This window comes from Lolium perenne, chromosome 7 (genome assembly GCF_019359855.2).
Source record: "Lolium perenne isolate Kyuss_39 chromosome 7, Kyuss_2.0, whole genome shotgun sequence".
NCBI classification, from domain to species: Eukaryota; Viridiplantae; Streptophyta; class Magnoliopsida; order Poales; family Poaceae; genus Lolium; species Lolium perenne.
In genome coordinates, this window is record NC_067250.2 from 141,305,315 (window position 1) to 141,377,403 (window position 72,089).

At 43.8% G+C, this 72,089-nt stretch overlaps 2 long non-coding RNA genes across 2 annotated transcripts in view; both read right to left on the bottom strand.

Moving 5' to 3' along the window:
- Positions 1-47,874: 47,874 nt before the first annotated feature.
- Positions 47,875-48,438, bottom strand: LOC139833172 (uncharacterized). The gene is made up of 3 exons (XR_011748398.1): positions 48,329-48,438; positions 48,123-48,212; positions 47,875-47,982 (listed from the first exon to the last, which is right to left on the bottom strand). It is a non-coding gene; the product is annotated as an uncharacterized lncRNA (long non-coding RNA).
- Positions 48,439-67,407: 18,969 nt separating this feature from the next.
- LOC127318626 (uncharacterized) overlaps positions 67,408-72,089 on the bottom strand; it is a 5,248-nt gene continuing 566 nt past the window's right edge. Inside the window, exons 1-3 of the long non-coding RNA XR_007862029.2 lie at positions 72,002-72,089; positions 71,617-71,889; positions 67,408-71,225 (exon numbers count right to left, since the gene is read on the bottom strand). The exon at positions 72,002-72,089 is cut by the window's right edge and continues 566 nt beyond it. This is a non-coding gene — a long non-coding RNA (uncharacterized lncRNA). The remainder of the gene's footprint in view (positions 71,226-71,616; positions 71,890-72,001) is intronic.

A 72,089-nucleotide genomic window follows, 5' to 3' on the forward strand; every position in this document is an offset into this window, starting at 1 on the left:
AACTTTATCTTGAATTAGGACATGATGTGTTTGAAGAGAAAATTAAAAAACCCATGGAACTTATGCATGCTAATGGGAATGTTATTAGTATGAATGCTTTGAACACCATTGTTGCTAATGCTATGGAAGAATTTAAGCTTGGGGAGGTCGGTTTTGATGAAAATGATCTCTTTAGCCCTCCGGGTATTGAGGAGAAAGTTTATGTTGATTATGATATGCCTCCCATATATGATGATTATAATGATAGTGGTCTTCTGGTGCCGCCTACTATGGAGAGTAAATTTGATTATGATTATACTATGCCTCCTACACTTGATGATAATAATAATGATAGCTACTTTGTTAAATTTGCTCCCACTACAACTAATAAAATTGATTATGCTTATGTGGAGAGTAATGATACTTTTATGCATGTGAATAAGAATTCTTTATGTGATACTTATATTGTTGAGTTTGTTCATGATGCCTCTGAAAGTTATTATGAGAGAGGAAAATATGGTTGTAGAAATTTTCATGTTACTAAAACACCTCTCTATATGCTGAAATTTTTGAAGTTACACTGGTTTTATCTTCGTATGCTTGTTACTTTGCTCTTCATGAACTTGTTTATTTACAAGATTCCTATGCATAGGAAGCATGTTAGACTTAAATGTGTTTTGAATTTGCTTCTTGATGCTCTCTTTTGCTTCAACTCTTATTTCTTGTGCGAGCATCATTAAAATTGCTGAGCCCATCTTAATGGCTATAAAGAAAGAACTTCTTGGGAGATAACCCATGTGTTTTTTTACTACAGTACTTTGTTTTATATTTGAGTCTTGGAAGTTGTTACTACTGTAGCAACCTCTCCTTATCTTTATTTTATTGCATTGTTGTGCCAAGTAAAGTCTTTGATAGTAAAGTCAATACTAGATTTGGATTACTGCGCAGAAACAGATTTCTTGCTGTCACGAATTTGGGTATGGTTCTCTGTAGGTAACTCAGAAAAATCTGCCTATTTTTTGTGTGATCCTCAGATATGTACGCAACTTTCATTCAATTTGAGCATTTTCATCTGAGCAAGTTAAGTGCCCCTGTAAAATTCGTCTTTACGGACTGTTCTGTTTTGACAGATTCTGCCTTTTATTTCGCATTGCCTCTTTTGCTGTGTTGGATGGATTTCTTTGTTCCATTGACTTCCAGTAGCTTTGGGCAATGTCCAGAAGTGTTAAGAATGATTGTGTCACCTCTGAACATGTGAATTTTTGATTATGCACTAACCCTCTAATGAGTTTGTTTTAAGTTTGGTGTGGAGGAAGTTTTCAAGGGTCAAGAGAGGAGGATGATATATGATCAAGAAGAGTGAAAATTCTAAGCTTGGGGATGCCCCCGTGGTTCATCCCTGCATATTTTAAGAAGACTCAAGCATCTAAGCTTGGGGATGCCCAAGGCATCCCCTTCTTCATCAACAATTTATCAGGTTTCTTCTCTTGAAACTATATTTTTATTCGGTCACATCATATGTTCTTTACTCGGAGCGTCTGTTTGTTTTTGTTTTTTTGAATAAATTCATGCTTGTGTGGGAGAGAGACACGCTCCGCTTTTTCATATGAACACTGGTGTTCTTAGTTCTATCTTTAATGTTCATGGCGGAGTTGAAAACCGCTTCGTTAATTGCTATTTGGTTGGAAACAGAAAATGCTTCATGTGGTAATTGGTATAATGTCTTGAATAATTTGATACTTGGCAATTGTTGTGCTCATATGGATCATGTTTAAGCTCTTGCATCATGTACTTTGTACCCATTAATGAAGAAATACATAGCGCTTGTTAAAATTTGGTTTGCATGAGTGGTCTCTCTAGAGTCTAGATATTTTCTGGTAAAGGTGTTTGAACAACAAGGAAGACAATGTATAGTCTTATAATGCTTGCAATATGTTCTTATGTGAGTTTTGCTGTACCAGTTCATGCTTGTGTTTGTTTCAAATAACCTTGATAGCCTAGCCTTGTATTGAGAGGAATTCTTCTCGTGCATCCAAATCCTTGAGCCAAAAACTATGCCATTTGTGTCCACCATACCTACCTACCACATGGTATTTCTCCGCCATTCCAAAGTAAATTGCTTGAGTGCTATCTTTAAATTTCTATTCTTTATCTTTGCAATATATAGCTCATGGGACAAATAGCCTAAAAACTATTGTGGTATTGAATATGTACTTATGCACTTTATCTCTTATTAAGTTGCTTGTTGTGCGATAACCATGTTTCTGGGGACGCCATCAACACTTTGTTGAATATCATGTGAGTTGCTATGCATGTCCGTCTTGTCTGAAGTAAGGGGGATTTACCACTAGTTGAATGGTTAGAGCATGCATACTGTTAGAGAAGAACATTGGGCCGCTAACTAAAGCCATGAATCATGGTGGAAGTTTCAGTTTTGGACAAATATCCTCAATCTCATATGAGAACATTAATTGTTGCTAATTGCTTATGCATTAAAGAGGAGTCCATTATCTGTTGTCTATGTTGTCCCGGTATGGATGTCTAAGTTGAGAATAATCAAAAGCGAGAAATCCAATGCGAGCTTTCTCCTTAGACCTTTGTACAGGCGGTATAGAGGTACCCCTTTGTGACACTTGGTTAAAACATATGTATTGCAATGATAATCCAGGTAATCCGAGCTAATTAGGACAAGGTGCGGGCACTATTAGTATACTATGCATGAGGCTTGCAACTTGTAGGATATAATTTACATAATGCATATGCTTTATTACTACCGTTGACAAAATTGTTTCTTGTTTTCAAAACCAAAGCTCTAGCACAAATATAGCAATCAATGCTTCCCTCTGCGAAGGGCCATTCTTCTACTTTATTGTTGAGTCAGTTTACCCACTTCTTTCTAGCTTAGAAGCAAACACTAGTGTCAACTGTGCATTGATTCTTACATGTTTACTTATTGCACTTGTTATATTGCTTTATGTTGACAACTATCCATGAGATATACATGTTACAAGTTGAAAGCAATTGCTGAAACTTAATCATCCTTTGTGTTGCTTCAATGCTTTCTACCAAGAATTTATTGCCTTATGAGTTAACTGTTACGCAAGTCTTATTGATGCTTGTCTTGAAAGTACTATTCATGAAAAGTCTTTGCTATATGATTCAGTTGTTTACTCATTGTCTTCATCATTGCTTTGAATCGCTGCATTCATCTCATATGCTTTACAATAATGTTGATCAAGATTATGTTGGTAGCACATCACTTAAGAAATTATCATTGTTATCGTTTACCTACTCGAGGGCGAGTAGGAACTAAGCTTGGGGATGCTTGATACGTCTCAAACGTATCTATAATTTCTTATGTTCCATGCTTGTTTTATGACAATACCTACATGTTTTGTTCACACTTTATATCGTTTTGATGCGTTTTTCGGAACTAACCTATTAACGAGATGCCGAAGTGCCAGTTCCTGTTTCCTGCTGTTTTTGGTTTCAGAAATCCTAGTAAGGAAATATTCTCGGAATCGGACAAAATCAATGCCCAGCATCCTATTTTTCCACGAAGCTTCCAGAACACCCGAGAGCCGCCAGAGGGGAGCCCTGGGGGGGCCACACGCCAGGCCGGCGCGGCCCAGGCCCTGGCCGCGCCGCCCTATTGTGTGGTGGCCCCGTCAGCCTTCCGACTCCGCCTCTTCGCCTATTTAAGCCTCCTCGACCTAAAACCTCGATACGAAAAAGCCACGGTACGAGAAACCTTCCAGAGCCGCCGCCATCGCGAAGCCAAGATCTGGGGGACAGGAGTCTCTGTTCCGGCACACCGCCGGGACGGGGAAGTGCCCCCGGAAGGCTCCTCCATCGACACCACCGCCATCTTCATCAACGCTGCTGTCTCCCATGAGGAGGGAGTAGTTCTCCATCGAGGCTAAGGGCTGTACCGGTAGCTATGTGGTTAATCTCTCTCTCTCTGTGTACCCCAATACAATGATCTCATGAATTGCTTTGCATGATTGAGATCCATATGATGAGCTTTGTAATCTAGATGTCATTATGCTAGTCAAGTGGATTTTACTTATGTGATCTCCGGAGACTCCTTGTCCCACGTGTGTAAAGGTGACAGTGTGTGCACCGTGTGGGTCTCTTAGGCTATATTTCACAGAATACTTATTCACTGTTATGAATAGCATAGTGAAGTGCTTATTTATATCCCTTTATGATTGCAATGTTTTTTGTATCACTATTCATCTATGTGCTACTCTAGTGATGTTATTAAAGTAGTCTATTCCTCCTGCACGGTGTAATGGTGACAGTGTGTGCATCGTGTAGTACTTGGCGTAGGTTATGATTGTGATCTCTTGTAGATTATGAAGTTAACTATTGCTATGATAGTATTGATGTGATCTATGCCTCCTTCATAGTGTGATGGTGACAGTGTGCATGCTATGTTAGTACTTGGTTTAGTTGTGTTGATCTATCATGCACTGTAAGGTTATTTAAACATGAATATCGAATATTGTGGAGCTTGTTAACTCCGGCATTGAGGGTTCGTGTAATCCTACACAATTAGTGGTGTTCATCATCCAACAAGAGAGTGTAGAGTATATCATTTATATATTTATTCTGTTATGTGATCAATGTTGAGAGTGTCCACTAGTGAAAGTATAATCCCTAGGCCTTGTTTCCAAATACTGCAATCATCGCTTGTTTACTGTTCTGCTGCATGTTTACCATCAACTGCACGCCAGCAAGCACTTTTCTGGCGCCGTTACTACTGCTCATATTCATTCACACTACTTGTATTTCACTATCTCTTCGCCGAACTAGTGCACCTATACATCTGACAAGTGTATTTGGTGTGTTGGGGACACAAGAGACTTCTTGCTTTGTGATTGCAGGGTCGCTTGAGAGGGATACCTTTGACCTCTTCCTCCCTGAGTTCGATAAACCTTTGGTGATCCACTTAAGGGAAACTTGCTGCTGTTCTACAAACCTCTGCTCTTGGAGGCCCAACACTGTCTACAAGAATAGAATCACCCGTAGACATCACCTATCATGATCAAGATCGTCTATTTGTAATGCTACATGTTGTGTTTGTTGGGATCCGATGAATATTGAATACTATGTCAAGTTGATTATCAATCTATCATATATGTGTTGTTTATGTTCTTGCATGCTCTCCGTTGCTAGTAGAGGCTCTGGCCAAGTTGATACTTGTGACTCCAAGAGGGAGTATTTATGCTCGATAGTGGGTTCATGCCTCCATTGAATCTGGGACAGTGACAGAAAGTTCTAAGGTTGTGGATGTGCTTTTGCCACTAGGGATAAAACATCGATGCTTTGTCTAAGGATATTTGTGTTGATTACATTACGCGCAATACTTAATGCAATTGTCTGTTGTTTGCAACTTAATACTGGAAGGGGTGCGGATGCTAACCCGAAGGTGGACTTTTTAGGCATAGATGCATGCTGGATAGCGGTCTATGTTCTTTGTCGTAATGCCCTAATTAAATCTCATAGTAGTCATCATGATATATGTATGTGCATCTCTATTTGTCAATTGCCCAACTGTAATTTGTTCACCCAACATGCTATTTATCTTATTGGAGAGACACCACTAGTGAACTGTGGACCCCGGTCCATTCTTTTACATCTGAAATACAATCTACTGCAATCTCTATTCTCTGTTGTTCTTTGCAAACAAACATCATTCTCCACACCATACGTTTAATCCTTTGTTTACAGCAAGCCGGTGAGATTGACAACCTCACTGTTAAGTTGGGGCAAAGTATTGTGATTGTGTTGTGCAGGTTCCACGTTGGTGCCGGAATCCCTGGTGTTGCGCCGCACTACACTCCTTCACCAACAACCTTCACGTGGCCTTCATCTCCTACTGGTTCGATAACCTTGGTTTCTTACTGAGGGAAACTTGCTGTTGTACGCATCACACCTTCCTCTTGGGGTTCCCAACGGACGTGTGCTTCACGCGCCATCAAGCATTTTTCTGGCGCCGTTGCAGGGGAGATCAAGACACGCTGCAAGGGGAGTCTCTCACATCCAATCTCTTTACTTTGTTTATTGTCTTGCTTTACTTTATTTTATTTTCTATCTTGTTTGCTTTCTTTATATCAAAAACACAAAAAAATTAGGTACTTGTTTTACTTTACTTAATTTAGTTTGCTTTACTTATTTTTATTACTGTTAAAATGAATAATCCTGAAAACACTAAGTTGTGTGATTTCATTAGCACCAATAATAATGATTTTATATGCACTCCTATTTCTCCACCTGCTACTACAGCAGAATTTTATGAAATGAAACCTGCTTTACTAAATCTTGTTATGAGAGAGCAATTTTCTGGTGTTAGTACTGATGATGCTGCTGCCCATCTTAATAATTTTGTTGAACTTTGTGAAATGCAAAAGTATAAGGATGTAGATGGGGATATTATAAAACTGAAATTGTTTCCTTTCTCCTTAAGAGGAAGAGCTAAAGATTGGTTGCTATCTTTGCCTAAGAATAGTATTGATTCATGGACTAAATGTAAAGATGCTTTCATTGGTAGATATTATCCTCCTGCTAAAATTATATCTTTGAGAAGTAGCATTATGAATTTTAAGCAATTGGATATGAACATGTTGCCCAAGCATGGGAAAGAATGAAATCTTTGGCGAAGAATTGCCCTACCCATGGACTAACTACTTGGATGATCATCCAAACCTTCTATGCAGGATTAAATTTTTCTTCAAGGAACCTATTGGGTTCAGCTGCTGGATGTACTTTATGTCCATCACTTTGGGTGCTGCAACAAAGCTTCTTGATGATATGATGATCAACTACTCTGAATGGCACACCGAAAGGACTCCTCAAGGTAAGAAGGTAAATTCCGTTGAAGAAACCTCTTCTTTGAGTGATAAGATTGATGTGATTATGTCTATGCTTGTTAATGGTAGATCTAATATTGATCCTAATAATGTTCCTTTAGCTTCATTGGTTGCTCAAGAAGAGCATGTTGATGTGAACTTCATTAAAAATAGTAATTTCAACAACAATGCTTATAGGAATAATTTTGGTAACAACTATAGGCCATATCCTTCTAATAATGGCAATGGTTATGGTAATTCTTATGGTAATTCTTACAACAATAGTAGGAGTGCACCCTCTGGTCTTGAAGTCATGCTTAAAGAATTTATTAGTACACAAATTGCTTTTAACAAATCTGTTGAAGAAAAGCTTGGTAAAATTGATATTCTTGCTTCTAAGGTTGATAGTCTTGCTGCTGATGTTGATCTTTTAAAATTCAAAATTATGCCTAATGAAGATAAAGATATTAATTCATTTGCTACAACAAACGCTATACAAGTTCGAATTAATGACAATATTAGATTGATGGCTGAATTGCATGCTAGGTGGGAAAGAGAAGAAAAAGAAGAAAAACTTGCTAAAGAGAATAATGTAGCTAAAGTTTGGACTATTACGACCACTAGTAATGTTAATGCTTCACATGTTGCTAAACCTCCTACTATCAATGGTAAAATAATTGGTGTTGGCAATGTTTCTACTCCTAGTACAAAGCGTGCAAAATTGCTCAAATCATTAGAAACTGTTTGTGATAAAAGTGCTGAAATTTTTCAGAATGTTGTAGATCATAATGGTTTAGATTTTGATAGTTGTCATATTTCTGAAGTTATTAAGTTCCTACAAAAACTTGCTAGAAGTCCTAATGCTAGTGCTATAAATTTGGCCTTTACAAAACATATTACGAATGCTCTCATTAAAGCTAGAGAAGAGAAATTAAAACTTGAAGCTTCTATTCCTAGGAAGTTGGAAGATGGTTGGGAGCCCATCATTAAGATGAAAGTCAATGATTTTGATTGTAATGCTTTATGTGATCTTGGTGCAAGTATTTCTGTTATGCCTAAGAAACTCTATGATATGCTTGACTTGCCACCATTGAAATATTGTTATTTGGATGTTAATCTTGCTGATAGTTCTATAAAGAAACCTTAGGGGAGGATTGATAATGTTCACATTACGGTTAACAATAACCTTATCCCCGTTGATTTTGTTGTCTTGGATATTGAATGCAATGCATCTTGTCCTATTATTTTGGGAAGACCCTTTCTTCGAACTGTTGGTGCCATTATTGATATGAAGGAAGGAAATATTAAGTATCAATTCCCTCTCAAGAAAGGTATGGAACACTTCCCTAGAAAGAGAATGAAGTTGCCTTTTGATTCTATTATTATAACAAATTATGATGTTGATGCTTCTTCTCTTGATAATACTTGATTTGCACTTTCTGCGCCTAGCTGAAAGGCGTTAAAAAAAGCACTTCTTGGGAGATAACCCATGTATGTTTTTATTACTGTTTTGTTGTGTCTTGGAAGTTGCTACTACTGTAGCAACCTCTCCTTATCATATTGTTGTGCCAAGTAAAGTCTCTGATAGTAAAGTTGATACTAGATTTGGATTTCTGCGCAGAAACAGATTTTTACCTGTCACGAATTTGAGTAGATCTCTCTGTAGGAAACTCGTAAAATGCTGCAAAAATTCATGCGTGATCCTCAGATATGTACGCAACTTTCATTAGTTTTGAGCTTTTTCATCTGAGCCTGTTAAGTGCCTCTAAAAAATTCGTCTTTACGGACTGTTCTGTTTTGACAAATTCTGCCTTTTTTTCGCATTGCCTCTTTTACTGTGTTGAGTGGATTTCTTTGTTCCATTAACTTTCAGTAGCTTTGGGTAATGTCCATAAGTGTTAAGAATGATTGTGTCCCCTCTGAACATGTGAATTTTTGATTATGCACTGACCCTCTAATGAGTTTGTTTTGAGTTTGGTGTGGAGGAAGTTTTCAAGGGTCAAGAGAGGAGGATCATATACTATGATCAAGAAGAGTTAAAAGTCTAAGCTTGGGGTTGCCCCCGTGGTTCATCCCTGCATATTTCAAGAAGACTCAAGCATCTAAGCTTGGGGATGCCCAAGGCATCCCCTTCTTCATCGACAACTTATCAGGTCACTTCTAGTGAAACTATATTTTTATTCCGTCACATCTTATGTGCTTTACTTGGAGCGTCTGTTTGTTTTTGTTTTTGTTTATGTTTGAATAAAATCGGATCCTAGCATTCCTTGTATTGGAGAAAGACACGCTCCGATTTTTCATATGAACACTGGTGTTCTTAGCTTTACTTTTAATGTTCATGGCGGAGTTGAAAACCGCTTCGTTGATTGCTATTTGGTTGGAAACAGAAAAAGCTTCATGTGGTAAATGGTATATGGTCTTGAATAATTTGATACTTGGCAATTGTTTTGAGCTCTCATAGATCATGTTTAAGCTCTTGCATCATGTAGTTTAAACCTATTAGTGGAGAACTACTGTAGAGCTTGTTGAAATTTGGATTGCATGATGGATCTTTCTATGGTCTAGATATTTTCTGGTAAAAGCGTTTGAGCAACAAGGAGACAGTGTAGAGTCTTATAATGCTTGCAATATGTTCTTATGTAAGTTTTGTTGTACCGGTTCATACTTGTGTTTGCTTCAAACTACCTTGCTAGCCAAAGCCTTGTACTGAGAGGGAATACTTCTCGTGCATCCAAAACCTTGAGCCAAAACTCATGCCATTTGTGTCCACCATAACTACCTACTATGTGGTATTTCTCTGCCATTCCAAAGTAAATTGCTTGCGTGCTACCTTTAAAATTTCATTCCTTGTCTTTGCAATACATAGCTCATGGGAAAATAGCTTAAAAACTATTGTCGTATTGAATATGTCGCTTATGTATCTTATTTCGTATAAGTTGCTTGTTGAGCGGTAACCATGTTTCTGGGGACGCCATCAACTGTTAAACCTTTGTTGAATATCATGTGAGTTGCTATGCATGTTCGTCTTGTCTGAAGTAAGGGTGATTTATCATGATTAAATGGTTTGAGTATTGATACGTCTCAAACGTATCTATAATTTCTTATGTTCCATGCTACTTTTTGTACAATACTCACATGTTTTATACACACTTTACATCATTTATATGCATATTCCGGCACTAACCTATTAACGAGATCCCGAAGTGCCAGTTGCTGTTTTCTGCTATTTTTGGTTTCAGAAATCCTACAAAGGAAATATTCTCGGAATTGAACGAAATCAACGCCCAGGGTCTTATTTTTCCACGGAGCTTCTAGAAGACCGAAGAGCATACGAAGTGGGGCCACGAGGTGGCCAGACCATAGGGCGGCGCGGCCAGGGAGGGGCCCGCGCCGGCCTATGGTGTGGGCCCCTCGTCAGCCCTCCGACTCTGCCCTTCTGCCTACTTAAACTCTCCGTCGCGAAAACCCTATTACCGAGAGCCACGATACGGAAATACTTCCAGAGACACCGCCGCCGCCAATCCCATCTCGGGGGATTCAGGAGATCGCCTCCGGCACCCTGCCAGAGAGGGGAATCATCACCGGAGGGCTCTACATCACCATGCCCGCCTCTGGATTGATGTGTGAGTAGTTCATCCTTGGACTATGGGTCCATATCAGTAGCTAGATGGTTGTCTTCTCCTCATTGTGCTATCATGTTAGATCTTGTGAGCTGCCTATCATGATCAAGATCATCTATTTGTAATGCTACATGTTGTGTTTGTTGGGATCCGATGAATATTGAATACTATGTCAAGTTGATTATCAATCTATCATATATATGTTGTTTATGTTCTTGCATGCTCTCCGTTGCTAGTAGAGGCTCTGGCCAAGTTGATACTTGTGACTCCAAGAGGGGGTATTTATGCTCGATAGTGGGTTCATGCCTCCATTGAATCTGGGACGATGTGAAAGTTCTAAGGTTGTGGATGTGCTGTTGCCACTAGGGATAAAACATCAATGCTTTGTCTAAGGATATTTGTGTTGATTACTTTACGCACCATACTTAATGCAATTGTCTGTTGTTTGCAGCTTAATACTGGAAGGGGTGCGGATGCTAACCCGAAGGTGGACTTTTTAGGCATAGATGCATGCTGGATAGCGGTCTATGTACTTTGTCGTAATGCCCTGATTAAATCTCATAGTAATCATCATGATATGTATGCATCTTTATTTGTCAATTGCCCAACTGTAATTTGTAAACCCAACATGCTATTTATCTTATGGGAGAGACACCACTAGTGAACTGTGGACCCCGGTCCATTCTTTTACATCTGAATACAATCTACTGCAATCATTGTTCTCTACTATTCTTCGCAAACAACCATTATCTTCCACACTATACATTTAATCCTTTGTTTACAGCAAGCTGGTGAGATTGACAACCTCACTGTTACCTTGGGGCAAAGTATTTTCATTGTGTTGTGCAGGTTCCACGTTGGCGCCAGAATCTCTGGTGTTGCGCTGCACTACACTCCGTCACCAACGACCTTCACGTGGCCCTTGACTCCTACTGGTTCGATAAACCTTGGTTTCTTACTGAGGGAAAACTTGCTGCTGTACGCATCACACCTTCCTCTTGGGGTTCCCAACGGACGTGTGCTTCATGCGTTATCAAGCTCTTTTTCTGGCGCCGTTGCCGGGGAGATCAAGACACGCTGCAAGGGGAGTCTCTCACATCCAATCTCTTTACTTTGTTATTGTCTTGCTTTACTTTATTTACTGCTTTGTTTGTTTTCTTTATATCAAAAACACAAAAAAATAGTTGCTTTACTTTATTTCATTTGTCTTGTGACGTGGGCATTACCCTTCGGCTAACCAATGTTGCCCTATCCTATATTTCCTAATTGGAGGCCCATGAAGCACTCAATGGCGAGGTGGGCCGCTAGGACGGTGCAGCGGAAGATTCCTTGAAGTACAAGATACGGAAGGAGCCGAACAAGGAAAGTCGGGAGATAGATCTACTGTAAACCTAGTCGTACTCGATTAGACCTCTTGAGACCTGGCCTCCTATATAAAGGCTAGGAGAGGGGCTGTCGAGGGACACAATCAATCTTAGCAACCTTAGCCAACAGAAACTTAAAGCTAGGTTACCCTAGTACTTAGCCATCTCGACGAGATCTCAGCCGAACTATTCGGCACCCCATTGTAACCCATTATCATCATAATCAAGAACAGACAGGCAGGACGTAAGGGTTTTACCTCATCGAGGGCCCCGAACCTGGGTAAATCGCTCTCCCCGCTTGTCTGTGAACCGATGTCTCGTGTCAGCTTGCAGGATTCCATCAACCCTAAGCCCCTATCAGAGGGCATTGCCGAGGAGCACCCTCGACAATTGGCGCCGTCTGTGGGAACCCTGTCGGCACAAGGCAGGTCATCGGCAGATCTAATCATGGCACCGGCGACTTCTCCGGCAACTTCATCAACAACTTCATCGACACCGTCATCGCCAAATCTGGGAAACCCGATTCGGTTCGGCTCCTATGAGTTCACCCCTCACAGCGATTCCTCCCGCTCAAACTTTTCAGATCTACAAGGAAACACGGAGATGACCTTCGGGAGCGTCCACTACAACATCAACGCAGAAGGAATCCTTCGACTGCTGGAATCGCCCACTTCCAGATCGACAAGTCCAAGCGCGACATCATCACTCGACCTTTCGGCTGGACTGACAGGCTCGACGAGTTCGCCCGCGCCTTCGAATCCCCGTTCCGCGTCGTCCATATCGGTAGGATCCGACGATCCCACATCTTCGGAGTTAACTTCGTACTACTGCTTGAACTGCGACACCAGGCACGGGCTGGGATCGAGTGACACGCCGTTCATCTGCAATACCCAGTATTCATCGGGAGAGGACAGTATTGACAGCATCGTCCAAGGAACCACCCGAAGAACGGCACACCATCAAATTTATGTCGCCAACAACACGGGAAACACAAGGCACATAGGAGACGGAGACCATACTCCTCATTCCAGTAGGCGGGGGAGTTTCGAAAACAGCGCCAGCAACCACGACAGCGACTACACGATCGCGAACGAGGAGTGGGCAGCTGCCAGGGCAGCAGTACTCAACAACACACCGCTCCCCGCAGGAACCTCGGTTGGAACACTCAATGTGTATCGCTCTATACTAGAGAAAAACCGGGAGCACCTGTCGAAAGAGCAAGCCACCGTCTATCTGCGGCAGACCAATCCAGCGAACGACGAAGGGGCTCGCAAGGGAGCGCCTCTCGAAACACTCTGGGGGCAGGCAAACACCGGTCGAGGCTATCCAGGCTTTCGGAAGATGACGCTAGAGAAATCACGTCAAACCTAACCAAATCCTTCATAACCACGGACACTGCAGGCATGCCAGGGCCGAAAACCATTGCAGGAACAACAACCAACCTCGCTGCATACCTCATCAACCAGCGCCCTGAAGGATCCATGGCTCAAGCTCATCGAGGCGCTCTGGAAAGTCTCGCGATATTAGGAAATAATGTAGTTCCGCAAAAGGGAAAAACCACGGTACAGGCCAGTGGTTCAAAACATCATGCGAGAGATGCTCGGGATGAAATCACTCAGAGCAGGATCGACAAAGCAAGGCGACGACACGCCGCTAGGAAGGACAACGATAGTGATTCTTCGGATGAGGATCAGGAGTACGACGGCGAACTCAGGGGAGCCGAGTGTTTAAGCTACAAAATCCGCGAGACGATGCCGCCCAAAAAGTTCAAGCCCACTCCTACCGACGCTGCCAAATATGATGGGCAGCAGGAACCAAGATCTTGGATAGACGACTACCTGCAGACCGTGATTCTGCATAAAGGCAACCAGATAGCAGCAATGCAGTGTTTGCAGCTTTACCTGAAGGATTCAGCGCGAGCCTGGCTACGGGTGCTGCCGAAGGGATCCATCAAATCATGCGACGATTTAGTAGACGCCTTCGTTGCCAATTTCCAAGCAACATACAAGAGACCCGTCGGAATTGAAGAGTTACGAAACTGCCAGCAAAAGCAGAAAGAGTCGATGCGCTCATACATCGGGAGATTCACCAAACTTCTAAACGCTGCCGAAGATGTATCTATCGATAGAGCAATCGATGCTTTCAGCGATGGCGTCCGACGTGAAAGTTACATAGAAGAACTCGGACGGAAAAAGCCAAAAACCATAACCAAGTTAATGGAAATCGCCAACAGCTGGGCTGATGGTGAGGACAACGTGTGAAGGCCACGACAGCGCAGTGACGACGAAGATGATGACCAGCCGAAGCAGGACACGGGCGGTCGAAGGGATCGTCACAAGAGAAGGAAGAATCGCAACTATGATGACAACAACCTGGTAGCCGCAGGGTACTCTGATCGGCAGGATGATCGATATGACGATAGAAGAGACGATCGGCAGGAGGCTAATCGGAACAACTCGGGGAACCGCGGCAATTATAAACCACGACAGCAGAGGACTCCCGAACTGCCCTACGCTGAGCAGATCAACGCCCCCTATTACCTGCACTCGTATGTCGATTCTAAGGATGGCAAAACGAAGTCGAGTCACCTGCTCAGGGACTGTCGGTAGTTCCTTGACATGCACAAACTCATCCAGCAGTCAGGCCAGCAGCAGCTACCACCACCACCCCCACCTCCACCACAACATCAAGTTCAGCAGGCTCAACCTCACCAACCCAACGAGGCGTTTCCACCTCTATGGGGGCAGATGAGCATGATCCATAGGACAGGCGTCTCGCGAAGAGAGATGAAGAAGCTCACCAGAGAGATCAACCTGGCAGAAAGCATCATGGCAAACATCCCCGAGTATGTCGAGTGGTCCTCTCAGAACATTACGTTCAGTCGAGCAAATCACCCGATGACCATACCAAAACCAGGACACGCTGCCTTGGTAGTCGAGGCACAAATCGGGGGATTCAAGATGAGCAAAGTCTTCATGGATGGTGGAAGCGGGTTAAATCTGATATTCGTCGACACAATCAAAAGTATGGGGATAACCATGAGGATGCTAGAAGAAACAGACACTTGCTTCCATGGGATCCTTCCAACTGCACCGGGCTACTCTCTTGGCAAAGTTTACCTGAACGTCGTCTTTGGCAAAACCGACAATTTCAGAAAGGAGAAGATCGAGTTTGAAGTAGTGAACTGGGAGTCACAGTATCACGCCATACTCGGGAGACCAGCTTATGCCAAGTTCATGGCTGTGCCGCACTATGCATATCTCAAGCTGAAAATGCCTGGGAACAACGGAACAAACATCACAGTCTATGGAAGTTTCTCACGCTCGGACAATTGTGATCGTGACTTTCAGAGGATTGCTGCGAAGTTTGGGTCACAGCAAGAAATCGTCGACCCCCTGCCCAAGTTGACGTTACAAGAAATCAAGGAAGAAAAAGATGTCAGGGAAACGAAGAAGACGCCAGCCGACCTTGCCCTTAAAGCTTCGATAGCAGAAGCTTCGGCAGAAAAAGCTTCGGCAGCACAAGGTCCGGCAGTTGATGGCACAGAAGGCATAGGAGACAGCAAGGCGCTGGCAACAATTGCCCAGACCCCTGGCGAAATCAACAACGCTGCAGCAACCACTAACGTGGTGAAAAAGCCAGAAGATGAGAAGAACCCCTTCCTTGCTTAAGCAATTTACCAGCATTTCATTGTTTTCCTTTCATTTTAAACAGGGCCTTCCTTTTTACGCCCTCTAGTCTCGTGCTTACGTTATTAATGAGAACTTAAAGCTTCGATCCTTTGTTCAGCATTGCAGTAATCCAAAACGTCTAAAGCCGCATCACTATGCAACATAGTACGTGGTAGAGGATCGTGTTCCAAAGAGAAAAGCCTCTACGAGTGCTAAAAGATACAAAGCAAACAATGATGTTAATCCTTCCCTCTGCTATAGATGCCTCTACGAGTGCCGAAAATAGCAAGAGTTCTGGAAATACACACAACCCACGTTCGATATTTTACTTATGGAGGTATCAAAGAACAACGGGCTCATCGATAGAATCATTGCACCCGAAAAATTCGGGAATGACTGTCGAAACATACATCGGTTGAAAGCAAAGTTGCACATACAACGGGTTTTAGCAAGACCTGCAACACGAGCTGATCACTCAAACGTTTGCTGACCAACGAATACGAAAAAACACTTAAACGAACAATTAAGACTTGTTCCTTCAAAAACTGCCAACGGCAACAACACGGTAAAAGTACATACACATGTATCTACCGAACAAAAAGTTTCGGCTTAACAGTTGGATCAAGTAGCCAAAATAACCTATTTACAAAATGATCCTAATCCTTGAAGTTACCCTTGCGGAGTTTCTCTTTCTTCAGGAACCTTCGAATACTCCTCGAGCTTGTCGACAATTATATTGGCAGGCAGCAACACCTTCGGATACAGAGTATCAAAGTCTCCAACTGCGTTGGCAATGGCCAGCAGATTTGCCGAGGGATAACGTGCAAGCACAAGGGCAAGTGCAAACCTGGCCCCTGCGAAAACTTGCGCCCGCACCAAGTCTCGAATCTTCTTGGCATTTCCGAACTCAGACATCAAAGTCAGCAGCGTAGGGGGAATTGCGTTTAAAGGGAACATCGTCTTCCAAACCACCCTCATAGCTTTGTAGCATTTGTCGAAGAAATGGTGGACTTGCTGAACACGATCCTGAAATAGCGCGACAGCCGAAGCCTTCGAGTGTTCCCGCCAGAAAATCTCTTCGGCTGAGGACAGCTGGGTCAAAGCGTGCACACGCTCGTGAATCCGCTTGTTCTCTTCCGCACGGTTCAGAGCTATGACTGACAAAGGAATAAATAGAGGATCAGACAAGGAGTTGTTGACAAAAGGGCACAGGGATCAGCAAACTTACAGTTCAAACTCTCGGTAGCTTTATGCAGCTCAGTAGGAGCATACCGCTCCACTTCGGCTGCAATCTCGCTCTTCTTATTGACAATAGCAGCTAAGGCATAAGTACTGCGCAGGTCCTTTTCCATCTGAGTGATCCGATCCTTCATACGCTGGATCCGATCACCTTCAGGAAGAGTACCCGAAGAGTCGTCGACAAATCAGGGCACTGGGAAAACCTGCAGGAAATAGCGTTAAAAGGAATGACGGATATGGTGAAGATGAGCACCCGAAGAAACTCCCATCGGGAGAAGTGCAAGTAAAAATATCATAATGAAGGTGTGCTAGCAACATTGCTAGCACGGAGTTTATTACAAGCATAAGTTCTGCAGTAGAACAATGTTTCACATCAGCTTGAAGATAAATTTGTTACAAAAATCAAGGGGCCTGGGTCTGAGTCGATAAACTAGGACCAGCCGATGACTTCCTTGACGAAACCAGCTCAAGGAGCTAGCGAGCGCAAGTAAGGGCAGACGATTTAAAGGCGCTTAAGTCAACAAATTGCCCGTCTTGCTCTTTTGGCAGTTCCTTAGTCATTTCTTCGATGTCACCCTTAAAGCCGTAACCCATCATAAGCTGGAAGGCAAGGAGGGCACCATAGGTGCGCGAAGTACGCTTGAATACCTCGATAACCTCCTTGGTGTCAACCGCGAAGGCATCGATCAGCTGCCCCAGGGTTTTGTCCTGCTTGATCTTGGGGAAAATCATCAAGTGCATCCGCGCCAGGGCACCTTTTCCCTTCTCAAGAAGCTCCCGCGTAAGCTGGTGGGAGGCGAGAGCCATCGACACACCATTTGCCGGAGATTTTTTTGGAACTTTGTCCAAGACAGCAACAGGAATGTTGGCGGCTTCTGCAAGAAAATGAATTGGAAAAGATCATTGTTAAAGAAATGAATTCATAAGAATAATAATCGACAAAGGTATATGAAAGAGCTTACCAAGTAAAGCCAAAGAAGATTGACGCAGGAGCTCATCCTTTTCAGCTGCCCGAGCTTCCTCCTCTTTTAGCCTTTCCTTCAGTTTGCCCAGCTCCTCTTTCAGGGAGTCGACCTCCTGGCGAGCCGTGGCAGCCTTTTTGATGGCGCCGTCCAACTTCGAAGAGGAAGATTTAACTTCCTCCTGCAGTCGAACATTGTCCGCTTCCAGAGAGGTAAATTGAGAGGCAAAGACCTCCAACGAAGATATGACACCTGGCAGGTCCTTAGAGAAGAAAGATGTGTAAACAAAGAATCATTAAGCAAAGAATGCACCAGGAAAATTTAAGTCAAAAAGGGACTTACAGATGGAGGAGTCACGGCGGTGGCAGCTGAAGGAACATTTTTCCCCTTAGAAAGGGAGGAAGCTGTTGATGCCTGGGCAGTGGGAGCTGACTTAGGGGCCGAAGCCTCGGAAGCAGCAACGTCCGGCGGAGCAGCACCAGACTTGGCCTTTTTAGATGGAGGCTCAATGATACCTTCGTCACTGAAAAAAGAAATGATCGACAGAAGTTATAAGGAGAATGCAAGAAGTAAGAGGACAAACTGTGGTACCATGGAAGATGGTGCTTACATGTCGAAGAGATCATCTTCGTCGGCAAAACTGCCGGCCGATCTCTTCGCAGGCGAAGCCTTGGTCGCCTCCACAACTGCATTAACAAAGGCATCATGATCAGCGTTATCATCACGCACTGATCCCTCTGTGTCGCAAGCGTCATCGGCTGAAGGAGGAAGTTCGGTGTGAACAGTTTCGGAATCTATTGGATCATCGTGATCGCTCTCTGGACCTGTATGCCCGACAGTGTGAAGGTCAACGGGTACTGAAGAACCTCTCCCCTCAGAAGTATCATTTGGCGAATCGTGCAAATCTCCAGGGACTATGGGGATCTATCGAAAAGAAAAACGAATAAGAACATTGGTAATTATGTTGACTAAGTAAAAGTAACATGATAAGGATTTGAAAAAGGAAAGTTGCCTCTGGTGGCGGATGATCGGCATCAAGAGGAGTGTAGGAAGATGTCAATGGGATCGAGTCTTCTTGACTAAAGAAAGTAAGGCGTCGGACTTCATCGAGCAGTTCCTTTTCCGATAGTTCGGCAGCATTAACCCTGGTCTCATCCTTTGGGCCTGAGTACAACCACATCGGACGAACTCTGGCCATGACTGGTTGGACTCAACGTTTCAGAAACACTGCTGCCACCTCTGTGCCGACCATGGTTTGGCCATCTGCCTCTTTGATTCGAAGAAATCTGGTAAATAATTCATCGGCTGCTACTTTTTCTTCGGGTGAGAGAATGTTCTTCCAGGAATTCTTAGGCTTGGCTTCAAGAACGTCGTCAAAGCGAGGAAGCTGGGATTCGGGTGACAAGGAGTCCTTGACGTAAAACCATTTCAGTCTCCACCCTTGCACAGACTCTCTCATTGGGAAATTGAAGTAATTAACATCCGAACGAGCTACGAACCCTACCCCTCCGGTGACAAAGGATCCATTACTACTGCTGTATCTCTTCACATAGAAGATCTTTTTCCACAGCCCAAAATGAGGTTTGATGCCCAGAAATGCCTCGCAAAGGGTGATGAACACAACAACGTGGAGGATTGAGTTGGGAGTGAGTTGCCATAATTGGATCTCATAAGCTTGCAAGAGATGGAGGAGGAATTCATAAGCGGGGAGCGAAAGACCCCGATAAAGGAATGACAAGAACATCACGGTAAAGCCAGCAGGGGGATTAGGCCGAGAAATCGCACCTTGAAAGATCACATTCCCCTCGTCAGAGGAGATTAATCCCAGGCTTCGGGATCTCTTCTCGTCACGCTTGGTGACGGTGGATGCTATCCAATCTCCGGGCTTGGCCACCGAACTTGGTGGCGCTGGCGGCGCCGGAGTTGGGGGAGGAGCGTTCGGAGCGCTCCCCTTCGGAAGAGAAGAGGAGGACTTGGCGGCGGCGCCTCCGCTAGTGGAACTGGCGGCGGCAGCAGGATTCTTCTTCTTCACCATTGTGCGATCTGGGGAAGATTGGAAAAGCAGTGGTGGCGGCGCAGCAGCAGCAAAGGGAGGAAGAAGGAGAAGAATGAGAAGATGTTACGGAAAATGTGGGAGAAGATTAGGGATTTCTCGCCCTTTGAAGATTTTAAGGAGAAATTGAGAGCTGTGTAGGAACGTGTCGTTGCCACCGGTTCATTCAGTGGATCTTTTCAATTAAAGATTGCGGAAATCGAGGAGACGCCTTGGTGACTGTGCGAAAAGGGCCAGACAAAGAAAGGGTAGGCCCAGCAGGTCATGTCCTGTCAGTCAAAATCAAGATATTAGTAAAGCGTCATCGATGACGTCATGCTCAAATCATTCGAAGAAATGAGAAGGTATCAGATGATCAACTTGAGTCCACGCACGGATTGCCAGCATCCGCACCTGGACTCGGGGCTACTCCCATCGGGAGCGCCGACGCGCACCCGACAAAATGAGGACTCAAAGAAAGTGGAAAGAAGGCCTTGCAAGAAGAGAAAATTGTTCAACTCGAGTCTGCACCCGGTTGCCAGCACCCGTGCCCAGACTCGGGGGCTACTCCCATCGGGAGCGCTGGACGCGCACCCGACAGAACTTTTTTCGCACTCCAGGATCATGCCCGGGGACGTGATTCTCTGTAGGGAAACGTTGTTTTGCCATCGGCAGTTAACCAGCAAAAGTTGGGCACGTTACTCATTATCCCCCTTGCATGAGAAAAATATATCGGATGACCTACGAAGACTTGCAGAAAAACTTCGACAGAGAAAAATGTTCGAGTGGTACAACTTGAGTCTACGCACGGATTGCAAGCATCCGTACCTAGACTCGGGGGCTACTCCCATCGGGAGCGCTGACGCGCACCCGACAGATGAAGATGATGCAGATTCAAGAAGAACAAGAACAATCGAGGAAAAGAGCATTGGGTGGAGGCATGTTTTAGTCTCTACCCGAACTACCTTCGGCTAGACACTCGGGGGCTACTGACGTGGGCATTACCCTTCGGCTAACCAATGTTGCCCTATCCTATATTTCCTAATTGGAGGCCCATGAAGCACTCAATGGCGAGGTGGGCCGCTAGGACGGTGCGGCGGAAGATTCCTTGAAGTACAAGACACGGAAGGAGCCGAACAAGGAAAGTCGGGAGATAGATCTACTGTAAACCTAGTCGTACTCGATTAGACCTCTTGAGACCTGGCCTCCTATATAAAGGCTAGGAGAGGGGCTGTCGAGGGACACAATCAATCTTAGCAACCTTAGCCAACAGAAACTTAAAGCTAGGTTACCCTAGTACTTAGCCATCTCGACGAGATCTCAGCCGAACTATTCGGCACCCCATTGTAACCCATTATCATCATAATCAAGAACAGACAGGCAGTACGTAAGGGTTTTACCTCATCGAGGGCCCCGAACCTGGGTAAATCGCTCTCCCCGCTTGTCTGTGAACCGATGTCTCGTGTCAGCTTGCAGGATTCCATCAACCCTAAGCCCCTATCAGAGGGCATTGCCGAGGAGCACCCTCGACATCTTGTTTGCTTTCTTTATAACAAAAACACAAAAAAATTAGTTACTTGCATTTACTTTATTTACCTTTTGTTTATTTCATCATGTTTCATCCTAAGTTCACTCTGAAAGATATACCGGTAGGGCAAGGATCTATCATTTGAAGAGATAATATAGAAGATTTTTTCACTCATGTTAGTATGGTTGAAGATTTTGAAGATAGACACTTGGTAAAAGTTGTTCCTACTTATAAAAGAGCTACTGCCTCTTTTGTACACATGTTGGAAACTAGATTCGTTAATCTCAATCCTATAATGCAACATATGTTTCTTACACTCTTTGATATGGAAAGGGGAGAAAAAAGAGAGATTTTGTTTTAGAAGTCCTCCTTAGAGAATTTGGTGATATAGCTAAAGAATCTAGAAAAGTTTTTATTAAGTATAAGAGGCTTGGATTTTATACCGATTTTGCAAAAACACTTGAAAAAATGGACATGGATAGATTAAAGTACACTAATAACATCAATGATGAGGGGGAGATTAAAGTACCAATACCTCATAAACTCATGGGAATGCATGAAGCTCTAGAAAATAATGATGCTTGGCTTGTTCCTGAAAATTTGTTTGATGAGGATAGTAAGCCTAGGAGCAACAAAAGAGGAGTTACTTATATAGACAAGATACAATGCATTGTTGAGAAAACTCCCAACTCCCCTGGTAATAATGTTGATGCTTCATCTCTTGATAATACTTGATTCACACTTTCTGCGCCTAGCTGAAAGGCGTTAAAGAAAAGCGCTTATGGGAGACAACCCATTATTTTACTTCTGCACTTTTGTTTTATATTTGAGTCTTGGAAGTTGTTACTACTGTAGCAACCTCTCCTTATCTTTATTTCATTGCATTGTTGTGCCAAGTAAAGTCTTTGATAGTAGGGTTGATACTAGATTTGGATTACTGCGCAGAAACAGATTTCTTACTGTCACGAAATTGAGCAGCCCTGTCTGTAGATAACTCAGAAAAATCTGCCAATTTACGTGTGTGATCCTCAGATATGTACGCAACTTTCATTAAATTTGAGCTTTTTCATCTGAGCAAGTTAAGTGCCCCAGAAAAATTCGTCTTTACGGACTGTTCTGTTTTGACAGATTCTGCCTTTTATTTCGCATTGCATGTTTTGCTATGTTTGATGGATTCCTTTGTTCCATTAACTTCCAGTAGCTTTGTGCAATGTCCAGAAGTGTTAAGAATGATTATGTCACCTCTGAATATGTGAATTTTTGATTATGCACTGACCCTCTAATGAGTTTGTTTTGAGTTTGGTGTGGAGGAGGTTTTCAAGGATCAAGAGAGGAGGATGATACAATATGATCAAGAAGAGTGAAAAGTCTAAGCTTGGGGATGCCCCCGTGGTTCATCCCTACATATTTCAAGAAGACTCAAGCATCTAAGCTTGGGGATGCCCAAGGCATCCCCTTCTTCATCGACAACTTATCAGGTCACCTCTAGTGAAACTATATTTTTATTCAGTCACATCTTATGTGCTTTACTTGGAGCGTCTGTTTGCTTTTATTTTTGTTTTTGTTTGAATAAACTCAGATCCTAGCATTCTTTGTATGGGAGAGAGAGACACGCTCCGCTGTTTCATATGAACACTGGTGTTCTTAGCTTTACTTTTAATGTTCATGGCGAAGGTTGAAACTGCTTCGTTCATTGTTATATGGTTGGAAACAGAAAATGCTTCATGTGGTAATTGGTATATTGTCTTGAATAATTTGATACTTGGCAATTTTTGTGCTCAAATAGATCATGTTTAAGCTCTTGCATCATGTACTTTGTAGCTATTAATGAAGAACTACCATAGAGTTTGTTGAAGTTTGGTTTGCATGATTGGTCTCTCTAGAGTCTAGATATTTTCTGGTGAAGTGTTTGAACAACAAGGAAGACAGTGTAGAGTCTTATAATGCTTGCAATATGTTCTTATGTAAGTTTTGCTGTACCGGTTCATACTTGTGTTTGCTTCAAACAACCTTGCTAGCCAAAGCCTTGTACTGAGAGGAAATACTTCTCGTGCATCCAAATCCTTGAGCCAAAAACTATGCCATTTGTGTCCACCATACCTACCTACTACATGGTATTTCTCTGCCATTCCAAAGTAAATTACTTGAGTGATATCTTTAAAATTTCATTCCTTGTCTTTGCAATACATAGCTCATGTGAAAATAGCCTTAAAAACTATTGTGGTATTGAATATGTTGCTATGTATCTTATTTCTTATAAGTTGCTTGTTGAGCGGTAACCATGTTTCTGGAGACGCCATCAACTATTACACCTTTGTTGAATATCATGTGAGTTGCTATGCATGTTCGTCTTGTCTCAAGTAAGGGCAATTTATCATGATAAAATGGTTTGAGTATGCATATTGTTAGAGAAGAACATTGGGGATGCTTGATACGTCTCAAACGTATCTATAATTTCTTATGTTCCATGCTACCTTTATGACAATACTCACATGTTTTATACACACTTTACATCATTTATGTGCATTTTCCGGCACTAACCTATTAACGAGATGCCGAAGCGCCAGTTGTTGTTTTCTGCTGTTTTTGGTTTCAGAAATCCTACAAAGGAAATATTCTCGGAATTGGACAAAATCAACGCCCAGGGTCTTATTTTTCCACGGAGCTTCCAGAAGACCGAAGAGCATACGAAGTGGGGCCACAAGGTGGCCAGACCATAGGGCGGCGCGGCTAGGGAGGGGCCCGCGCCGGCCTATGGTGTGGGCCCCTCGTCAGCCCTCCGACTCTGCCCTTCCGCCTACTTAAACTCTCCGTCGCGAAAACCCTATTACCGAGAGCCACGATACGGAAATACTTCCAGAGACGCCGCCGCCGCCAATCCCATCTCGGGGGATTCAGGAGATCGCCTCCGGCACCCTGCCGGAGAGGGGAATCATCACCGGAGGGCTCTACATCACCATGCCCGCCTCCGGATTGATGTGTGAGTAGTTCATCCTTGGACTATGGGTCCATATCAGTAGCTAGATGGTTGTCTTCTCCTCATTGTGCTATCATGTTAGATCTTGTGAGCTGCCTATCAAGATCATCTATTTGTAATGCTACATGTTGTGTTTGTTGGGATCCGATGAATATTGAATACTATGTCAAGTTGATTATCAATCTATCATATATAGGTTGTTTATGTTCTTGCATGCTCTCCGTTGCTAGTAGAGGCTCTGGCCAAGTTGATACTTGTGACTCCAAGAGGGGGTATTTATGCTCGATAGTGGGTTCATGCCTCCATTGAATCTGGGACAAGGATGAAAGTTCTAAGGTTGTGGATGTGTTGTTGCCACTAGGGATAAAACATCAATGCTTTGTCTAAGGATATTTGTGTTGATTACATTACGCACCATACTTAATGCAATTGTCTGTTGTTTGCAACTTAATACTGGAAGGGGTGCGGATGCTAACCCGAAGGTGGACTTTTTAGGCATAGATGCATGCTGGATAGCGGTCTATGTACTTTGTCGTAATGCCCTGATTAAATCTCATAGTAATCATCATGATATGTATGCATCTTTATTTGTCAATTGCCCAACTGTAATTTGTTCACCCAACATGCTATTTATCTTATGGGAGAGACACCACTAGTGAACTGTGGACCCCGGTCCATTCTTTTACATCTGAATACAATCTACTGCAATCATTGTTCTCTACTATTCTTCGCAAACAACCATTATCTTCCACACTATACATTTAATCCTTTGTATACAGCAAGCCGGTGAGATTGGCAACCTCACTGTTACGTTGGGGCAAAGTATTTTGATTGTGTTGTGCAGGTTCCACGTTGGCGCCGGAATCCCTGGTGTTGCGCCGCACTACACTCCGTCACCAATGACCTTCACGTGGCCCTTGACTCCTACTGGTTCGATAAACCTTGGTTTCTTACTGAGGGAAAACTTGCTGCTGTACGCATCACACCTTCCTCTTGGGGTTCCCAATGGACGTGTGCTTCACGCGTTATCAAGTATGCATATTGTTAGAGAAGAACATTGGGCCACCAACTAAAGCCATGTATCATAGTGGAAGTTTCAGTTGGACATTAATCCTCAATCTCTTATGAGAATATTATCTGTTGTTGAATGCTTAAGCATTAAAGAGGAGTCCATTATCTGTTTTCTATGTTGTCCCGGTATGGATGTCCTCAAGTTGAGATCTATCAAAACTGAGAAATCAAATGCGATCTATCTCCTTAGACCTTTGTACAGGCTGCATAGAGGTACCCCTTTGTGACACTTGGTTGAAACATATGTAATGCAATGATAATCCATGGAAATCCAAGCTAATTAGGACAAGGTGCGAGCAATATTGGTATTCGATGCATGAGGCTTGCAACTTATAAGAGGTTTTATGCATAACACATATGAATTATTACTACCGTTGACAAAATTGTTTCCATGTTTTCAAAATAAAAATCTCTAGCACATGAGTAATCCATGCTTCCCTCTGCGAAGGGCCTTTCTTTTACTTTATGTTGAGTCAGTTTACCTACTTCTTTCTATCTTAGAAGCAAACACTTGTGTCAACTATGTGCATTGATTCTTACATGTTTACTTATTGCACTTGTTATATTCCTTTATGTTGACAACTATCCATGAGATATACATGTTACAAGTTGAAAGCAATTGCTGAAACTTAATCATCCTTTGTGTTGCTTCAAAACCTTCTATTAAGAATCTATTGCTTTATGAGTTAACTCTTATGCAAGACTTATTGATACTTGTCTTGAAAGTACTATTCATGAAAAGTCTTTGCTATTTGATTTAGTTGTTTAGTCATTATCTTTACCATTGCTTCGAATCACTTCATTCATCTCATATGCTTTACAATAGTATTGATCAAGATTATGATAGTAGAATGTCACTTCAGAAATTATCCTTGTTATCATTTACCTACTCGAGGGCGAGTAGGAACTAAGCTTGGGGATGCTTGATACGTATCAAACGTATCTATAATTTCTTATGTTCCATGCTAGTTATATGACAATACTCACATGATTTATATACACTTTATATCATTTTGATGCATTTTCCGGCACTAACCTATTAACAAGATGTCGAAGCGCCAGTTCCTGTTTTCTGCTGTTTTTGGTTTCAGAAATCCTACACAGGAAATATTCTCGGAACTGGACAAAACAAAAGCCCACGGTCTTATTTTGCACGGAGCCTTCCAGAAGTCCGAAGAGGAGACGAAGAGGGGCGACGAGGCAGCCACACCCTAGGGGGGCGCAGTCCCACCCTTGGGCACGCCGCCCTATGGGGTGGGCCCCTCGGGCGCCTCCCGACTCGGCCCCTTCGCCTATAAATTCTCTTCGTCGCGAAAACCCTATCACCGAGAGCCACGATACGAGAAAAGTTCCAGAGACGCCGCCGCCGCCGCCGCCAATCCCATCTCGGGGGATTCAGGAGATCGCCTCCGGCACCCTGCCGGAGAGGGGAATCATCACCGGAGGGCTCTAGATCACCATGCCCGCCTCCGGACTGATGCGTGAGTAGTTCATCCTTGGACTATAGGTCCATAGCAGTAGCTAGATGGCTGTCTTCTCCTCTTGTGCTATCATGTTTAGATCTTGTGAGCTGCCTATCATGATCAAGATCGTCTATTTGTAATGCTACATGTTGTGTTTGTTGGGATCCGATGAATATTGAATACTATGTCAAGTTGATTATCAATCTATCATATATGTGTTGTTTATGTTCTTGCATGCTCTCCGTTGCTAGTAGAGGCTCTAGCCAAGTTGATACTTGTGACTCCAAGAGGGATTATTTATGCTTGATAGTGGGTTCATGCCTCCATTGAATCTGGGACAGTGACAGAAAGTTCTAAGGTTGTGGATGTGCTGTTGCCACTAGGGATAAAACATCGATGCTTTGTCTAAGGATATTTGTGTTGATTACATTACGCACAATACTTAATGCAATTGTCTGTTGTTTGCAACTTAATACTAGAAGGGGTATGGATGCTAACCCGAAGGTGGACTTTTTAGGCATAGATGCATGCTGGATAGCGGTCTATGTTCTTTGTCGTAATGCCCTAATTAAATCTCATAGTAGTCATCATGATATATATATGTGCATCTCTATTTGTCAATTGTCCAACTGTAATTTGTTCACCCAACATGCTATTTATCTTATTGGAGAGACACCACTAGTGAACTGTGGACCCCGGTCCATTCTTTTACATCTGAAATACAATCTACTGCAATCTCTGTTCTCTGTTGTTCTTTGCAAACAAACATCATTCTCCACACCATACGTTTAATCCTTTGTTTACAGCAAGCCGGTGAGATTGACAACCTCACTGTTAAGTTGGGGCAAAGTATTGTGATTGTGTTGTGCAGGTTCCACGTTGGCGCCGGAATCCCTGGTGTTGTGCCGCACTACACTCCTTCACCAACAACCTTCACGTGGCCTTCATCTCCTACTGGTTCGATAACCTTGGTGTCTTACTGAGGGAAACTTGCTGCTGTACGCATCACACCTTCCTCCTGGGGTTCCCAACGGACGTGTGCTTCACGCGCCATCAGCGTCACGCTTGGAGCCGACGGCGCCGTGGCCGATGGGATTGGCATTCTCCTTGTCCATCTCGCCGGCAGAGGACAGGGAGAGGGAGAGGGTTTTTTGCTTTGGAGAAGATGATGGGACGTGAGAGAGGCGGCATTGCGTGGGCGAGTGAGAGTGACAGAGATAGTGGGAGGAGGCGTCTATAAAGGCGAGGGGTGGTTAATGAGACCCGCGTCCTACGCGTCCACCGCTGCACGTCTGCACGTCTTGGACTTCTGCAATATGACACGCGTCCATGATTGCACGTCTTCGACTTCTGCACTGCGACCCGCGTCTACGCGTCAACAATTGCATGTCTTCCATTTCTGCACCGCAACACGCGTCCTCGAGTCTAACCCTGGAAATTTAGATATACTCAGGTATAACCTCGAGTCATATACTAGCATTTTTTGTGTGCTCAGTTTTCCCCTTGAGTGCTAATACTGGCTAGTGCAATATGCTCAGTTTTACCCTCAAGTGGCTGGTCAACAGACAATCAACAAATGGGATTAACTAGTTAAATGAGTCATTTAATGTGCAAAAAATTTCGAAAAATAGTGGCACATACTCATGGAGTCTCTACCACAAATTGCCAGTTCTCAAAACATAGATAAGTCATAGATAAATCAAGTTTTACCACAAATTGCCACTTCTCAAAGGCCTTCTCAAATCACCTAGTAGCTATGAAGGTGCATGGTTTTCCACAATAAGCCCTTCCCAACACAGCTTTCCCCAAAACATACTTTGTCTAAATGAGGCTACAATTCTCAAACTCATGTATATTTGTATTGCAAATAGTTTGAGGTAGGCCAAGATGGGTTTCATTGTACAAAACACGCATTTTCCATTTTTAAATCTCATATTTGAATCCCTTAGTATGTTTATTACACAGGTGCCCTTGGTTTCTTGATACTACTCAGGTTTGCCCTCTCCCTCCACAAATTCTCGCAGACGTGCAACATTGCCCTGATTGGTCTAGCCCATGTCACGCGGATCGTGCCCGCCGACCGTTGATCGTATGATCTAACGGGCAGGATAACCCCTCTCTCTCTCTGTCGGCGGTTACCTTCCACTCTCTAAGTATGCTAAAGGGCGATTTTCTGTATTCATTTTCACGCGCTAAAAATTATAAACTCTTTTAGGCATTACTTTTCACGCAAAAAATGATAAACCATCACCGATTTGTTGTAGCCATTAATTTTCATGCAAAAATGATAAACCATCACCGATTTGTTGTAGCCATTAATTTTCACGAAAAAATGATAAACCATCACCGATTTGTTGTATCCATTACTTTTCACGCAAAAAATCTGCCTATCTTTGTATAGAAGGTAGAAAAAAATCCCTTTTGAGAAGGTCGAAAAAACCTAACTTGTTACAAAAGCTGGTTTCAGTGACACCTAACCAAATTTGGCATACATGATGCCATATCTATAACAACAAGGAATATCTAAAAGGGAAAGTTTCAAAAAATTTGAAATTTAGGGCGAAAATGATGCCATACATGATGCTGCTTTTCGAGGTTTTGACCTAAAAATCAATTGGGTATTATAAAGGGAAATAAAAAGTTCGAAAAATGTAAAAACGAAACAATCTATCTATCTATGTATAGAAGATCAACTGTATGAAATTTGAGGTCATTTAGAGAATGTAGAAAAAATCACCTTGTTAGAAAAGCTGGTTTCAGTGAGACGAAACGGCATGCGTTTAAGCAAAGTGATTTTTTCGAACATCTCCAAATGACCCCAAATTTGCCATACATGATGCCATACGTGTAACAACAAGGAACCCTATCTAAAAAGTGTCAAAAAAGTTTGCCCAACCGTATAGCTCTATCAAAAAGAACCTCACCATGGCGCTAGTATAATTTTAGGCTTAGTTACAAACTTTCGTTACCTAACCTTCAACATGAAACTTGTTTCAAATCACTTTTGGCGTACAAGAAACAAATCCCACCTTGATTCGAGCACCACAGCCTCCAAACTATGCCGATGCCGATATCGGCATGGTCAGAACGACTATGCTCATCGCCACTGCTAGGTCACCGTCGGGATGCACCGTCAATCCCGTCCCCTCATCCGATCACTGACACACCAGAGATACCGCCGAGGCCAATGCCGAACGTACATGCTGATGCCTATGCCGAACATGCATGCACGCCGCTGTGGGCACGGCCACGCCGCCCCGCTATGCTGGACGCCACAGACCACCGCAAGGTCTTTCCCTTCGCCACCACACTCTTCTAGCACCCATCTATACACGCCAGAAAGGAGAGACACTAGTTTTCTCTACATTGCTCGCGTTCGTGTCGGACACGGTCAGTCAAAGTTTTGAGATAGTCGTCGACCATTTCTTCTCTTCTTTGCATGGTTAAACGCGTCTAGTTCATATCTATCTAATGCATCTGGTCTCGCCTCATGCAGTTCTTTGTGGACGTCGATCTCATCTCGGCACCCCGCAGGCCACCTCCTCCGTGCCATCGCTGTAGAGCTCCGTTTAAAAATCTATTCCTACCCGTGTATTGCCCCTTGTATCAGCGCCATGGCCCACTTTTCATTCGATATACCGAAGCCCCACTCGTGCGCGTTTTGGTTAGGGATACACCGATGCTTACGGTCAAACAAAGATGGATGGTCTGACGTGTCTTTGCGGGCTCTACGTGGCCCCACTAGTCAGAAGATAACGGTCAACCGTCGGGCAACCGGCCGTTACAGCACCTGTGATGGTTTCAGACAAGGTCTTGGGGAAAACTGAGGAAAAACTAAGGAGCTGGGGAAAACTGAGCACAACTAAGGAACCGAGGGCACGAAAATAGAAATCCCCTCCTTTTATAGCTGCGCGAGGTGGCCGAGGGTGCTGGCGAGGTCGACGGTGGCACGGCGTCTTTGAGGCGCGAAGGGGCAAGGCGAGGTGCACGTGCGGTAGGCGACGTCTAGGCGATGATGAACGTCTAGCTAGCGCTGCAAAGGAGTGACAGGATTGATCGGGCGCGTGCAATGAGTGCCGCAGTACTGGCGGGCAAACTCCAGTGAGGATGACGGCGATGTTGCCTCCGCGTGCACTTGAGCGTGTCTAGGAGCAAGAGGGGATGGAGGCGATGCTCGATGCAAAGATAGGGCTGCAGGGGAGGACGGAGGCGACGGGTCGAGTGGCGGCTCTGGCGCGTCCAGTACGCGGTGAGCGCGCGTGCTGGCACGGTTCTGGGCGGTCTGGGTGCGCTCTGGCCTGGCCAATGCCAGCCTCTTGCGTGCCAGAGCCGTGCACCGTGATGATCAACAAGGTCAGGGGCATCTCCAGGACAAGGTAAAAGGAAGAGGAGAGGAGCAGAGAAAGAGGGGGCATGCTGGCCAGCATGAGCATGGCATGGCAGAGAAAGGGCACTCTCCTCACTTTAATCAGCAAGGGCAAGGACATGGCTTGATGCAGGAGACACAGAGGAGCACTTATCATCTCAGAACTAAAGTGATTTAGGCTAAAATCTGCTGTGTAAAAGGGTGTGTGATCAAACCAGAATGTTGCCTGCCAGGTGTTCGACACAATAGCCGCATGAAGAAAATATTTGAATTTTTCAAATCTTTTTGGTGGAGTTGATTTGAATAATTAATGGAGTAGAATGGTGGTGGTGGTGTGCAATTTGGTGCTGGTTTGCAAAATTTGAAAAAGTGTATGATCTACACTTTGCTTTATGGTTGCAACTTGTCTCCTCTATCATGGTCAAACTAGGCAGAGTCAACCATGGTGGTCAACAACAAAAATGTTCACCTTGATATGGTCTTGGATGAGGTGGAAAGAGTTAGCCAGGTTTAGTTTAAGAATCTTCCAAACCAGAGGCTCAAAGTAGGCATGATGATAAAAAGGAGCAAAGTGACCATTATCATATGTGAGTGGAATTTGATTTTTCCTTTGATTTGATTTGTGTTTCTTAGATGCAAAAGTGTTTGTTATTGATATAAAAGTGTTTCACAAGCAAAGGCACAAGCAATGGTGGCCTTGGTTGAGGATTTGCAAAGTTGGCCAAAGTGTATGTGAGTGAAATTGCATTTTTCTCATTTATTTTATTTCTCGCTATTTGATTTGGTTTTTCTTGATTCCAAAGTGATTCTTATTTGTTTAGGAACATTTCCAAACCATTGAAACAATTCCAAAAGGCCTAGTTCAAATATTTGCAAAAATGGCCATAAATACATAAGAGGTGAAATTCCAATTTTCCCTAATCTTCTATTTTGTTCCCCTTTCTTTACTTGGGCATGGTCTAGGGTCCATTTAGGGTTAGATTAGGTTTAGAGATGGTTTCAAACCATTTGGGTAGAGTACGAGGGAATAGGGCAAGATTTGGTAATATGGCTATGTGTCACATATGCCTCTATGCAAAGTTTATTTTATTTTTGTTTCTCACTTGAATTAGTTGGTAAGTACTAGGTTAGGTTTGTTGAGGTTTTCAAAATATCTAAACAAGGTAGAAAAGCCTAGGTAAAAGTTTTACCAAAAATAGCCATAGGCACATAGGCCCTTTTCTTATTTAATTTCTTTTTATTTTGTTTTAACTTGAATGGTGAAAAGGATAGGGTTTAGGGTTTTAGGTCATTTCAAAATACTACAACAAACAATCATGGCCATATCACAACATCTAAGCATGATCACTATGTATCAAACTTAAATTAATAAAAGTTTTTGTTGGTTCCAAATTTTGGAAAAAGGGAAATTCATTTCTTTGTTTTTTTTTGAAATTTTTGGGATGTTACACAACGCCTCCGCCCACCCGAGCCTGGCCACTGCGTAGCCCTCACACTGCCGCCCGCCCGCGCTCGTTGATCGAGCGGAGTTGACCACCCTCGATCGGGACGCGTCTTCCCGCCCACGCCCCGTACGGACGAGGCTCTCCCGCGCGGGAGATGCTCTCGCGTGGCCCAACCACCACGTTGCAAGCCACGCTGGCCACGCTGCACAGCTGCTGATGCGCCCGTTCACACACACGCTCGTGCACGCCCTCCTCGCTTGCTGCACTGCTGCACTGCTGATGTCCCCTCTCTCTCTCTTTGATTTTTACACAGTTTTTGAACACAAGCGGTAGTACCGCTCCGCAGAGCGGTACTACCGGTTTTGGGCCGTTTTTCAGATCTGAGTTTTTGCGAAAAATGGTAGTACCGCTTTGCACAGTGGTAGTACCGCTTGGGGCGAATCTGACGGTTTTCTCAGCCCCAACAGCTATATTTTGGGCCCCCTATTTATACCTCTCTTCCACCTCCGACCCAAACACTTCTTCCCCTCCATCTCTCTCCTCCATTGTTGACCTTGAAGTCTTTCTTCCTCCTCTTGATCCCCCCACTATTTCTTGCATATTTTTGGGGGAAAGGAGAGAGGAGATCTAGATCTAGAGCTTCACCAATTGAATCCCTCTCCAAGTGAGGGGATCTTGCTAGATCTAGATCTTGGAGTTGCTTGGTGTTTCTCCTCATATTTGTTCTTCCTCCCTTATTCCCCCAATAAGTTTTGTAGCTTTGTTGGAATTTGGGAGAAAAGAACTTGGGCATCTTAGTGGTGTTCTTAGCCATTGCATTAGGTGCATCGGCTTGGGTTCTCTCCGGGGTTTCGGTCTCGTAGAGGGCGTGTTTGACCTTAGTGGTGTTCTTGTAGCCTTTTGTGGCCTTGTAGCCTTTGTCGCCTTGTAGCCTTTGTGGCCTTGTCGTCTTTGTGGCGTTGTTGCCTTTGTGGTGTGGTAGCCTTAGTGGCGTTGTTGCCTTTGTGGTGTGGTAGCCTTAGTGGCGTTGTTGCCTTTGTGGAGTGTGGTAGCCTTTGTGGTTTTGGTGCCGGTTGTGGCGCGTTGGTGTCTTGGTGGCTTTGTTGCCGGTGTGGCGTGTTGTAGCCTCTTGTGTCCTTGTACTTGAGAGCCTCCGTGTTGTTGAGTTGCCTCAAGCTTGATACTTGGGAGTTTGCCCAAGCTTGTACGGGTTCGGTGACCACCCTCAAGGGTCTCTTAGTGGATCGAGGCTTTCCTCCTTGGAGGAAAGGCTCGAGGAGAATACGGTGGCCCTAGTGGCTCATTGGAGTGCCTCGTGCCTCCACACCACTCCAACGGAGACGTAGCACCCTTGGGTGTGAACTTCGGGATACATCATCGTCTCCCCGTGCACCGGTTACTTCTCAACCCGAGCTCCTTTACCTATGCGCTATACATTGTGATATCTATCATGCTTGATGCTATACCTATCTTGTTATCACCTTGTTGCTCATCATGCTAGCATAGGTTGTTGGTGTACTTAGGCAAACCCCTAGTTGATAGGCTTTGAGCTAAACTAGTAAACACTAAGTAAGTTTTATTCTGCCTAGTTTAGCTCTCAAGTAGAAGTTTTTATACACCGCCTATTCACCCCCCCCTCTAGGCAACGTCCTAGTACATTCAATTGGTATCAGAGCTAGGGCTCTCTTATCTTGTTGGGCTTCACCGCCTAGAGATATGACGTCGGCTAGAGGATTAGTGCACATTTCCAATTTTACATTTGATGGCACTAATTATGATGCTTGGAAATTCTACATGCTTGATTATTTTAGGGGCATGCACCCACATATGGAGCAAATTCTTGATATGGGTTTTTCTCCTCCTAAGGATCCACAAAATCCATCTTATGAGGAGAATAAAAACTCTTATCTAGATGCTCAAGCTACTAATGTGCTTTGCCGTGTTGTGATCCATGTAGTTATCTCCTCCATCGCGCCCTTCCGGAGTGCTCATGGGTTTTGGACAAAGCTTCAAGAAATATATGGCGCATCCAAGACCATTGAGGATGATTGCACTCCTTCCACTTCACCAATGTGTGGTAAGACACAAGGTAATGGTATGGTGAGTGGTGATGAACATTTCATTGTTGATAGTGAGCCTTCTCTAGATGATTCTTCATCTCTATCCCATTGCAATGTTTCATCTTTGGACTTGAACACTTATAGCACTACAAATGCTTTACATGCTAGTGTTGGTAGTCCTTGCATACCTTCATTCCATGATGATATGCTTTCCTTGTCTTGTTGCCATAATGAAAATACTTTGCTTTCCTCTAGTATTTGTGTGACTAACAATGTAGAGCAAACCGAATATGCTATGGGCCAAGACAAGATCTTGGATGGAGCTTCAACTAGTTCATCTTCTTCATCTCATGGTACTTACACTTGCCTTATGGCTAAGGCTTCTAAGGTATCTCCTTCCTTGGAACCCTATCTATCTAGTGATGATGAGGATGATGATATGGAAGAACTTAATGTTGCTTCCTTAAACATGATGGGTGAGTTGGTTTTTCATGCTCTTCATAAGAAGAAATTTGCTTGCTCTAACTTTATGAAAATCTTGGCTTTTGCCATTGAGAGCACAAAAATTATTGAGAAAAAGGAAGAGCATGAGCGCGAGTATGCAAATGAGATTGCAACTCTTAGTGAAGCTCTTGAAGAACAACAAACCACCAAAGAATCTCTTGAGGAGACCTTTACTCTAGAGCTATCTAAATTAAAGGAATCTCGTGATAGAGCTTTAGAGGTGGCACATGATTTTCGAATAAAAAATGTTGAGCTAGTAAGTGCTCATGCTAAACTCCTTGAGGATTTTGAGCTTCTCAAAAATGGCTCTAGGGCTATTGAGAGTGAGCTCATCAAACTCACCGAGTCACATGAGCAATTTAAGGCTCTCAACCTAATAGAGCTTCCTAAGTTGCCTTCTTCTTGTGCTATTATTGATAATGCTTGTGCTACTAACTCTACCTCTTATGAAGCTTCCATCTTGAAGGAGAATGTTGAGCTAAGGGCTCAACTTGCTTTGCTAACAAGCAATTATGAGAAATTGGAAGAAAGTCATGGAAAGCTTTCTAGCTCCTATGATGATCTTCTAGTCTCTCATGATTTGCTAAAGTTAGCTCATGAGGCTATCATGCAAAAGGTAAAATCTTGTGAGCCTCATGTGAGTGCTAGCACTACCTCTCAAAATGTTATTTTTCCATGTGCTAGTGCTTTTAGTTCACCCACCCATGCTATTCATTTATCTTGTGGTGAACTACCTTCTATGCCTTGTTGCTCTACAATTCCATGTGCTAGTGCTAGTAATTCACCCACCCATGCTATTGCTATATCTTGTGGTGAATTACATACCTTGCCTTGTTGCTCTAACAATTAAGCTTCCACTTCCTCTAGTACTTGTGTTGTTAGTAACCATGTAGGGGAAATCGAAAAGCTCGAGGCCCGAGTCACTTCTTTGAAGAAGGACTTGGTAAAGGGTCATGAAGGGAAGCAATCCCCCAATGACAAGAGTGGACTTGGATTCAACTCCAACAACAAGAACAAGTCCATCACGCACAAGCGGAAGAAGGGACAAGGGCATGTGAAGGACCCCGCCAAGATTGTGTGCTTCAAGTGCAAGACTGAAGGGCATCATGTTAATTAGATCATGCCCCTTGAAGAAGAAGCCACTTGGCGAGAAGAAACAAGGGAACCGGCCTCAAGATGGAGCTCATGGTCTACCTCAAGGTCAAGCTCATGGTCTACCTCGACTTGAAGAAAGGCCGCTACCCAAGAAGGATCAAACCAAGGCTCCCGTTGTGGAGAAATCAAGTGAGAATAAGGAGAAGAGAAGGACATGCTACATATGCCATGAGAAGGGCCACATCTCCTCCTTTTGCACTACTGGTAACTCATCCAACCCTATCTTGATTCGTGGTGCTTATTCTCTTTGCAAGGATAAGGTTGGAAATGTGTTTGCCAAATATATGGGCACTCAATGTGGTTTCTCAAAAAGAACCATTTGGGTTGCCAAGCCTATTGTGACTAACTTCTTAGGACCCAACTTGGTTGGGGACCATCAAGCCAAAACTTGATCAATAGGTACATGTGGAGGGCATGGAGGCTTGACTAGTTCATGAAGACTTGGGGGATCTTCATCATTCTCACTTCCTCAAGTCAAGTACTATTCCTTTCATCCTTTACCCATGCTCCTCCTTGCGGTAACAAGTTCTCAACTTCTTTACATTGAAAGTTACTCGCTCCCCTTTCACATGTGTTGGTTTTGTACCTTGCATGTGGTTGTGTATGTTGTGCTTCTACTTGCTTATCTTGCTTCCATGCTTATATATGTTGGGTGGCACATCATGTACAATTGTTGTTTGTTGAGCCTATTGCATCTTATTGATATCTTAGTTATTGGCTCATGTGAGAAATTAATGGACTATCCCATTTTGGGGGAGTGATATGCTTTGTGTGTTTCACAATCTTAAAATGTGCGACATGATGAATTAAAATTCTATAATGTCCATTAATTATGTCACTTGGTTCTTATTTGCCTCTTGCATGAAAAATGTCTTCATCACATTGCGGGGGAGTATTGTGCTCTGTGCATCTTACAAGCCTAGAAAATGTGAACATTTGAGGTTGTGTCACATAGAATTGATATTTTAGATTATCTTGTTCCTATGTGACATGTTTGCTCAAACAAATCCCACTTTACCATGTGAAGATAATCTTGGACATATGCACAAACTACCATATGGATATTTCCTAAATACCTCTTGTCCTTGGACAATTGGTAATAAATTGTGTGGTATTGTTCCGGATCATCCTCACACTTGGCTCATGTGCTCAATTGCTTCATTTCTTGCCAAGAATTTGTCCTTGTGGGTTAGACTCCCATATGTCTTCCTTGCTTCTTATATATCTTCTCTTTTCACTTGAACCTTGTTAGTGTTTTGATAAAAAATGGTTGAGCGATGATCCCACATTTGTGCATTTTGTATTCAAACGCAAAATCGTAAATAGTGCACTAATCTTGGGGGAGCTCTCCTATGTTTGCTAGAACACTCCCTTGTTTCAAGAATTTGACTTTGGAAGACAAACCTTTTCTTTTCGGTACTTTTGTGCCATCATGAAAAGCGTTGAGGGTTTGGTTTATTTGGAACCTTGCTTTCTTTGGGAGTTGGCTATCTCATTACTTGATATTTGGTTTTACTTTCCTAAAATGAGATAAGTCCTTGAGCATGCTTGTTTTGGATATCTTGCTCTATTTCTCTTGTACTTATCTTGTGTGTGCATGTTTCTTTGTGGATAAATATCTTTGTGATGTTGTCCACTTAGAGAAACTTGTATACATGAGAGATGGTACATATCTTTTGATATCCCTCTTTGTTGGAGTCCATTCCTTTATTCTAGTTTATCTCTTTGGTGACTCCACAAAGAACTTGGTTATGCGTGCTCATTTTATCCTATTTGCATCTTCAAGCACTCATACTTGATTTTGGCACAAGCTTCGTTTTTACTTGCCTCTTATTAAGCTTGTGTTTGTTTTTGGGTCATTGGATTTCTTGCTTTATTTGTTGAAGCTTTCTCACCTTCTTATTCTCTTGCAATCTTTGATCCTCAATATAGTTTGATTTCCTCCGAATATTCGTCATTTAATATGTGCATTTGATTTCACTCACAATTATGAGAAATGCACAACTTATGGAGGAACGCTCACTATATTGGCCTTCCAAACCTTTCGTCCATTTTGGCAATCGATGCCAATGGGGGAGAAGTTTGGAGGGTTTAAGGGAATTGCTTTGTTGGTTCTTAAGCATTTGCCTTTCATGCCTTGCATTTGTTGCTTTGCATGGTTGAATATTTAGAGGATACTCCGCTAGGCTTTAATTGCCGGTATATGCAATGAAATTCAAGTTCATTCACACATGCATATATTATGGGGGAGTTTGTTCTAAATATTCAACTTGGGTTGTTCGCTAAATTCCATATTTAAACCCTATCAAAGAGATTTTCATCAATTACCAAAATGGGGGAGATTGAAAGAACATGTCAATTACCCCATGTGTGGTTTTGGTAATTGATGACAGTCCCTATGGACTAACGGTTGCATTGAGAATCAATGTTAGGACAAGTCCATAGCCATGTGTTGGACTCAAGGTAGCTACATGGAGAAGACGGAGTACAATGACGAAGAAGGTGTCGAAGAGAGACGAAGAAGGTGTTGAAGATGAAGAGAGATGAAGACGGTGTAGAAGATGAAGAGAGATGAAGACGGTGTAGAAGATGGATGAAGACGGTAGCGTGCATACAAGATGGAAGAAGACGGTGGCGTGTATGTTGGAGGAAGACGGTGGCATGTACAATGATGAAGAGAGTGAAGACGGAGCTTGCCGACTCGAGAGGAACGCGCAAGGATAAGGTTTGTGCTCGATAGGATAGTGGATCACATCATCAGAGAGAGCTCAAACCTTGCATGCATTGCATCGTGTTTCTTGGTTGTTCTTGGTTCTTATCCATGAGATGAGTTAGAGCTTGTGTTCATTCTCATGACAAGCTCTAGCTCATCGCAAACGGATTCCGGTTGCATCGCATGTTGCATGTGCGAGGGTGATGATTTTCCCGATATACCATATTGAGAGGTTACACCTCTATGACCATGAGAAAATCATCATCCACTCTTTTCCATGTTTTCACCTTGTGTAGTGGTAGCTCTCGTCGTCCTCTTTCCAACAAAATTGGTTTCATGTCATTCCGAGTTTCCTAGCTCAAGTTATGGTTTTTCTAGTTGCTGCATATTTGAAAAGAAAAAGAAAAATCATTTTGGGCCGGCCGGTACTACCGCTGGAAGTACCAGCCCAACTTCCGCATCAGCTTCCCGAGCCCACTGGATACCAACCGGTATCAGGCCGGTATCGGGCCGGTAGTACCGTAACCCGTTTACGGTACCTGACCGGTACCGGGCCGGTACTACCGGCCGGCCTTCTTCCTCCCAGCTTCAGCCACCATCCACCTGATCTGCCCCGCGTGGCCCGCCGCCAGCTCCGCTGCCAAGCCCACCAAGTCAACGCGCCCACCCGAGCCTGGCCGCTGCGTAGCCCGCACACTGCCGCCCGCCCGCGCTCGTCGATCGAGCGGAGTTGACCGCCTTCCCGCCCACGCCCCGTACGGACGAGGCTCTCCCGCGCGGGAGATGCTCTCGCGTGGCCCAACCACCACGTTGCAAGCCACGCTGGCCACGCTGCACAGCTGCTGTTGCGCCCGTTCACACACACGCTCGCGCATGCCCTCCTCGCTTGCTGCCACGCTGCACTCCGCAAAGCGGTACTACCGGTTTTGGGCCGTTTTTCAGATCTGATTTTTTGCGAAAAACGGTAGTACCGCTTTGCACAGCGATAGTACCGCTTGGGGCGAATCTGACGGTTTTCTCAGCCCCAACAGCTATATTTTGGGCCCCCTATTTATACCTCTCTTCCACCTCCGACCCAAACACTTCTTCCCCTCAATTCTCTCTCCTCCATTGTTGACCTTGAAGTCTTTCTTCCTCCTCTTGATCCCCCCACTATTTCTTGCATATTTTTGGGGGAAAGGAGAGAGGAGATCTAGATCTAGAGCTTCACCAATTGAATCCCTCTCCAAGTGAGGGGATCTTGCTAGATCTAGATCTTGGAGTTGCTTGGTGTTTCTCCTCATATTTGTTCTTCCTCCCTTATTCCCCCAATAGGTTTTGTAGCTTTGTTGGAATTTGGGAGAGAAGAACTTGGGCATCTTAGTGGTGTTCTTAGCCATTGCATTAGGTGCATCGGTTTGGGTTCTCTCCGGGGTTTCGGTCTCGTAGAGGGCGTGTTTGACCTTAGTGGTGTTCTTGTAGCCTTTTGTGGCCTTGTAGCCTTTGTGGCCTTGTAGCCTTTGTGGCCTTGTCGTCTTTGTGGCATTGTTGCCTTTGTGGTGTGGTAGCCTTAGTGGCGTTGTTGCCTTTGTGGTGTGGTAGCCTTAGTGGCGTTGTTGCCTTTGTGGAGTGTGGTAGCCTTTGTGGTTTTGGAGCCGGTTGTGGCGTGTTGGTGTCTTGGTGGCTTTGTTGCCGGTGTGGCGTGTTGTAGCCTCTTGTGGCCTTGTACTTCAGAGCCTTCGTGTTGTGGAGTTGCCTCAAGCTTGATACTTGGGAGTTTTCCCTAGCTTGTACGGGTTCGGTGACCACCCTCAAGGGTCCCTTAGTGGATCGAGGCTTTCCTCCTTGGAGGAAAGGCTCGAGGAGAATACGGTGGCCCTAGTGGCTCATTGGAGTGCCTCATGCCTCCACACCGCTCCAACGGAGACGTAGCACCCTTGGGTGTGAACTTCGGGATACATCGTCGTCTCCTCGTGCACCGGTTACTTCTCAACCCGAGCTCCTTTACCTATGCGCTATACATTGTGATATCTATCATGCTGTATTCTATACCTATCTTGTTATCACATTGTTGCTCATCATGCTAGCATAGGTTGTTGGTGCACTTAGGCAAACCCCTATGAAAGGATCGTATGCCGCACCTAGAGAGGGGGGTGAATAGGTGCTAACCAATTTTTAGTTCTTTTTCAATTTAGGCTTGACACAAAGGTAAATTCTCTAGATATGCAACTAAGTGAATTTACCTATATGACAAGGTTACCAACTAAGCAAGATATAGCTACGCAATATATATGAGATGGAATAGGATAGAGGTAACCGAGAGTGGAGCACGCGATGACACGGAGATGATTCCCGTAGTTCCCTTCCTTTGCAAGAAGGTACGTCTATGGTTGGAGGAGTGTGGTTGCTACGAAAGCCAAACCAACAGCCACGAAGGCTTCACTCAGATCTCCTGTGAGCAACGCCACGAAGGCCTAGCCCACTTCCACTAAGGGATTTCCTCGAGGCGGAAACCGGGCCTTTACAAAGTTCTTGGGGCACACATCCACAACCGAATTGGAGGCTCCCAAATCTGTAACAACACAACAATCAACAACAATACATCAACACAAATCAACTAGGGATCCAAAGAGGAACACTAGCAAGGGGGCCCTCAAACAAATGAGGGGGGAATGTAAATCGCTTCGGTGAGGATGTAGATTGGTGTCTTCTCCTTCGAATCTCCAAAGATCAAGAGCTTTGGTTGGGTGAGGGAGGAGATCTTGCCAATCTTGAGTTCTTGAGGTGGCTCTAATGGAGGTGAGGCTTGGCAGATTTTTGTGCAAATGATTAAGCAAGCAGCAAGGTAGAAGAAGGGGGGGTATAAATACCCCCCTCCAAATTCCAGCCGTTGGAGCTTCCGGGGGGCCGGATAATCCGGCCTAAGTTAGGGCCGGATAATCCGGCCCAACCAAAAGTCCGGCCTCTGGGAAAATCCGGCCAAATATCCGGCCAAATGTCCGGCCCCTGTTCAGAGCCGCATCGCCTCAGGTCCTTAGCCGATTTTGGGGGAGCCGGATATTTTGGAAATATCCGGCCCTGGGGCAAATCCGGGCAAATGTCCGGGCAATTATCCAGCCCATGTCGAGGGAGTACTGAGCCACAAATCCTCAGGTCCTTAGCCGAAAATTGGGGGCCGGATATTCTGGAAATATCCGGCCCGGAATATCCGGCCTGGTGATCCTGTTACAGCTTCTTTTTGACACGTCTCACCACATCCATCACACATATATACATGTATCTATATAATCCCTGTACCACTTAATCAAACATTAGTGTATCACATACATTGACATCAAACACACAAAACATATTATGAGAGATGTTCTTTCAATCTCCCCCTTTTTGGTGTTTGATGACAATATACGGATTTGCAAGAGAATCACTATGGAGAGCAAGCATGTTGGCAAAACATAGAGGCACTCCCCCTACATGTGTGCATACAAGTAATTTGCATTTGAATACAAATACACAACACATAGGTGTGAGGTGCCTCAACACAAGTGGTATCCAACATGAGCTCTAACAAGAGACATAGACATATATGAAGTTGTGATAAGGTGGTAGAAATCATACCCATATGGAGATATATAATACGGAGATATAGCATCACACACAATATAATAACCTTGATCTCAACATATAGAAATCTGAAGACCTTAACAATGTCTCACACCACATATAGCACATAGTTTTAAACGGAACAAACCAAACCAAATAGTTCAAATAAGAAGGGGAACACAAGCAGTAAAGGAATGATAAACGCATATGCTTGTGCCCAAACCATGCAAATCCCCGAGAGATGTCCTTATAGAACACTTCTCCCCCTTTGGCATCGAGACGCCAAAAAGGGGAAAAGCGCGATGCTACTCGCCCCATGGAGATCACTCGGAGCCCTCTTCGTCCTCAGACTGGTACACCTCTTCCTCTTCTTCATCTTCAGTGTCAGGAGCATCCGAAGAGTTGCGAGTGTAGTTGGCCCTCTGAATGCAGTCCTCAAGATCATTCCACGGAACCTGAGAAGAATGCCACCCACTGTAACCTGGGTGAACTGGAGGCTGAGGCGGAGGTCCTTGCTCACCCCTGAGCTTATGAAGAATGACCGCTTGAGTATGCTGAATCTCAGAACGCCCTCGGCTGGTCGCATAGTTCTCCTTATGAATCTCAATATTCATGCATAGAATGTGACGCTGAAACCAACTGAGCTTCCTCACTTGCTTCTTCATGGCAGGAAGATCAGCATGGCGAGCAGGAGCAAAACCACTAGTGCGAGCATCTCCCATAAAGGAGTCAGGAGCAAGGGTACCATGGGGAACAGGCTTCTTCTTGTATGCCTTCTTGACAGAGTGCTTCTCCAATGGGAACCGCCTCAAGTCTTCATCCATGGCCACAGAGTTGTTGATGAGGAGCTGGATATATGGTGCATATGGCATGGTGGTCCGGGAGACCATGGCATCATGAATCTCATTAAAGATGAAGTCCATGACATCAAGAGAGAAGTCATGTTCCTCATTACTATCACGAGCACACCTAAGGCTGAGGTGCATAAGATCCACAAGAGCACCCCTGAGTGCATCATTGTTTCCACCACTTGGAGCAATGGTGGCTCGAAAGAAGCGGAGCAACTGACCGTAGATGGGAAGCAGCCCCTTGGTAGTACCAACTACTCCAGAAGAGTTATAGAGATCAAAAAGCACATTTTTATCCGTCTTCTGAGGACCATGGAGGCGACGGCCTCCTTCTGCAGGAAGTCCGAGAATAGAGGCAAACCGGCGCAAGGTTGCCTCACAGTGAGTGGAGCCAGACATCCATTCCATAGTGCGCTCAACATCTTTCTTGATGGCCAGAGTAGCATAGAATTGTTTAACTAACTCTGGACTATAGTCACACTGAAGCTTCATCAGATCCTGCAAGCCCATCCTACCAGTCACCCAGATGGCATCCTCAAAATGATTATTTACTGCCAGAAGATCCAAATTGATTGCTTGCATGGGTCGCACTTTCTTCATGGGCTCATAAATATCCTTGTAGATGAACTCCTGCTCCATGCACCAGAAACGCCTACCCTCTATCTCATCATCCCTTGGAAGGTCTTCATACCAGTTCTTCATACGGATTGCTGCATAAGTGACAATGTCCATTGTCTTGTAGTTTTGCCTCTATGCCTTGTTCTTCTGCCTTGAAGTGGTGGACTTGCGGGGAGCATTCGGTGCAAACTCATCACTCGACCGGTCATGCCTTGGGCGTCTCCCCGAGAACCACTACCTATGAACAGCAAAGACGGATAGCAAAGAGAAGATAATGCTCATAAGTCATGTATGATACAGTAATGTACTCTAGAAACATACTATAAGTCGGTACAAGTCTAGACAAGATAGATTGAATCGACACTGCAGCGGCGATGAAGCTCCAGGCCGGATAATCCGGTGTCCCCGGGGGGGGGGGGGGGGGGGGCGGATAATTCAGCCTGACCGGATAACCCGGTCTTCGCGGGGGTCGGATAATCCGGCCCTGCGAATCTTGCAGAACTTGCAATCAAAAACTTGTCTACGACCAGATCGGCCTTATAGCATGCAAGAGGAGTATACTACACACGATTTGGAACAACTAGACACCATCTCCACCAAGAAAATAGCACATACAAATCACAACACCTAGGGTTAGGGATTGTGAGTCATACCCTCATCCATTGGGGAAGCCGCTTGGAGAAGATGATAGCTAGGGAGGAGAGGCACCCGATCCACCCAAAAACTCCGAGAGGGAGCGGACGGGGCGACTCCGGCGAGGAGGAGGAGCTCTGGCGGCTATGGAGGAGAGAGAGGGCGCGTAGGGGGAACTGGTTGCTGTGGCAACTGTCCACCCCGCGGCCTCTCTAAATCCCCTCGCAACCAGCCCAGGCCGGATAATCCGGCCCAAAGTAAGGGCGGATAATCCTGCCGGGCCGGATTTTCCGGGTTGCCCTGGGGCCGGATTTTCCGGTTTTCTGGAAAATTCCAGAACACCGGAAATCCTGCCTATCTTTTGTTGGTTATTTGCATAAACCCATATGTGATGTAATGAAGTATCACCCCACATATAAGATGCATATTGACCAATAAGATGGGGCAACCTAGATCATCCGACTGAAAATCCTCAAACTCCAAGTTTTTACCAAAACATGACATATGAGCAAGATGGAAATGGCTGATAGATGAGTGTAGGCTTGGGTTTAGAAAGTTCAAACTGTTAATGGTACATGATCACTCAAGTTTGCAAGATATGAGCAAATAAGGCCAAACTAGAGTGATTTCCCATAAGAACAAGGAGTTGTCAAATAAAAACAATTAAGATCGAAATTACTCCAACTCTTCACAAAGAAGAGTGTGGTGGCCTAGGCCACCATATATGAGTGTTATGGCATGGCACCGCGAAGATATATCTTGGGTCCAAACCACTACTCATCATTGAAGCTCACATATCAACATATGATATAACGAGAATGATTTCTTAATGTTGGCATTATGGGGGGAGGGATAGCTCAATAGTTTAAACCGCACTCCCCCTATTTCCATGCCCACACCTAAACCAAATAAAGTTTTGAGATAGAGGTGTGTTTGCAAGATGGTCAAGCTATACTCCTTGAATCAATGATATTTAGCTCATTCCTCAAATAGCAAAACCTTGCTTCATCAAGAAGCTTCGTGAATATATCGGCAAGTTGATCTTTGGTAGGAACATAGATAAGCTCAATATCACCACGGGCAACATGATCCCTAATGAAATGATTCCGGATCTCAATGTGCTTTGTTCTTGAATGTTGCACCCGATTATAGGCAATCTTGATGGCACTTTCATTGTCACATAATAGAGGCACTTTGTCACAAATGACACCGTATTCCTTTAAAGTTTGCCTCATCCATAACAATTGAGTGCATCCACTTGCGGCGGCAACATATTCGGCTTCAGCGGTGGAGAGAGATATACAATTTTGCTTCTTAGAAGACCAACACACCAAGGACCTACCAAGAAATTGGCATGCCCCGGAAGTTGATTTCCTATCATCCTTGTCCCCCGCCCAATCCGCATCGGTGTATCCATTGAGAATAAAACTAGAGCCTTTGGGGTACCAAATACCATATCTTGGGGTATCAACCAAATATCGAAAGATTCTTTTGAGAGCTATCATGTGGCTCTCTTTAGGAGAAGCTTGATACCTTGCACACACACCAACACTCAACACTATGTCCGGTCTAGATGCGCAAAGGTAAAGCAAGGATCCAATCATGGAGCGATATACCTTTTGATCCACCTCTTTACCATTGGGATCTAGTGCAAGATGACATTTGGTAACCATAGGAGTGGCCACACCCTTCATCTCGGTCATCTTGAACCTCTTGAGCATGTCTTGGAGATATTTTGCTTAATTGATGAAGGTTCCTTCTCTCAATTGCTTGATCTCAAAACCAAGGAAGAACTTCATCTCTCCCATCATAGACATCTCAAACCTATCGGTCATAAGCTTTGAAAATTCATCATTGAAAGCTTTGTTAGTAGAGCCAAAGATAATATCATCAACATATAATTGGCAAACGAAAAGCTCCCCATTGACCCTCTTAGTAAAAAGAGTGGGGTCGATTAGCCCAACATCAAACCCACGGTCTACCAACAATTCTTTAAGGTGCTCGTACCAAGCTCTAGGAGCTTGTTTGAGACCATAAAGTGCTTTATCAAGCTTGTAGACATGGTTAGGAAAGTTGAGATCCTCGAACCCCGGGGGTTGCTTAACATAAACCTCTTCATGCAAAGGACCATTAAGAAATGCACTTTTCACATCGATTTGTTGTAACTTAAAGTTATGATGCGATGCATAAGCAAGAAGGATACGGATGGACTCAAGCCGAGCGACGGGACATTACAACAGGAAAGAGCTTTGGTAACACAGTCTTGTGTTACTACAGGGCCAAATCAGTGTTACAAGGCCATGTTGTAACACATCTTTAAATGTGTTCCATTAGACCGTGTTACTAACAGGCGTCCACTGTCACACATGATAATTGCTACTATATGCTAAATATTGTGTTACAATTATGTTGTAGTAACATGTGTTCTACGTGTTACAACATATACTAGTAGCACGTTTTTGTAACTATAGGAACCCACGTAGTAATATGTTCGTTGATGTCAAACATTGGCAGTAACAAATTTTCCCACATATAGTAACACAATTGGTAACTGTTAGTTTTGGCTTCAGTAACACAATTAGTAACATAATATTTAAAATATTTTAATACTATAATTGATGGTTGTCAAAACATAGTAACAAATTTGTGTAACTATCGTAACACCATCGGTATCAATATTATATTAGTATCACAACCTAATTAATGTATTTATTTTTTATTAATTGACAAAAAATAGGAACCCATTAATGCAATATCTATTCTTTAAATAAAAATCATTGCACGCGATTAATAAATTAATGGAAAATAAATTAGTGACTCACAACATGAAGATAACATACAAACTGAAGCACACCACCTTCAAAAATCGAAAAGATCAAAATATTACAAATATTACACCATAGCATTTGCATCAATTTGAACTAAAGAAAGACATATTTGTAAATACTATTACATTTTTTCAGTCCATAAATTTTAAATACAATTATTGGTACATGCAAATTTAAAATATTGTCTTCTTGATCCAGCCTCTACGGAGAATTCAACTCGAACGCAACTCGAACCCACGTACTTTTTCAAATCTGCAAAATAAAATTTGACGTAATAGTTATGATTAAATGTGCACAAATATGATTCTGTTAAGCGGAAGGCTAAGAAACTAGGATCTTGAAGCAAAATCATCACCAACTTTTTTGCAGGTACTAACTTCCATGATTAACTCCTCACTTTTCACAACAGGATCAGCTATGCGCATTGAAGCCAACACTATGATAAGAGTTGAGTCATTCCCATTTACATACTTCTGTAGAAGAATGCAATTCATTTTGTGAAGTAGTCAAGAGCAAACAAAGTAACATGTGGATGAGATTAGTGATAGTTATACATTTGTTATATTTTAAAATCAAGGCAACAGGAAAAGATAACAATACTTGAACGACATACCTTGTTGGTGTGTTGGCCCACCAATTTTCATATGACTACCTTCAATTATTTCTACTCCTTACTGCCTAAAGCCCCGCACGATGACATAACCTATCACATGCATTTTAGCGGGAAAAGATAAGTTAAAGTGTATTGTTTACTGAAAGTACAACAATAAATCAAACCAATGAAGAGAATAAGTCTTCTGCTGTACATTTGAAGCTTACCTTTATTAGTGGAGATACCATGGAATGCTCCACTTATATTACTAACATTGACAAAGCAGCTCAAGGCTCGGAAATGGGACTTTAAGGCGAGTTAAATTTTGAGATCCAGCTGTTATCACCAGAATTTGACCGAGTCAGAGGTGGGCCGTGATCAAGATGGACTTGAAGAATATACATGGAAGAAATACGTGAATCGGCCTGTTATGCAAAGTTTGGGCTAGATTGCCCGTGTATCTGTAATATAGTAGATCGCATCTTAGATTAAAAGATAGAGTTTAACCTGTGCACGGTTAGGTGCACGCCTAAATTAGAAAGTCCCCTGGACTATAAATATGTATCTAGGGTTTATGAAATAAACAACAACTCACGTTCAACCCAAAACAAACCAATCTCGGCGCATCACCAACTCCTTCGCCTCGAGGGTTTCTACCAGGTAAGCGACATGCTGCCTAGATCGCATCTTGCGATCTAGGCAGCACAAGCTCCACGTTGTTCATGCGTTGCTCGTGCTGAAGCGTCTTTGATGGCGAGCAACGTAGTTATCATAGATGTGTTAGGGTTAGCATAGCTCTTCGTATAACATGTTTATGTAGTGCAACCCTTGCATGTCTAGCCGCCCTCACATCTGTCTCAGGTGTGGGGGCGGCACCCCGCTTGATCATTATTTAGTAGATCTGATCCGTTACGATTGCTCCTTGTTCTGCAAGGATTAGTTTAATATCTGCAATAGTTAGGCCTTACAAAGGGGGGGAGGATCCATCGGCACGTAGGGTGGCGTTTGCAAGTCCTAAACAGGATGTTCCGAGGATCAACTTCATGTTGGTTTTTAGGCCTTGTTTAGGATCGGCTTACGATCACCGTGCGTGGCCGCGAGGCCCAACCTGGAGTAGGATGATCCGATTATGCGGTGAAAACCCTAAATCGTCGTAGATCTCATTAGCTTTATCTTGATCAAGCAGGATCACCATATATTCGTGCACCCCGTACGAATCATGGGTGGATCGGCTCTTTGAGCCGATTCACAGGATAACCTGAGAGCCGATCGAGGCTCGTATTTAATGTTTACGTGTATGCCATGCAGGAAACTAAGCGAGGCATCCCCATCACCTTCCTGACCAGGTATAGGTCAGGTGGCACGCCCTTGCACTTCGCATCGCCGCGTGTGACCAGAAGAGCATTGCGGGCCGTCGCTCGGAGGGGTCTCAGCCAGCCGCAGCTCTAGGCTCTTCCCGGCTCTACAGTGTTGACAAGCCGCTGCCCGCCGGTGGGTTTTGGCAGTCAACACATTCTGGCACGCCCGGTGGGACCACATCGGCTTGAGAGCTCGAGGAAATCGGCATTGGTCAGGTCTGCAGAGCCGATGTTCAGGTATAGTTCTGCGGATAACTGCAGAGCCGATATCTGCAGTAACCTGACAGATTTGGCTCGGGGGGCACATAATCAGATAGACAGATGCTATGAACATGTGCGATACATGTGCAGTGAAATATTGGGGGCCGATAGAAAAATCGGCCAGTAAAAGAAAATTCTCATGGTGTACAGCCGATGCACGGACATCGACTTTAGAGCTAAGAAACAAAGCCGATGCACAGCCATCGACTCTAGTATAATTGCACAGGATCTACCCGCTGCGTGTTCAAGACGCGGATTTTCACCAAGTTGGTCTTCAGTGCAGCTTCTGTATACCGCCATGGTAAAGACAAAGAAAAGAGCAGTCACTCTGGTGGCAAGGACAAAGAGGAGGCCGGTTCAAGCGATCGGCTTCGATATGATGATAAAAGGTACAATAATGAAGACGGTATAGAGTCTTATAATGCTTTCAATATGTCTTTTATGTGAGTTTTGCTGTACCGGTTCATACTTGTGTTTGCTTTAAACAACCTTGCTAGCCTAAACCTTGTATCGAGAGGGAATACTTCTCATGCATCCAAAATCCTTGAGCCAAACACTATACCACTTGTGTCCACCATACCTACCTACTACATAGTATTTCTCCGCCATTCCAAAGTAAATTGCTTGAGTGCTACCTTTAAAATTTCTATTCTTTATCTTTGCAATATATAGCTCATGGGACAAATAGCTTAAAACCTATTGTGGTATTGAATATGTACTTATGCATATTATTTCTTATTAAGTTGCTTGTTGGGCGATAACCATGTTCCTGGGGACGCCATCAACTATTTATTTGTTGAATATCATGTGAGTTGCTATGCATGTTCATCTTGTCTGAAGTAAGGGTGATTTATCATGATCAAATGGTTTGAGTATGCATGTTGTTAGAGAAGAACATTGGGCCGCTAACTAAAGCCATGATCCATGGTGGAAGTTTCAGTTTGGACAACAAACCTCAATCTCTTATGAGAATTTTATCTGTTGTTGAATGCTCATGCATTAAAGAGGAGTCCACTATCTGTTGTCTATGTTGTCCCGGTATGGATGTCTAAGTTGAGAATAATCAAAAGAGAGAAATCCAATGCGAGCTTTCTCCTTAGACCTTTGTACAAAGTGCATAGAGGTACCCCTTTGTGACACTTGGTTAAAACGTATGCTATGCTATGATAATCCATGTAAATCCAAGCTAATTAGGACAAGGTGCGGGCACTATTGGTATACTATGCATGAGGCTTGTAACTTGTAGGATATAATTTACATAACTCATATGCTTTATTACTACCGTTGACAAAGTTGTTTCTTATTTTCAAAATAAAAGCTCTAGCACAAATATAGCAATCCATGCTTCCCTCTGCGAAGGGCCTTTCTTCTACTTTTATTGTTGAGTCAGTTTACCCATTTCCTTCTATCTAAAAAAGCAAACACTTGTGTTAACTGTGCATTGATTCCTACATACTTGCATATTGCACTTGTTATATTACTTTATGTTGACAATATCCAGAAGATATACACAAGACTACATTCAGAGTACCAGGTTCAGTGGCTTGTTTGAATATGTAGTCATGACATTTGGACTGAAGAACGCCGGTGCAATGTACCAAAGAGCCATGAACTACATATTTCATGATTTGATCGGCAAACTGGTTGAGATCTACATTGACGACGTGGTGGTCAAGTCTGTCTCCGTAGAGGGACACTTGGAGGATTTACGACGCATCCGGGACCGAACTAGGAAATTCGGACTAAGGATGAATCCAAAGAAGTGTGCATTTGGAGTGACGGCCGGTTAATTCTTGGGCTTCTTGGTTCATGAACGCGGAATTGAGCTCGGCCTAAAAAGTCAGGAGGCAGTGCGCACAATGAAGCCGCCTACCACGAAAAAGGTACTACAGTGTCAAATCGCGCAGAGAAGTTGAGAAGGCAAGGCATCATGATGAAGGATACTGCGACGGTTCTGCCACGACATGACCCGACGAAGAAAAAGCAGAGTGATTTTGGAATTATCAATTCCAAAACCAGGGGGGGGCATGTGTTATCACCAGAATTTGACCGAGTCAGAGGTGGGCCGCGATCAAGATGGACTTGAAGAATATACATGGAAGAAATACGTGAATCGGCCTGTTATGCAAAGTTTGGGCTAGATTGCCCGTGTATCTGTAATATAGTAGATCGCATCTTAGATTAAAAGATAGAGTTTAACCTGTGCACGTTTAGGTGCACGCCTAAATTAGAAAGTCCCCTGGACTATAAATATGTATCTAGGGTTTATGAAATAAACAACAACTCACGTTCAACCCAAAACAAACCAATCTCGGCGCATCGCCAACTCCTTCGTCTCGAGGGTTTCTACCAGGTAAGCGACATGCTGCCTAGATCGCATCTTGCGATCTAGGCAGCACAAGCTCCACGTTGTTCATGCGTTGCTCAAATCTTGAAGCGTCTTTGATGGCGAGCAACGTAGTTATCATAGATGTGTTAGGGTTAGCATAGCTCTTCGTATAACATGTTTACGTAGTGCAACCCTTGCATGTCTAGCCGCCCTCACATCTGTCTCGTGTGGGGCGGCACCCCGCTTGATCATTATTTAGTAGATCTGATCCGTTACGATTGCTCCTTGTTCTGCAAGGATTAGTTTAATATCTGCAATAGTTAGGCCTTACAAAGGGGGGGAGGATCCAGCGGCACGTAGGGTGGCGTTTGCAAGTCCTAAACAGGATGTTCCGAGGATCAACTTCATGTTGGTTTTTAGGCCTTGTTTAGGATCGGCTTACGATCACCGTGCGTGGCCGCGAGGCCCAACCTGGAGTAGGATGATCCGATTATGCGGTGAAAACCCTAAATCGTCGTAGATCTCATTAGCTTTATCTTGATCAAGCAGGATCACCATATATTCGTGCACCCCGTACGAATCATGGGTGGATCGGCTCTTTGAGCCGATTCACAGGATAACCTGAGAGCCGATCGAGGCTCGTATTTAATGTTTACGTGTATGCCATGCAGGAAACTAAGCGAGGCATCCCCATCACCTTCCTGACCAGGTATAGGTCAGGTGGCACGCCCTTGCACTTCGCATCGCCGCGTGTGACCAGAAGAGCATTGCGGGCCGTCGCTCGGAGGGGTCTCAGCCAGCCGCAGCTCTAGGCTCTTCCCGGCTCTACAGTGTTGACAAGCCGCTGCCCGCCGGTGGGTTTTGGCAGTCAACACCAGCAGCAACAATCAAGCAATGAGCATTATGTTAGAGTGTTAAGGAACTGTATATCAGACCACCACAACACCAACGTTTATTAGTTTAAAATTTTGGGACTATAAGTCTGTAATCCATAAATTACAGCCCCTAGAACCAAGAGCTTCCAGTTTGTATGAGACAAATGTGCGATTTGCAGTATAGTGTCGATGGGCATGGATTTATAAGGCATGAACTCATACTGCACTATGAGCAAAATCTGATATACGACACTTAAAGCTGAGGAGAAAATTAGAGAACTGCCTGCTGGTCCAGAACCTACACTTAGCATTCAGTTAGCTGATATGAAAAACAGTGGTTAATCTTGTCCAAAAATAAAGTGATTGGGGCATATCTTGTAAAACAACACACAATGCTCATGGAATGTAGAGTAAGTAATCAGCGCAACATTTTGTGGGCGAACAATGTTCAAAGTTCCATAATGGATTCATCCAAACAAACTTAAATAAATTTCAGTTTTATGCTGTTGGTTGTTGACTGTCCAAAAACAGTTAGTAAATATTTAAGAGGGATTTTTTTCCTTACAAACTTGAAGACTTGGCAAGTTAACAATTCATCAAACATCTCTAGTCCATTGTAAAAGTAAGGAATGTTGCATTTAAAATGGAAGGATTGGACCTAGGCAGACAAAAGGTTACCTTGATCATTCGCAAAAAAAAGGTTACCTTGATGTGCTCTGGGCAGAGCAACGCAACAGAGTTGATTTCGTCCACACCAAAATTATTGACGGGGAAGTCTAGGACTCTAGGTTGGCCGCTTTGCAACTCTCGTAGATTTCCTCTGGCTGTTCATAGCTATCTCGTTTCCACCTCCCTCAATTGTAACAGCCCTTGCGATGGCCTCCGGCAACTGGTTGCGCGCCCTGCCACGCGTTTGCATGTTACGCCTCGACATGAAAGAACCATACATGACCAACAGGAAATACCCGCCTCTGCAGTTTTCACACGAAACATACGCCTGATTGGAGAATCGGCAAATATCACATCCTCTGCAGTAGTATGTACAGTAGACATACCGGATTTTTTAGGTCTGGCCATTGGCGACGGACCAGCGCGATATGCCGAGATGGATCTGGTTCCAAACTGCGTACGTGACATCACGGCTACCAGCGACTCAACCTGGCACTGACGAGGGCGCTGATGGACGGGCGACACGGTGAAGCGCGCTGAAGGGCGGAGCATTGGATGTATCGACGAGGGCGATAGGATTGTGGAGCAGGTGGACGATGAAGGGCGGCGGCGATCTGAAATTAGACTTGAGATCTAATTTATCGGGATTGGGGTTAGATAAATGGAGGGAAATTTTAGCGGGATTATTTTCGAGAACTTTGGCAAATGGGAAAAAACAAATTCGTACCAATTGGTACCATGGACACGTTTATGCGTTGGGAAATTCCAACTCTTATTTTGGATCAGAGGGTGTACAAAAACTGAGTTTTAGGGCATGAAAGGCTAAACCCATTTCTCTGGGAGATATCCTATCCTCATTTGGTGATGCAATTTCTTTTATCATCCCCATAGTTTAGCCTCTTATGCTACATTTGCAGCACAAAAGGGTTGCCCAAAAATAAATCGGCCACCCCACATGAAGGTCAAATGCCAAGCTGAAATCGCTGTCCCATTGCCCCGATCCCGCTCCACCCTTGCTTGGCCTTTCATGCAACATTGGATGGCCACCATTTCCCCTCTACAACGGTGATTCCGATCCACCGTCGAGCCTATCCAGTCGATTCTGGCCGGCCGCTGCTTAGCCCTATGTGTAAGTTAATGGTGACATATACATACAATTGATTTTAATTTTTCTATTTCCACTATAATTAGCTCGCAACACTATGGATGAACACATTATTATGTGTTATTCGCCCTCAAGTTTGTAACACACTCCGGATAACATATATATGTGTGTTACTAAGTCAACACAATTGTATCACATTTTCTCCCACACATGTTTATATGTTACAGTGTTGATATCTCTGTAACACAATTTTGGATCTTATATAGTTTGTGTTACTATCGGTTGTTGGCACACAAATTATGTGTTACTTTAATTTTACATGTAACACATTTTATGATGTGTTACATGATTGTGTTACCAAAGTTCTGTTCTGTTGTAGTGGGAGCATAGGTTTCTCCAAAGTCAATTCCTTCAACTTGAGAGAAACCTTGAGCCACCAATCTTGCCTTGTTCCTCACAACATTTCCAAACTCATCTTGCTTGTTCTTGAATATCCATTTAGTGCCTATAACATTGCGGCACTCCTTTGACTTCTCTACTAAGGTCCACACTTTGTTGCGCTTGAAGTTGTTGAGTTCCTCGTGCATAGCTTTCAACCAATCCGAATCTTCAAGGGCTTCAAATACTTCTTGGGTTCCACTAAGGAGATATAAGCATGATGATTGCTAAAGTTAGCCAATTGCCTTCTTGTGGTAGCACTTGCCATTGAATCACCAAGGACCTTGTCATGAGTGTGTTCACGAATTTCAAGGTTCCTTTCTCTTCTTGCTAGACGACGGGCCTCGATCTCCTCCTTGGTTCTTCTAGGCCTTGGAGGTTTCACTTGATCAACTTGATCATTTGGGTCCCTGTCTTGACCTTCAACTTGAGCTTCCTCAATTTCTTGAGATTGCTCATCCTCATGTGCTTGATCTTGGACATTATCCGGTGAGAGGAGAATATTGAATGGATATTCATCGGATCCATCATGAATCCGTGATTGATCTTGTCCTTGATCTTGTCCTTGATCTTGCACACAAGAGGGAGGGTTTTGTTCTTGTTCTTGGGTTGGTGCATCATTTGCTTCACTAGATGGGGTTTGTTGATGTTGATAAGATGAGGGCTCCACCGTGGTAGAGCATAGTCCTTCCCGAGACGCCACACCGTGTCCCTCAATGGGGCGGAAAAATCCCACACCCATTCTTACTATGGCATCTTGAGGTATTTCATCACCTGCACATACATCAACTTGCCCCACTTGGGAGCCATCATTTTCTTCGAACCTCACACTACAAGATTCGATGATAATCCCGGAGGATACATCAAAGACTCTATAAGTGTGAGATTCGGCACCGTAACTAACAAATATACCCTCCAAAGCTTTAGGAGAAAATTTAGATAAACGAACTCCTTTTATTTTGTAGAAACACTTACACCCGAACACCCTGAAGTATGAGATATTAGGCTTGTTCCCGGTGAGTATTTCATATGGAGTCTTGTTCAAGCCCTTGCAGAGATAGAGCCGGTTAGAAGAATGACAAGCGGTGGAGATAGCTTCGGCCCAAAAGTTATAGCGGGATTTATACTCTGCCATCATAGATCTTGCCATATCCATAAGAGTCCGGTTCTTCCTCTCCGCAACACCATTTTGTTGAGGGGTGTAAGCAGCGGAATATTGATGTCGAATCCCCTCATCACTAAGAAAATCATTGTGTGTATAGTTCTTGAACTCGGAGCCGTTGTCACTTCTTATTGCCATAATGAGGAGGTTGTGTTGGCGTTGCACCTCGGTAGCAAAGTCAATGAATATTTGTTGAGTCTCATCTTTCGTCTTGAGAAAGTAGACCCAAGTGTATCTTGAGTAGTCATCAACAATCACCAAGCAATGTTTCTTCGCACCAAGACTTGCATGAGTAATGGGACCAAAGAGATCCACATGAAGGAGCTCCAAGATCCTCTTGGAAGAGATGATGGTTTTGCTTGGATGCGGAGAGTCATGCATTTTGCCTTCAACACAAGCCCTACAAACACGATCTTTGGCAAAAGACACATTTTCCATTAGTCCCACAATATGGTTCCCCTTGTGAAGACTTTGCAAAGTTCTCATGTTGACATGGGCAAAGCGGCGATGCCACAACCAATCCACATCCGCCTTTCCGAATAGGCACATCGCACTTGTCGTGGTGTTCCCCGAAAAGTCCACCACATACAAGTTGTGTTCGCGATACCCAATGAAAGCGACTTTTAGAGTCTTGCTCCACAAGAGGACCACAATATCTTTATCAATAAAGACGGCGAAACCCATCTTGCCAAGGGCGGAAACGGAAAGCAAATTGTAACCAAGGGTTTTGACAAGCATGACATCCACAAGAGTAATGTTGTGTGCAACCACAACCTTGCCAAAACCCAATACCTCGGATGTAGAATTATCGCCAAAGGAGACGGTGATATTATTTATATTTGGCCTCAACTCCTTGACGAGGTTCTTGCCGCCGTTCATATGACTTGTACATCCACTATCAAGTATCCATTTTGAACCTCCGGCGGCATAGTCCTACATGAGATCAATTCTTGGATTTAGGTACTCATTTCTCAATGGGTCCTCTTTTGTTAGCAACGAGGGTCTTTGGGACCCAAATAGACCAAGCAACATAACCATCATATGGGCCAACATATTTAGCATAAACATCACCATAATAATCTTTAAATAGAACATAGTGAGGGTTAGCATTTCCCGCATCATCATCATTAATGGTTTTGCCCTTAGGAGCTTCACCATTAGTGATGACTTTCTTCTTCTCTTGTGCGGGCTTGGCCTTTTGCTTGTTTGCCTTCTTTGCCTTGGCATTATAACCAAGTCCCTCCTTCCCATTGTTTGATCTTTGCTTACTCAAAAGATCATCCAAAGAAAGTTTACTTTGGGGAGAGGAGGCCTTAGCAAGTTTATCCTTCAACCTAGCATTTTCCTCAATAATATTTGCATGATCACATGAGGGGGTAGAGGAACTAGGCACATCATATGAAGCAAGCCTAATTTGAAGTTGCTCATAAGACTTGGATAGGAGAGTGTATTCACTCTTCAAAGCTTTGTGAGCTTTGTCTAGTTCATCTAGATCCTTCACAAGTTTCTCATGATCAACACCAAATTGGGCCTTTTCCTTTTTAAGCACTTTAGTCTTAGCCCTAGCAAGATCTCTAGCTTTGATGAGTTTGTTAATTTTATCTTGAGGCTCTTCAATAGTTTCTAGCCTCTCTTCAAGAGAAGCTATAGTTTCTTGACTTTCCTCAAGAGCATTTTTAAGAGCATGGATTTCAAGAGAGTCTTCTCTCTCTATTTGACATTTTTTCTCAAGAGTATCATTTAGTTGAGCTATACGAACGATGAGATTTGAAACATGCTTTTTAGTGTTACCATGTAAGTTAAGAATGAATTCATCAAACTCTAGGATTTATTGTTTCACTTTTAGACTAGCATGATCAACCCCCAGATCACTTGATATGTTAGGCATAGAGGGGCTAGGAGATGATACCTCGGAGGATTTAGCCATGAGGCAACTTTCTTCCTCCACATGAATGACCTCATTGGGGGATTCACTTGGTGATGAAGAGTTAGTGGAGAGGGAGGCAAGAGCGACCAATCCATTAGAGGTTGCATCTTCTTCGTCATCAACATCATCATCTCCGGAGGTATATTCTTCTTGAGTTGATAGCACAATAGATGTGTCCAAGGTAGACCTTGCCATGAAGCAATGTGCATTCTTGATATGAGGGTTCTCATTGGGGGATTCAAAGAGAGATGAAGAGGGAATGTTGGTAGTGACAATGGCGGCCACTTCCTTTGAGCTTTCTTCTTCATCATCACTAGAACTTTCAACTTCATCGGAAGAATATTCTTCCCTAGTCACTAGCACAACTCTTGAGGGCCTCTTGCCCTTCTTGCTCTTGTTGTTGTAGAATTTCTTGTTGGGGGCTTTTGAATATCTGCCATTTGAGTCTTTGTTCTTGTCCTTGGGAATGAGCCTTCCATTATGAGACTCCCTATTCTCATAGGGGCATTCGGCGATGAAATGGCGCTTGTCATCACAGTTGTAGCATGATCTTGTTCTTGGACCAAAGCTAGTGAACCCACTTTTGTTGTTTCTCTTGATGTTGTCTTCCTTGGCCTTGGAAGGATCAACCCAAAAGGACTTTGCATGGAAAGCCATGTGATCATTGTAGTGGAGTTCTAAGTCTTCGGATAGGACATACTCCAAGATGCCCTATATTGTTCTTGAGGGTACACTTCTTCTACGGAGTTGACCGTCAAGGCAAGATTGTTCCCTTTTGACATACCAATGGCACGATTGCGGGAATCACGGGAGTTTTGCTCGAGCACCTTGTGGGCTTGCATCTCGTGCACGGCTTGTTGAGAAGTGAGAGAGGAATGGCATTCTCTCCCAACTAGAGTCTTGACATCAATGGGTTCAAACGGCATCATGCAATCGATGTACTTATCCTTGATCCAAGAGTCATTGATGTGGGTGGCACCCACATTCCGGAAGGCATCGGCAACGGTGAGAAGCCTTCCATACATGGCTTCATGATCTTCATCCGGTAGCCTCATGAATCCTTCGGCTTGATTCCGAAGATAATTGTACTTGTTCCTTCTCATGCTATCACTTCCAATGCAACTAGCGGCCAAACCATCCCAAGCTTCCTTGGTTGTGGTGAAATCCCAAACACGAGACAATTCTTTTGTCCCCACACTAGTTTGAATCATGTGCAAGGCAGTGTCATTGAGTTGACTATCAACCGCTTCTCTTCTAGTCAACTTGTCGGGGTTGTATGGCTTGAAGCCTTCCACGATGATTCTCCAAAGTTCATTGGAGGCACTGCGAACATGAGAACGAAACTCAAATGCCCAAGTATCGTAGTCTTTAACATTAAACTTAGGTGGGTCACCCCTAATGTTTATATGAGGATGGGGAACCGGGATATCGGGAGATAGGAAAGGCGGAGCCACTCGATTGTAGCACTCACCTCCACTAGTTCCCCTAGGAGATGCAATGGGAGATTTGATAGTAGTTGAGTTATCACCATCCACGGGTTTGGTAGAGGCGGGTAATGCCGAAGCACCTCCCTCTTCTAACACACCCGTGTCCTTTACCTCTACGGCGGGAGCCATGGGAGGGACCGGAGTCAAACGCTCGGAAATCATTTTTCTCATGCTTTCCATTTGAGCTTCCATGGAGGACCTCAACGAATTGATGTCATCCATGGTGACCATCTTAGCGGCCTCTTCCGTAGGCCCATCGTCCGACATACTCTTAGGCGGTTAAGCCCGAAATCAGAGCCGAGGCTCTGATACCAATTGAAAGGATCGTATGCCGCACCTAGAGGGGGGGGGGTGAATAGGTGCTAACCAATTTTTAGTTCTTTTTCAGTTTAGGCTTGACACAAAGGTAAATTCTCTAGATATGCAACTAAGTGAATTTACCTATATGACAAGGTTACCAACTAAGCAAGATATAGCTACGCAATATATATGAGATAGAATAGGATAGAGGTAACCGAGAGTGGAGCACGCGATGACACAGAGATGATTCCCGTAGTTCCCTTCCTTTGCAAGAAGGTACGTCTACGTTTGGAGTAGTGTGGTTGCTACGAAAACCAAACCAACAGCCACGAAGGCTTCACTCAGATCTCCTGTGAGCAACGCCACGAAGGCCTAGCCCACTTCCACTAAGGGATTTCCTCGAGGCGGAAACCGGGCCTTTACAAAGTTCTTGGGGCACACATCCACAACCGAATTGGAGGCTCCCAAATCTGTAACAACACAACAATCAACAACAATACATCAACACAAATCAACTAGGGATCCAAAGAGGAACACTAGCAAGGGGGCCCTCAAACAAATGAGGGGGAAATGTAAATCGCTTCGGTGAGAATGTAGATCGGTGTCTTCTCCTTCGAATCTCCAAAGATCAAGAGCTTTGGTTGGGTGAGGGAGGAGAACTTGCAAATCTTGAGTTCTTGAGGCGGCTCTAATGGTGGTGAGGCTTGGCAGATTTTTGTACAAATGATTGAGCAAGGAGCAAGGTAGAAGAAGGGGGATATAAATACCCCCCTCCAAATTCCAGCCGTTGGAGCTTCCGGGGGGCCGGATAATCCGGCCTAAGTTAGGGCCGGATAATCCGGCCCAACCAAAAGTCCAGCCTCTGGGAAAATCCGGCGAAATATCCGACCAAATGTCCGGCCCCTGTTCAGAGCCGCATCGCCTCAGGTCCTTAGCCGATTTTGGGGGGCCCGGATATTTTGGAAATATCCGGCCCGGATTATCCGGCCCTGGGGCACATCCGGGCAAATGTCCGGGCAATTATCCGGCCCATGTCCAGGGAGTACTGAGCCACAAATCCTCAAGTCCTTAGCCGAAAACTGGGGGCCGGATATTCTGGAAATATCCGGCCTGGAATATCCGGCCTGGTGATCCTGTTACAGCTTCTTTTTGACACGTCTCACCACATCCATCACACATATATACATGTATCTATATAATCCCTGTACCACTTAATCAAACATTAGTGTATCACATACATTGACATCAAACACACAAAACATATTACGAGAGATGTTCTTTCACCCTAGTTGATAGGCTTTGAGCTAAACTAGTAAACACTAAGTAAGTTTTATTCCGCCTAGTTTAGCTCTCAAGTAGAAGTTTTTATACACCGCCTATTCACCCCCCTCCTCTAGGCGACGTCCTAGTACATTCAATGGTTTTATTCTTTTCCTAATTATTTTTGAAATTATTAAAAATCTGAAAAGGGGTCCACCTTTCATATTATTTTTATTTACAAAAATTGAATTCAGAAAAATAGCAAAAGACTTATGGCGTCATGTTGATGTCATGCCGACGTCAGTGCGGCCATGAGCTCTCAGGTTGAGCTCGGCCTCGACGCTCCCGTGCGCGAGAGGATGCGCACGAGGGCGCGTTCGACTCTGCGCATCGCGGGCGACCATATGTGCTGGTGGCGCCGCCCATTATTGGGCACCGGAGCTTCGCCGAGACGAAGCCCGACGGCGACGCGGATAGGCGTTTGGCGCAGCGACGCTACAGAGGGGGAGAGGAGGAGTTGCGGGCACGGGGAGAACGAGGACCTCACCCTGAGCGCGATGGAGTGGTTGGCAGCGCTTGGGGTGGCCGAAGACGGAGGGAAATGACGACGGCGACCGTCGGCAACGTCGGCTACGGTTAGGGTTTCCTCGCGGGAGAGCACGGGAGAGGGGAATACTGGAGGTCTAGGGTTTGGATAGTCGGCAGAGCGATTTATGGAGCGATTTATGCCAGCGCCATCGGACGGCCGCACGCGATAGGCACCTGCTTGGATCGGCATGGACGATGGTCTTTTTGCTAAAAACCCCTGGGGTTCTCCTGGGCTGGGTTGGCTGCTGCTGGGCCGGCCTGTTGGGCTCTGCGTGGGAAGAGAGAGGGGAGCAAATGGGTTGTCAGCCTAGAGAGAGTGAGAGAGGGAGGGTTCTCTCTTTTCCTTTTCTCTTTTTCTTAATTCTATTTTCAAACTCTTTTGCATTTTGAAATATGTTTGAAACTTCAAACTTTCAGAAACTTTCAAAATAACCTAGGCTTGTCAAACATCTTACAAAATGCCATGTAGGTTGACTTTGCAATTTTGAAATACTTTGAGCATTTGAATACAGAGAGAGATTCAAACCAACATTAGGGTTTTTCAAATATATCCATAATGCAATTTTCTTAGGAAAAATTTCATGATGCTCATGATGCACAATCAAACCCTAATCTAGGTTTAGCGAAAAGAGGGATGTTACAGATCTATTCCCCTTAAAAGAATCTCGTCCCAAGATTCCAAGGTAGGAATAGAGAAACTAACAAGTACTACACTGATCTTCAACGATCTTGTCAATACCACGACAATCTTGAAGAGGCTCATCCATGGCATCATGAACGAAGTTGATCCACCACATGAAGCGCTTCATTTTCTTCCTTTGAGGTTGTTGCTCAACAGCACCTAAAAGAAAGAGGGAATGACACTGGATGGTGGATCTTCACAAAGATCGAGTTTCTCATGAGCACCTAAAAGAAAGAGAGAAGATCCGGCGTACAATCTGAACTCCTACAACTGGATCTCGTTCGGGATGTGGGAGTTCAACGCGCACCACCGAGCTAGATACCTCTGTGACCTCGACTACTTCGACCGCAAGATCGCCGCGGAAGAAGAGGAGAACAACGACGAGGACGAGGAGACGGAGCGCGCAGACAACGATCACGACGACGGCGGGCCGGCGTGGGATCCGGAGACCCAGCCGCCAGATATTAGCGAGGACAAGGCCATTGCCATGGCACTGGCCAATAGCGAGCTCGACGAGCTCAACGAGCTCGCTAAGTGGGGCGGGCTCGCAATCCGGCTCCGCGAGTCGGCGCTCGCGCAGGGGAGGTCGGTGACTCCTCTGGCCACGCCGATGCGTTCCAACGACTGCGCATTGGCTGCTGCTTCGGCTTGGGATCCGTGGCCACCTTCACCACAGCCTCCTGCGCCACCGACGGCCTAGCCGCAGTTGCCGCAACCTGCCCTTCCTTCTCCACCGCCGGCGTACCAGCTTCCATTGCCGACGCCGGAGTTCATCGACCTCGTCACCGACGACGAGCAGTAGCCATTAGCTAGGTTTCAGCAGGCCTTTATGGCCCTTTTAAAGTTTTTTTATGTTTTTTTATTAATGTAAATTATGGTTTTTATGAAAGGGAAAAAAGTATGCGTCGTGCCGCTAGAGCCACCCGATGCAAATGAACACGTGGTCGATTTCGACTTTTTTAGCCGACGTAAAGGGACGCGACCCGTTTGGCCGTCCGTAATGCGTGGCCCTGCTGGGAGCGAGAAACTACCTCATTATATGAACCACACACTTGCATCTAGTAGGCCCTATTTTGAAATTTTATCTTCTGCCGGGACATGTTCCCGTAATATTTACATAAGTTTTCTCATCTGGTTTTTAGTTCAAAACTTTATATTTTTTTATAAATAACGTATCTACAGTGATTTTATTTTCCTTGTTGAGCTCTGAAGGGTCTATTGATACATGTCCAGTGCCGTACATGCTTTGTTTCAACTGCTAAGGGGCTGCACTGAACTGAGCACCATTATGCTGCAGGCACGGGTAGAGATCAGCAGGGTAATGGCCAGAACATGCACCAGATTAACTGCAAGAACTCACAGGGCCGAATAGAGAATTAAGCTAGACCGAGATAAAATGACATTCAAGCTGAGGGGGAAGAAGTGCTGCTGCTGCAAGCGATAAGGGGATTGAGAAACAAGGAAATGTGATTTCGACACTGACACCCTTGTCCCGGAATACCCGATGGATGTTTGAACAAGAGAATCACATGGCACAGGATATCGGTAAGACCTACGGGCGCAATGCCGTGGCGAGATTTCCAAAATTTTATAGGACATACTAGGAAACAAGCCCGTGCGTTGCACCGGGTTAAAAAAATGAGATACGATATATCGGCGGCCGGTGGTACTGCAAGGAGCGTAAGACGGTGTTGCCAACTCGTGGGCGGTGGTGCTGCAAGGAGAGGCGTTGGCGACTGTCAGCGGTGTGAGGTGGCGGTAGCTGGGGGAGAGCGGGGCCACATTGGTTGGGGAGGAGAGTGAACCGGTGTGGAGCATGGACGGTGGTTTATTTTACTGCGTGTTAGGCTATCAATCTCGAGGTTGGGAAGAGTGGGTCCGATCCTCCGGAGGATTATCAACACATTCCTCTTTTTTTTGGGATGCCCATTTGAAACCAAATGAACCAGATGAGATGCACTCAGGCCACATAGTCAAAAAAAAAAGGTTGAATCTCTTCGATGCACATTCCAAAATAGAACTAACTTGCTTATACTAAAATGTTAGATGGCCGTGTTGGTGCCTTGAAATCCAAATCCATCAATCCATCCGTTTACTCAGCCCGTTTATTCTTCTATCTTTGTACTACTTAGAGTCCGAGATCCCATGAAGCTCGATAGGGTGCAGTAGCAGCAGCTAAACCAGCCGCGCGCGAAGGTGAGAGAGCAGTATAGGGCGCATGCACGAGGGAAGCTGCGAGCGACGGGATCGAGACAGGACTACAAGAGAACCACGTCTATTTGGATCGGCACATGGAGGTGCAGCATGTTCGGCGAGGACGGAGTAACGGGGATCTGCGATCGCGCAATATCGGGATTTGCGGCAGCGCGTTGTATCACAATATCAGGGTCAGCGGCAGAGGGAGTACTGCGGGAAGAGAGAACATGGGTCGGTTGCGGGTGTGCCGGGGGGACTCCTGGGATCTCGGCGGCAGTGCCGTGGCTAGTGGGGGCGCAATCAGCGAGGGGATGTGTGAGAGCACTTGGACAGACGAAAAGACAATTTTGAACCGTGTTTTCCACTTGACGGTGGCACAGGTGGGTAATTATTGACAAAATTAGGGTCAATAAAAGATGAACCAACAAGAAACTTTTTTGCTTTTATTATTAGGTATAGGAAAAATGTCCGTGCGTTGCAGCGGGTTGGCTTTCATATTTTTTCAGCAATGAAAATTTAATTGTATGTTCCATCTTTATTTTGGGATTTGATAGGTGAGAACTAATTTTATGCTCAATCAAATCTTACACCATTTAATTTATATCGTGATTCGTGCTAGTTATGAGTTGCAACTAAGATTTGATAAGAACAAAATAGTTCTCTATGTAAATCTTGAGAAATCTGTGTGCACCAAATCATAATAACACATAATTATAACACTTTCCCTTAGTGTATTTGAATAAAGTTAAATTGATATTTATTTCATACATTGTTAAGAAAAAAGATAATCACATGAAAGTGTTGCATTGTTCGAGACAGGAAGTTTGACATCAAGAATCATTCTCATGGATAGTGCTTATTTTAACCTGGGCAGAATACTGCACGTTTCACATACTACTATATGAAATCAACTGTCACATATATTCTATCCTACGGTTCCTTTGTCAAAAGCAACTATCCTGTGGTTCATAATCCCCAAAACCAATTGAACAGGTTTTTACTGTCACCTGTCGGGTGTTGGGGCTAGAGTTGGCGACGCTGTTGTGGAAGAATTTGCCCAACACCATGCTGGGATGCTGCGCTTCCTCATCTGCTCCCTATCGCCCTCAATGTTCACGAGCATGGATCATTCGGCGTCCGTCGGGGCATGGATGACGTGGGACGGCTGCCCTCGATAGCACGTTGCTGATCGTAATCTCGTCGTCGACGAAGCAGAGCTGACTCTGTCTAATTATCTCGTCCGAGTCAGCGATTCAGCAGCGGTGGAAACGATCTAGAGCAGGCGTCGCCGACGAATACGGCGTGGCCAACGATATCAATTGAGCTCTTCATGTCTGCCCTTGCTAATGCCTCCGTCTCCGTGCTCGTCGGCTGAAGTCTACAGTTGTCGTGCACTGGAACAGTAGGGCGATGCTTCGTCATCCACGTTGTTGGACACCCGGCCCCGCCGTTGGGCGCACCTTCTGCACCGACAGCGAAGATATATATCAGCGCCGGCCATCAATCGATCGCTTGGTTTGGGGATTTTGGAGATCGACAGGTAGCTAGATCGAGTCGTTTATATACACGAGCGTTTATAGGCAGTTAGGCACCTCGACCTGGATCGCTTGGTTTGGGGATTTTGGAGATCGACAGATAGCTAGATCGAGTCGTTTATTTACACGAGCGTTTATAGGCAGTTAGGCACCTCGACCTGGACTCTTTTCCGAGGGAGACGTGAATACCAAACCTAGTACCTAAGACGGACCTTGGGCCGTTCTTGACTGGGCCTTATTCTTCCGGTTCTTGAACGACGAAACGAATTTGATTTGCTGACCTACATCGAGCCAACTAATCTAAGTTCGGACCAAACGCGTGATCGAGGAGATTGAGGGAGCGGACGGACGAAAAAGGACCAAACCGCGGAAACACTACTTTCTTTATTATTAGGTATAGATATAGATAGGTTCGCGGCGGGAACAGAAAACCTGGACAAGCGCGGCTGCGGGGAGGGGCTCGGGTCGCTTACCTGGGTTCTGGAAGGCGGAGGCACGGCCTCCCCCGACGCCCTAACGCGCAGGATCGTGCGCCTGGCGCACGGCCGCGGTGGCTGGCGGCAGCCGCCATGGCGAGCACGGGGCGGAGGAGCGGTGGAAAGGGGAGGAAGAAGAAACGGGAGCGGCATGAGGGAAAAGGCCAAATGGGGTTGGATTCGGGCGCGGCGAGTAAACGGCCAGGAATTGGCGCGGGCGGCTTTCCGCGACGTGGTCCTCCCACTCCCACTCCGGCCACGCCACTGAGAAGCCGACCACCCGGCCTCTTTGCTATCCCTTTGGCTCAAAATGACAAAAAACATGACAAAACAAAACGAATACCTCCAACAAAATATTACCCCCTCCTTTATCAAAAATTGGATACATTTAGTATATCGATATATCTAAACCCAATTTGATAAGGTTGAGACATCTTTTTATGGGTGGAGGGAGTACTTGTTATAGTTAGAACTAGCATGTAATGGCGCGGCGGCACGCCGCGCCTGCTTGGTATGTGCGGAGTTGAAAGGAGGATATACTGTGATAAGTTGTACATGTGAGGTGAGTATTAGGAAATTAATGACATGGAGAAACCATTTAACACAGAAAGAGGGCTGCAGCCCTGCAAAACTTCTTCATGCAATTATACAAACTTGAAAATTATTTATCCAGTTTGTGAGTAATTATTATAAAAAAATGATACACCTATTCATTAAGAAACGTGTAGCATTCAAAATAATAGCCGAGTTCCTCTCATGTCATGCTAAACCATAATAAAAGAACGCCAAGTACAAACTGGCCAAACTGTCAGGTCATCTACGGATACAGATAGTTTGACCTCCAGCTGGGACAATAAGAGTTCATAAACCTCAAAACATCCTTTCTCCCAGGTAGGAAACTGACCATCGCAAGGTAACTGCATCCTTTAAAGATCTATTAAAAGACATCTGAAAACAAAAAACTGATATACTGAAGTAACTAACTGAGAGAGTAAGATAAAATACTCAAATTGCCACACCAGCGAAAATGAAAAATTACCTAATCTAAGCTTGTCCAATGTCCATACATGTTTTAACATGCGGAGTTATGAACCTATGTATTTTGCCAGAAACAACAAACTATGTTGGGGGATAGCAGGGCAAAGTAAATACAGATAATTCTGTACTACTATTATTTTACCAATTGGCTCACCATGAAGTACATGTATATATTATGAACTCTAGTTTCTTGTACTGTTATTAGTAAGAATAGAGATAAATAATGGATAGTCTGCATTGGTTGATATAATCTAAGAATAGTAGCTGATCATTTGAGCCAACGATTTGTCGAAATGAAAAGCCCACTAGGAAAACCAAACACCACAAATCTTGCAATACCATACAGAAACATTAATTCATAAACTCAAAAGTATAACCAGCAAAAAACTCACAAAGATAAATTTATAAGAGAAAATCACCATGGCTCTGCTTTGGCGAAGTACTATAAACTCAAAGGTTGAGATCTAGCATGCTCTCCATGCCAAATAGTATTTAAAAAGATGTCCCTATCAAATATTAGGAAAGGTTTCCATGCCAAAGAAAAGCAGATAAAAAGAAGAGGTGCTCCTGTGGAGTGAAGGAACCTGTTGGTGTGTTGGTAGCAGGTGTAGTTTCAGTTTGTTACTTTTTCGATAAAGAGTTTGTTACCCTGCTGTATTGATCTCCTAATTTGTTGGCTCACAGGGATGAACCTGGAAGAAAGAATAACATGTATTTAGCATAACGGTAGTCACCTCAAGGAACTAATTCTTCTTTGCCAGTAATAGCTTCCCAATACTATATAGAAATTTCAACTCTACAATCCAAGTCTGGCTACAGCAAAACATGAATAACCAAGAAATAGAAAATATGGAGATTTCCGTTGGTTTCTTAAAATGTGCCAATGAATACTAATGACCCTTGAGAGATCTAAGCTACCTGATACCAAGGAAACAGGAAAACAAGCTTGCACAGAAATTGGCATCCCAACTCACATACAGTAGAAGAGCTAACTGGCCCCAAAAATGATTTGATACGTGTCTAGTTGGGTCATTAGACTGCATGTTGTACACCCTGAATCCATCACAGGAAACAGCGATATCATAATCGGAAAATAAAGAAACAGCGATTATAACATGCTTGACTACATTTATACTCATGAAAATCAATTGACCATACTCCCAAAAAAATTAGATGGATTCAGGTTTTGAATACAACTCAAGAAATAGCAACTTAGTGACCTTAGAACTTCACTTGACCAGAAAATGAGGGGAAAATTTTACCACTTACTGTCTGATGAACCAATATTCTTTTATTCATAAATAATGGAGGCAGGGTGAAAGGTTGTAGAGAAAGGTAACACTACTTGTACCTGCCAGTACTAAGGTGTTTCTACGTAGAAAATTTCCACCTACAAAAGTATGGAGGTATAAGCTTGCTATCTTAGAGAGTAATTCATAATGAGAAAAGTTCAATATAATTTCATATTATATTCTAGCCAGAACATCAACTACAGACCTGCATAGCATAAGTTGAAAAGTGTAAAATCACATAAATGCCAATCAAGCAAACTAACTAAATCACATAGGAATCAGCCTCTCCATCTGACCTACATCTTTATCAGTCTACTACTCAAAATGGCAAGGAAAAAGTTATATATCTTGTCGATTATATAAAGCCCATCACAAATCGTTAAGCACAACTTTTTTCCAGTGGATTCTAACATAGTGCCAATTAATAAACTATAAAAACAAATGAATGCATTTCTTTGAATATATAGTAGTATAACTATCTTCCTCCAGATCAAGTAGAGACAAACATAAATAAACTAAAAAAAGCTACAATCAAACTACAGTTTTACATTTATATAAGCAGCGTTGAACTGTCAGCTTGGACAGAATATGTAGTGAGAAAACATTCCTATCATCTTTTTAAGAGAATAAGTACACCAGATATAAAAAGCGCTTCTATACAGAATTTGAAACATGTGAAGATCATAAGAGAATCTTTTTGAACACTGGGAACAATCTGTCAAACATTTGAGAACTAAATGGTGAAATAGTTCAATTACATAGAATTTAGAATGTTACTTGTAAAACTATACTGTAATTTCACATGGACACTCGGGGCAAATGTAGAATCTTTCAGTTGTTTCTATAATTAAGGAAAAATACACGTATATTTAGCTGCATGTGTACATTTTTTCCAGGTTAGTTAGCTTTGTCATACCGTTTGTACAACATCAGTACTCCAGAGCCTACAACAATTCAAAAGTATCTGACCTTTTGTCATCAATGAACATTCTTATTTTAATTTAGAACATGTTAATTTTTTTCTATTTGTGCCCAACAATAGAATTCAGTTCATGCAAAATAAAGAAAGTGAATCATTCATTTTCGAATCCGGGGATTAGTTCACACTGCCTCTATGATCTTGTAATATTATCCATGCTGATAAGAACAGTAGCAATTTTAATAAATATACACTGTTTGTTCAAACAAATTTCCAATCAGAGTACGCATACATCTGAGATCAGTGTCTCAATGACAATACTATTCAAGAAAATATGACATCAGAAATCATGTTTTCTAAATCAGGACTAATAGGGATGCACACACACTTATCTCATATGCATACTTAGAGGTTACTACCGGACATTGATACTATCAGTTATTTCACATCCAACTTCAATGAATTTGTGAATTAGCATTTCCCTAGGGGCTCCACAGTCAAGCTTATCTTGCTCCTGCTGCTTACTATATACCAGAAGAATATACATTGGTAATTTATGTCAAACTAATCCCCTTCAGTATAGGTTTTATTACCAGTTCTTGTAGGGCTTTCAGGTTGCATTCTTACATATTATAACACCTTTCTTAGCGTCTGCTTCTATCGTTTTGATGATTTCTTACAGTATGCAGTGCACAGTCAAATAGCCGTTTGAAGAGGAGCAAAGCATGTACCTATATCTGTTTAACCAATTCCTCGTCCAAGCAAAAGTAGTATACAGATTTTTTGCTGATAAGCTTAATTTAGATAATAAGGTACAAATGTCTTTAGCAAAAGGGCTAACTTACTTAGCACAACATGCTAGTTGTGGCTGGAAAACAGAAATTAGTCCTGAGAGAAGGACTACTAAGCAGTGTATACATATATAGGGAGCCCTGTATATGGACAGCCTATGAAACCATCCTGAGATACGGTCAAAATGCGCATAAAATGTACACACTATGGTATACGCTGAACATTAGACCATGTTTAGTCACCGGGAGTAATTTAATTGGAGTGCAGAGCATACATGTAAGCAACATACCTGTTAAAACGTAAGCACGACAAATCAAAAATGTCCATCTAAACAACATACCATAAAAATGGAAGGCGGATACAACAAATCTTTATGAGTAGGTGTGTAATATTTAGCCGGCATATATTTTAGGTGCTCCAAACTTTATAGTATACCTGAAACAAAACAAAATGGTTAACCAATCGCTCAAAACAAACAAAGAACACTTAGGTGCAGGATTCATTAGTGCCCGCTTGTTATAGGAAAGGAACTGATAGTACTCTGATTTAAGTAAAAGTACATAAACAGCAAATACACAGACGAACTAAAAAAGAGAAGAGAAGGAATAGTTGGCCATGGAGATCTGAGAAGACATTTTGCACTTAGAAAGCATGACGAAAAAATGATGGAAGCTCAACAAGATGTATATCCATTAAATAGATATACTCTCAACTCTGGGCTAGAAAGAAAATTCTCCTGCGAGATGACCTTAAACTATATAAGGCTGGTACAGAGAAAAAACACATTACAGTACCTAAGAATTGTAATTTGAGCAGTAAAAACAACCTGGTACGGAAGTTTTAGTAGAAGATTTGCTATCTGCGTACGAATTTCAGCTCAAGTTCTCAAGTGGTGATCCAGAGCTGCAGCCTGTCTAAGCTTCTCGGCAGGCGGCTGCTCTGCGCCTCCCCCAAAATCTGCAATCCTTGGAGCAAATTCCTTAGCCTCTGAGATGAACAGCAAATGCGGCAGCAAAGGGGAACACAGATCTGCAGCGCGACAGTGGCTGCGAGGTCGAGATGGTCATATCAATGCTCCACGATAGAATACATTACAGTTCTACAAACCAGAAAAAACTAAGAATTAGTCCAGTTGAAGGGGAGTATACCTAGCTTGGCCCAGGAATCAAAGCGAGCAAGGGCAACCAAGTGATGGAGTTTGAGAATCTCACCTGCGTGATGGTCATCACTATAAGGCTCGCCGTCGCTGAGGACGAAGCAGGTCTCTCAGGCGGTCTTGTGGCGTCCTCAAAATCATTG